The 69,987-nt window shown below is 42.0% G+C and overlaps 6 protein-coding genes and 1 long non-coding RNA gene across 10 annotated transcripts in view; 1 reads left to right on the plus strand and 6 right to left on the minus strand.

The window, feature by feature from the left end:
- cnot3a (CCR4-NOT transcription complex, subunit 3a) overlaps positions 1-9,850 on the plus strand; it is a 10,897-nt gene extending 1,047 nt beyond the window's left edge. For 2 of the 4 annotated variants that reach the window (XM_053615703.1, XM_053615624.1), the window contains exons 3-18: positions 63-130; positions 729-803; positions 4,603-4,692; positions 4,784-4,912; positions 5,069-5,164; positions 5,255-5,359; positions 5,464-5,802; positions 5,919-5,975; positions 6,096-6,897; positions 7,099-7,213; positions 7,298-7,439; positions 7,528-7,627; positions 7,801-7,999; positions 8,113-8,245; positions 8,335-8,460; positions 8,908-9,850. In XM_053615703.1, the coding sequence (XP_053471678.1) occupies positions 63-130; positions 729-803; positions 4,603-4,692; positions 4,784-4,912; positions 5,069-5,164; positions 5,255-5,359; positions 5,464-5,802; positions 5,919-5,975; positions 6,096-6,897; positions 7,099-7,213; positions 7,298-7,439; positions 7,528-7,627; positions 7,801-7,999; positions 8,113-8,245; positions 8,335-8,460; positions 8,908-9,006 (2,675 nt within the window). In that variant the 3' untranslated portion in view covers positions 9,007-9,850. The remainder of the gene's footprint in view (positions 1-62; positions 131-728; positions 804-4,602; positions 4,693-4,783; positions 4,913-5,068; positions 5,165-5,254; positions 5,360-5,463; positions 5,803-5,918; positions 5,976-6,095; positions 6,898-7,098; positions 7,214-7,297; positions 7,440-7,527; positions 7,628-7,800; positions 8,000-8,112; positions 8,246-8,334; positions 8,461-8,907) is intronic. The other 2 variants (XM_053615877.1, XM_053615787.1) reach the window with 2 other exon arrangements.
- A 602-nt stretch (positions 9,851-10,452) lies between these two features.
- Positions 10,453-15,487, minus strand: prpf31 (PRP31 pre-mRNA processing factor 31 homolog (yeast)). The gene is made up of 14 exons (XM_053615992.1): positions 15,334-15,487; positions 14,802-15,017; positions 13,787-13,847; positions 13,578-13,661; positions 13,269-13,366; positions 13,053-13,159; positions 12,779-12,948; positions 12,436-12,593; positions 12,175-12,264; positions 11,972-12,099; positions 11,824-11,896; positions 11,304-11,432; positions 10,981-11,079; positions 10,453-10,788 (listed from the first exon to the last, which is right to left on the minus strand). Exons 2-14 carry the CDS (start codon positions 15,015-15,017, stop codon positions 10,669-10,671), a joined length of 1,533 nt encoding a protein of 510 aa, XP_053471967.1. The 5' UTR covers positions 15,334-15,487; the 3' UTR covers positions 10,453-10,668.
- Positions 15,488-16,596: 1,109 nt separating this feature from the next.
- On the minus strand, positions 16,597-35,324 carry lmtk3 (lemur tyrosine kinase 3). The gene is made up of 15 exons (XM_053638290.1): positions 34,800-35,324; positions 30,888-32,273; positions 30,695-30,768; positions 30,263-30,381; positions 29,021-29,108; positions 28,637-28,785; positions 28,382-28,466; positions 27,177-27,298; positions 26,828-26,977; positions 20,472-26,640; positions 20,198-20,361; positions 19,807-19,940; positions 18,899-19,161; positions 18,721-18,805; positions 16,597-18,380 (listed from the first exon to the last, which is right to left on the minus strand). The coding sequence occupies exons 1-15, from the start codon at positions 34,885-34,887 to the stop codon at positions 18,250-18,252; spliced, it is 9,207 nt and encodes a 3,068-aa protein (XP_053494265.1). The 5' UTR covers positions 34,888-35,324; the 3' UTR covers positions 16,597-18,249.
- Positions 35,325-36,695: 1,371 nt separating this feature from the next.
- On the minus strand, positions 36,696-43,141 carry leng1 (leukocyte receptor cluster (LRC) member 1). The gene is made up of 5 exons (XM_053616231.1): positions 42,737-43,141; positions 42,224-42,406; positions 41,417-41,635; positions 41,169-41,284; positions 36,696-37,390 (listed from the first exon to the last, which is right to left on the minus strand). The coding sequence occupies exons 1-5, from the start codon at positions 42,866-42,868 to the stop codon at positions 37,159-37,161; spliced, it is 882 nt and encodes a 293-aa protein (XP_053472206.1). The 5' UTR covers positions 42,869-43,141; the 3' UTR covers positions 36,696-37,158.
- On the minus strand, positions 38,807-41,162 carry LOC128602477 (uncharacterized). The gene is made up of 2 exons (XR_008384846.1): positions 40,356-41,162; positions 38,807-40,244 (listed from the first exon to the last, which is right to left on the minus strand). It is a non-coding gene; the product is annotated as an uncharacterized LOC128602477 (long non-coding RNA).
- Positions 43,142-43,299: 158 nt separating the features above from the next.
- Positions 43,300-56,077, minus strand: tmc4 (transmembrane channel-like 4). The gene is made up of 16 exons (XM_053616117.1): positions 55,409-56,077; positions 53,999-54,185; positions 53,716-53,864; positions 53,462-53,629; positions 52,773-52,858; positions 52,206-52,351; positions 51,967-52,114; positions 51,087-51,245; positions 50,425-50,579; positions 49,911-50,031; positions 45,758-45,855; positions 45,400-45,583; positions 44,944-45,074; positions 44,633-44,788; positions 44,318-44,396; positions 43,300-44,047 (listed from the first exon to the last, which is right to left on the minus strand). The coding sequence occupies exons 1-16, from the start codon at positions 55,434-55,436 to the stop codon at positions 43,886-43,888; spliced, it is 2,157 nt and encodes a 718-aa protein (XP_053472092.1). The 5' UTR covers positions 55,437-56,077; the 3' UTR covers positions 43,300-43,885.
- A 4,941-nt stretch (positions 56,078-61,018) lies between these two features.
- Positions 61,019-67,124, minus strand: mboat7 (membrane bound O-acyltransferase domain containing 7). Its single transcript, XM_053616435.1, has 9 exons — positions 67,071-67,124; positions 65,692-65,771; positions 65,439-65,568; positions 64,347-64,473; positions 64,088-64,244; positions 63,710-63,905; positions 63,452-63,604; positions 63,090-63,266; positions 61,019-62,404 (listed from the first exon to the last, which is right to left on the minus strand). The coding sequence occupies exons 2-9, from the start codon at positions 65,765-65,767 to the stop codon at positions 62,050-62,052; spliced, it is 1,371 nt and encodes a 456-aa protein (XP_053472410.1). The 5' UTR covers positions 65,768-65,771; positions 67,071-67,124; the 3' UTR covers positions 61,019-62,049.
- Positions 67,125-69,987: the final 2,863 nt, after the last annotated feature.

Consider the following 69,987-nt stretch of genomic DNA (forward strand, 5'->3'; position numbering starts at 1 on the left):
TCTCTCTCTCTCTCTCTCTCTCTCTCTCTCTCTCACACACACACACACACACACACACACAGGTGAAATAGACCGGTGTTTGAAAAAAGTGGCAGAGGGGGTGGAACAGTTTGAGGACATTTGGCAAAAGGTGAGCGCTGATATATTATTATACACGTGTTATTACATTATTATTACTGTTATATATTATATATATATATATATATATATATATATATATATAAAGTATGTATGTATGTGTGTGTGAATGTGTGTGTGGTATATTTGTATTATACTGTAATATATGCTGTATTAGAAGCACACTGCAGGTCTCCAGAGATAAGTTCTGTCCTGTTCTGAAGGCTGCATATGGAAAAGTGTCTCTTATTTTGGAGAAATGTGGCTGAGCGTGTGCGTAGTGTGAGTGTAGCGTGTGTGGGAGTGTAGCGCACGTGTGTGTGTAGAGTGTGTATAGCGTGTGTGTGTAGTGTGAGTGTAGCGTGTGTGTAGAGTGTGTGTAGTGTGTGTGTGTGTGTGTGTGTGTGTGTGTGGAGTGTAGCGCGTGTGTGTGCTCCTCTGAGAGAAGGAGGTGATGAGGAGCAGGACTCGGGCTGATGTACAGTGTGTTAGAAATCCAGTACAACAGTGTGAGGTGGTGAGGCGGGCGACCTGCTGCTGTGGTGGTGGTGGTGGTGGTGGTGATTGTGTGGGTGGTGTAGAGAATAAAGAGTGTGTTGTGTGTTAAACAGCTCCACAACGCAGCCAACGCCAACCAGAAGGAGAAATACGAAGCTGACCTCAAGAAGGAGATTAAAAAGCTCCAGGTGACAATCTGATCATCTATCTATCTATTATCTATCTATTATCTATCGATCGATTATGTATCCATCTATTATCTATCTACATTTACATTTACATTTATTCATTTAGCAGACGCTTTTATCCAAAGTGACTTACAAATGACAAAATACAAGCAAAGCGATACATCAAGCAGAGAACAATACAAGTAGTGCTACCATACAAGATCCATTAATTGAGTTCCTGAAGAAGCAAAGTGCGCAGAGTAGAGGTGTAAGTGCCAGAGTAAATTTATTTATTTATTTATTTTTAAGGGTTGGTTAGGTGTTCACGGAAGAGGTGGGTCTTTAGCTGTTTTTTGAAGATAGTGAGAGATTCTGTGGTCCGGATTGAGGTTGGAAGTTCATTCCACCACTGAGGAACAGTTAGTTTGAATGTTCTTGAAAGGGATCTTGAGATACGCTGAGTAGGCACTACCAAGCGTCAGTCGCTGATTGATTGCAGATTGCGTGAGGGAACGTAAGCCTTCAGGAGAGAGTTGAGGTAGGGGGGTGCTGTTCCAGACAGGGTCTTGTAGCTGAGCATCAAGGCCTTGAATTTGATGCGGGCGGCTACAGGAAGCCAGGGAGAAGAAGAGGGGTGTGACATGGGTTCTCTTGGGCTGGTTGAAGACGAGGCGCGCTGCAGCATTCTGAATCATCTGAAGGGGTTTGATAGAGCTGGCCGAAAGGCCCGAGAGTAGTGAGTTGCAGTAGTCCAGTTTTGAGATAACAAGAGCCTGGACTAGTATCTCTGTAGCCTGTTTGGTGAGGTAGGATCTGACTTTCTTAATGTTGTACAGGATGAACTTACAGGACCGTGCTGTTGTTGCGACGTGGTCTGTAAAGGTCAAGCTGTCATTGAGAATCACCCGAAGGTTCCTGGCCGTCCTGGCTGGCTTGAGTGTGGTTGAGCCGAGCTGTACAGTGAGGTTGCGGTTGATTGAGGGGCAGGTTGGGATGACGAGAAGCTCAGATTTTGCCAGGTTGAGCTTAAGGTGGTGTTCCCTCATCCAGACCGAGATGTCCGACAGGCAAGCAGAGATACGTGCAGAGACAGATGGATCGTCAGGCTGGAAGGACAAATAGAGCTGGGTGTCATCAGCATAGCAATGATATGAGAAACCATGAGACTCAATCACCTGCCCTAGAGATGTAGTGTAGATAGAAAAGAGCAGTGGACCCAGAACTGACCCCTGTGGAACGCCAGTTGTGAGTTGCTGAGTTTCAGAAATACCTCCCGTCCACGATACCTTGAAGGATCTGTCTGAGAGATAGGATTCCACCCAGCGCAGAACCGTTGCAGTGATGCCCAGGCTGGAGAGAGTTGACAGGAGGATCTGATGGTTCACAGTGTCGAAAGCAGCAGAGAGGTCGAGTAGGATGAGGACAGATGATCTAGAGGTTGCTCTTGCTAGTCGTAAGGCTTCAGTGATGGAAAGCAGAGCAGTCTCTGTGGAGTGATTGCTCTTGAAGCAAGACTGCTTGGTGTCCAGGAGGTTGTTCTGTGTGAGAAAATTGGAGAGTTATTTAAAAACGGCTCTTTCAAGAGTTTTATAAAGAAAAGGGAGGAGGGAAACAGGTCTGTAGTTGTCAACTACAGCAGGGTTAAGTGATGGATTTTTAAGCAGTGGGGTAACCTGGGCCTGCTTAAATGAGGTAGGGTATGTGCCAGTAGAGAGCGATGTGTTTAAGATGTGTGTGAGTGCAGGTAATAGTGTGGGAGAGATGGACTGAAGAAGGTGAGAAGGGATAGGTTCAAGAGGACAGGTTGTGGGACGGCTATAGAGGAGGAGTTTAGAGACATCAGTCTCTGAGAGAGAGGAGAGAAGGAAGTCAGTTGGGAGTTACATTTAGGAGGAGCTGGTCTATGCATGTCTGGGGTTGAGAACTGGTTCCTGATTGATGTAACCTTGTTGGAAAAGAAAGTGGCAAAGTCATCTGCAGTGAGAGAGGTAGGGGAAGGGGGAGGAGGGGGATAGAGAAGAAAAGGTTTTGAAGAGAGTGCGGGTGTTGGGAGAACTACCAGTCTTCTCTTGGTAGTATGTGGCTTTAGCAATGGAGATGCTATTGGAAAAAGAGGAGAGAAGTGTTTGGTAACTGGTTTGGTCAGTTGGGTTGTTAGATTTGCGCCATTTCTTTTCAGATGCTCTTAGTTTGGCCCAGTTGTTACACAGAGCTTCTGAGAGCCAATGGCTAGAGGGTGATGTGCGAGCAGGTCTGGAGGTTAGGGGGCAGATGCTGTCAAGAGAAGTTGTTAGGGTGGAACATAGCATGTCAGTTGCGATGTTTAAGTCAAGGAGGAGAGGTGGCTATCAGAGGGAAGTGAGGTTGTGACAACGGAGGAGAAGTGTGAAGGGGAAAGGGAGCGAAGATTGTGACAAAAAGAGATAGAGGGTGGAGACAGTGAAGGGGTGAGGGGAGAGAAATCGAGAACTGGATAAAGAAATAGACAGAGGTGTGGAGAGGAGTAATGAGAAGATTGTGTGTGGTGCAACTATGTGTGAGTATGAGGTCGAGCTGTTTGCCGGCTTTGTGGGTTGCTGGTGTGGCGAACTGCCTGAGGTCAAATGTGGGAAGGAGAGCAAGAAAGTCAGCTGCATGTGGCTTGTCGAGATGAATGTTGAAGTCACCAAGGACCACAAGAGGAGTTCTGTCATCCGGGATGGTAGACAGTAGCAGGTCAAATTCCTCGATGAACTTCCCCAGTTGACCTGGAGGACGGTAAACAACAAGAAAGTGCATTTTGGCAGGGTCAGTGACTGTAACAGCATGAAATTCAAAGGAAGTGTAGGAGCATGAGGGAGAAAGACAGGTAAATTTCCATGTTTTGGAGAGAAGTAAACCTGTACCACCTCCTCGTCTGTTGGGACGTGAGGTAGGGGAGAAGAAGTTGGAGGCTAGGGCAGCGGGTGTGGCAGTGTTCTCAGCATAGATCCAGGTCTCAGTCAGAGCCAGCACACTGAGGTTGGAGTAGGTTGCAAAGGCAGGAATGAAATCTGTCTTGTTGACAGCAGATTGGCAGTTCCAAAGTCCTATAGAGAACCAGAGGGAATCTGCAGAGGCCACATTCAGAGAGCACAGGTTGTCCAAGTTGCGTACTTTTCTGGGAGTATGAAACCGAATATGAATACCGGAATTAGCTTTAATCTAGAAACGTGTACACAGCTCGTAGCAACAAGGAAGCACAGTTACAGCTTCTATCTGACAATTGGTGCTAAAACTAGTTTCAACTAAAAAAATCCAGAAAGAAACACTTACCTGTTACTGTTCGCCTGGGTCAGTAATCGCTTTTTTCTATCTATCCATCCATCCGTCTGTCTGTCTGTCTGTGCATCCATCGATCTATCCGTTGATCTTTATCTATCAACCTTTACTTATTTATCTAATAATTTTTATTAATCTATCCTTTTCTTTCACAATTTCACATTCATCCATTCCTTCATTCTTTTCTTCCTTTCATCCTTCCCTATTCCTTCATTCAATGAGCTTTCCTTCCCTCTGATCTCTCAGTCCCTTGTTGCTGTGTGTGTGTGTGTGTGTGTGTGTGTGTGTGTGTGTGTGTGTATAAAGCGTTTGGTGTTCCACACACACACACACACACACACACACACACATACTTCCTCCCTCAGTGGTGTTTAGTGCATGGTTAGCATGTGGTTATTAGCGCTGCACTGTAGTTACTTTCTCCCAGTGTGAGCACATGACCTACACTAAAAGTGGTTAGTGCACTACATCAGTGTGTGTGTGTGTAGCTCATTATGTCCCTGAACATCTCCCCTCACAGAGACTCCGAGACCAGATTAAGTCATGGGTGGCGTCCAACGAGATCAAAGACAAACGGCAGCTAGTGGAGAACCGGAAGCTCATCGAGACGGTCAGAAACAATTATTTACCGTCACAGTGGCTTTTGCCGTGAGGCGCTGGGCGTGAAGTCATTAACCCGAGCCGTCGTTGTGTTTCCGTAGCAAATGGAGCGCTTTAAAGTGGTAGAGCGGGAGACCAAGACCAAGGCGTACTCTAAAGAAGGACTGGGTTTGGCTCAGAAGGTGGATCCGGCGCAGAAGGAGAAGGAGGAAACGGAGCAGTGGCTCACGGTAAAGTTCCTCCATGACCCTCGCAGCAACGCGGCTCCTACCGAGCGAAAAGGAAACACTTTCAAACACGTTCAAAGACTAGCGTATGAATATTAAAGTACACTGTTTGGGACACAGCCCGTCGTTTACGTCGCTTGTTTTCTTGTCTCTTTGTAGAACACCATCGACACACTGAACATGCAGGTGGACCAGTTCGAGAGCGAGGTGGAGTCTCTGTCCGTTCAGACCAGGAAGAAAAAAGGAGACAAGGATGTCAGTCTCTCTCTCTCTCTCTCTCTCTCTCTCTCTGTGTCTCTCACGTCTGTCGTCCTCTCACAAAGCTGTTCGTGTGTGTGTGTTTAGAAGCAGGATCGTATCGAGGAGCTGAAGAAGCTGATTGAGAGACACCGGTACCACATCCGCATGCTGGAGACCATCTTAAGGATGTTAGACAACGACTCGGTGCAGGCGAGACTTTTTTTCCTAACGACAATTTTTTTTAACATTTAAAGAAGCCATTTCCTTTCCTAACGCGAGCGTTCGATTTATTCCGTTTCTTTCCGGCCGAACAGGTGGAGGCGATCCACAAGATAAAGGACGACGTGGACTACTACATCGACTCCTCGCAGGATCCCGACTTTAAGGAGAATGAGTTTCTGTACGACGACCTCGACCTCGAAGACATCCGTAAGCGTTGCCGGCGTCGATGTTTTGTAGAACCGTTTCGGGATTATTTATTTAAAATTTTTTTTTTTTTTAAATGTATCCACCATTCCATTTCTCTCTCTTTCCGTCTCCATTTAGCGATGTTGGCGACATCTCCGCAGGGACACAACGATGATGAGATGAGTACTCCGACCTCCACGACGTCGTCCTCTCCTGTACCGCCGTCTCCGGCCACGGCTACCGCGGTAAATTTCCTTTTTCCTGTTTTTATGTTTTAAAAACAATTCTTTTTGTACAAGCTCGCAGAAAAATGGCCGTGTTTATCCTTTAGTTAATGAATCGGGTGTGTGCGTTTATTCAGGAGATCCCAGAAGAGGAGAAGAAGAGAGGCCGATCTACTGACGGCGAAGTGAGCCAGGTCAGGCGTCTGGACACTTTTTACAGTTTTTAATAGTCACCTTTTTTTTAATGATTAATTACATTTTTCCATTGTGTGCTTCCTTCTTTTCTCTCTCACTCTCTCTCTCTCTCTCCTCAGTCACCTGTGAAGAGCAGCAACCCCCTGTCGTCTTTCTCCTCCTCTTGCTCCTCCTCCTCAGGCTTTTCGTCTTCTTCCACCTCCTCCCTCGTTTCCATGGCAGCTGTTGTTGGGGGAACGGCGTCGGTTTCCGGGGGCAACACTCTCCTGGGCAGTTTCAGCAGCGCCGTCCAGCAGCATCCGCACAGCAAGCTGTCCTCATCTTCGTCGTCGTCGTCATCTTCCTCCTCCTCTTCCTCCTCCTCCTCCTCAGTGACGTCCAGCAGCACGTCCAGCCCACCCAGCCACCCTAACTTGCCCTCGTCCACCACCCCGTCAGCTCTTCCCTCTTCTAACTCTCAGCCGCTGATGTCAGGAGGGCTTAACGTGGGCAAAGTGGGCACGGCTGTGACCAGCAGCAGTATGCCGGGCAACATGGCTGCCGCCGCCACCGTGATTTCGAGCTCGATGCCCACTCCTTATGCCCAGGCGGCAGCCGGAAGCGGCCCGGGCGGACCCACGGGAAATAACAGCGGCACCGTTTCAGCGGTGGGCGGAGCAAGCGTTAACACTAATTCCACGCCGAACGCTAACGGGACGCTTCCGATGAGCTCCAACGGGGGCGTTTTAGGCCTCGTACCAGCGCAGCCGACGCACCAGGGAGCAGTACAGTTACCCATCAGCCCATCGGTGGGCACGGTGCCAGGGGGCGGAGCCAGCATGGGCGCTGGAAACGGGGGCAGTACAGCGTCATCAGGGGGCATCATGGGTAACGTGGCACCTGCCCGACCGCCCAGTGTGGTGAAACAAAATGGAGGAACAAGTGAGTAAAACCCAGTGAGGTCTAATCTGAGTTTTTTTTTTTTAAAGAATATTAAATTTTTTGCACTGGGCTACCTGGCAAAACCTAGTCTAAATTTAGCCCCGCCCACCCACCTGAGCCCTGAGCAGAATTATGCTGTAAAGGTTGTCAATTGCAACAGCTAATAATGAAAGTCTAATCTGGGTGATGTCTGACATTAAGATCCTCTAGCGTACAGTGCGGTGGTGGCCGACAGCAGCTCGGACTCCTCCCTCAGCAGTGCCAGCCTATCACAGAGCAGCCAGCCCTCTTCCACCGGCTCCTTGGCCAATCAAACGTAAGCGGACTCTCCAATACACACAGCTCTCCGGTTTCTTCTTCCTCTCACCACGTCTCTCTCTCTCCCCCCCCCCCCACTTAGTCTGGATAACGGGCCGACCCTGCTGAGCTCCATCACTCTGCCTCCCTCCTCTCAATCTCCGTCGTTTTCAGACAGCGCCCCCGGTGGTGGGAGTTTGCTGAACGGCCCGCACTCCTACACACCTGGCCCAGACCCCATAAAGGTTTGTGTTAAGAGTTATACACCGTCAATCTGACTAATGAAAAGAATCTGATGAAGAAGCTTTTTTGTGTGTGTGTGCGCGCGCGCAGGCTCCTGAGCCTCTGAGCTCTCTGAAGGCGATGGCTGAGCGAGCAGCTCTAGGTTCTGGACTGGATGGAGAAATCCCACCACTTCATCTGACAGAACGAGGTACGTTACAAACACACACACACACACACAGTAGAAAAAGTGTCATTTTAAGTACTGATTTTAAATCTGGTCTATCAGCTATATTCGTTAATGTCATTTAAGCAACAACGTTATGGAGCTGTCTTAAGAATAAAGTCTTCAACACACACACACACGCTGCGATTCTCTTACAGATTTGTTTTCGGCATCCTCCTCCGCCCCTGGCCCACCGGTTCCCCCCCAGCCTGCTGTGACGGAGGTGAATCTTCCTCCTACTCTGGGGGCGTGTCCTCTAGGCCCCTCCCCTCTCAGTAAAGAGCAGCTGTATCAGCAGATCATGCAGGAGGCAGCCTGGGGGCACATGCCCCTCCCGTCAGACTCGGAAAGGATCAGGTATTCACAGCACACACGCTCAAAAAGAGCAGTAGAAGATGAAGTGCTAGAACATTAGAAGGTTATACAATGTGTGTGTGTGTGTGTGTGTGTGTGTGTGTGTGTGTGTTTAGGCAATACGTGATGAGGACTCCGTGCCCTCTTTTACCTTTCCACCATCACACTCCTCCTCATCACTGCGACTCCATTGACTTCTACCAGAGACTCTCCACCGAGACCCTGTTTTTCATCTTCTACTACCTGGAGGTGTGTGTGTGAGCGAGTGAGTGAGTGAAGGTGAAAGAATACGAAGAGAGTATGTGTCTGAGCGTTCTCTGTGTGTGTGTTTGTGTCAGGGCACGAAGGCTCAGTATCTCTCAGCGAAAGCCCTGAAGAAGCAGTCTTGGAGATTCCACACTAAATACATGATGTGGTTCCAGAGACACGAGGAACCCAAGACCATCACCGACGAGTTCGAACAGGTTCAGAATTTTATCTAGTTTGTGATTGACGTACACTACCAGTCAAAAGTTTGGGGACACTTGACTGAAATGTTTCTCATGATTTTAAAAACCTTTTGTGCTGAAGGTGTACGAGTAAATGTGTGAAATCGGTGTTAATCAGCCAATAAGTGTTCAGCGCAGGTGGGAACTCCTTTAACACTGTTTAAAAAGCATCTCGGGGGGATTCCTCAAGAAATCAATCGAGAAAATGATTGGGGGGGGGGGGGGGGGGGGGGGCGGACAAAAAAACGAGTGCGTCTAAACTTTTGACATAGATTACCGGATACAACTCTTCTCTTCCTTGTCCACGCACTGTAGAGTTTCTCCTTTAGCAACGCCAATATGGTGGCCATTTTGTTTAGACATGACTGACTGATGAAACTGTTCTCTCCTCCCACCTCCCCCTCCTTCCCTCCCACCTTGTAGGGAACTTACATTTACTTTGACTATGAAAAATGGGGCCAGAGAAAGAAGGAGGGCTTCACGTTCGAGTACAGATACCTGGAGGACCGAGACCTGCAGTGACAGAGGGAACGAATGAGTGAGAGAGAGAGAGAGAGAGAGTGAGAAAGAGAGATGGCTACGACGGCAGCTGTTGACATTCCAGGAGAGGAGTGCAGTCCACGCTGTGAGGAGTGTAAAGTAGGGCTTCATCAGTGAGTGAGAGAGAGAGAGAGACAGGGTCGAGTGACTGTTTACACACAACGAAAACTCTTTCAATTAAATGCCCCCCTTCTTTTATCATCTAAATAAGCAGAAAAAAGTATATTATATATAAAAAAATTTTTTAAAAAAAAGGTCTTTTGCAATGGCATTAAAGAGCAAAAAGCGTCGCTGTTTGTTTGTGCTTTACGAAACGGGCTTTTTAAAGGCCGGCTCTCAGAACCCAACACGAGCACAAACACACAGGACACGCTTTCTAATATTTAAAACATATGTTTTTTTTCCCCCTGTGAGTCAGAATTCAGCAAAACAGTTTTAAATAAAAAGAAGTTAAATCAATCCGGACAGCGCTAAACAGAGCTCGGACACATCCAGGAGGGCGAAGACGGAAAACGGAAAACGAGTGGACACATTAAATTGCTATGCAATTGAACTCTTCTCGGCCTGCGTCACCTAAACGCCGTTATTATGATGATGATGATTATTATTATTACTGGCCGCCCTCGTTTTTTTTCCCTGTTTGTTTGTTTGTTTTTGTAGCATCTTTTATCTCCAGAGAGAGTGTGTGTGTGTGTGTGTGTGTGTGTGTACGCGGGAAAGGTTTTACACGCACGTGATTCCGGTGTTGGTTGAACAACGACACGAGGAAGTCAAATGAATTCTAAAAATACATTTTAAAAAAAAAAAAAAAAAAAGCATTTGAAAAGATACGTGCTTTTACAGTATATACATTGTGGAAAATTTTATTTCCGTCTTGTTCCACCCCCCCCCCATAGCTCCAGACATGTTTTACGTTGTTCTCAGATTGGGTCACTAAACTACTCTAAAATCCCTGTTTCTATAGTTACAGCTTTACCTTTAATATGTAAAAAGATACCCCCTTTAACACGTCACTTTTTATTTCTTATTTTAGAAGGGGGAAAAACAAACAAACAAGCGAAATTCCATCATCATCATCATCGACTTTGAAAAGAATTTTTTTTTCTTCTCAGCACATGGACTGAAAGTGCAGCTGATTTGTGAACTTTTCTCCTGAAATAAGTGATGTATAAATTAATTTCATGGCCTTTAGTGGGGCTGAGAGTGGAGAGAAAAAATTTTAAAGAAAAAAAAAACAAAAAAAAAAAAACCCACAAAAAACCCAAGTGTACAATTTCAATAAAATACTTTTATGAACCAGACTCTCATTGTGCTTCTGTCTGTAACATGAACCACAGATTTTTCTCTCTCCCCATAACATTAAATTGTGTGTACATTTTAATTTATAGCAATTGAATACGATCTTAATTTCTTAACCTGTAACCTTACGATGGCGGGAAAAAAAACAACTTTCTTTTGGACTCATATTTCTACAACATTTTAATCTTTCACATTTATTTAAAAAAAAAAAAAAAAAAAATCAAAGTGATGCAAGTATGGATCTCACACACATGTATAGGAAAAGTCTTTATCCAGAGTGAGCGAGCGAGCGAGTGAGTGTGTGTGTGTTTGTGTTTCATGCTGAAATGCACATGCGTTTCAGTCTCACGCTTTGGCTTCTCCTTCTTTCTTGACCTTGAGGAACTCGGCCATGTTGGAGAAATATTTCTGGTTGGCTTCGGCCACCTTCTTCTCTGCAGCCTGCGGATTGACGATCTCCAAACCCTGCAGGAAAGCAAACAAAAACAAATAAAGAGCCATCTAGTGCCGTACTTTTTCACCCTTGCGGATGAACATGGCTGCTTCCCAAATCACGTTAAAGAGTACTAGTTATCCAAGTCAACTAGCTAATCGAGAGAGAGAGAGAGAGAGAGAGAGAGAGAGAGAGAGAGAGAGAGAGAGAGGGGGACTGTGTACCTGTAATGGAGTGAATGCCACACTGGAGCTCGTTCCTGAAGATCGGTCTCTGACGGTGGACTTCCCTCCATACGTCATGCTCTGCTTCTGCAACGTCCGCTACACACACACAGTTGTCCATCAACACAATAACGATTCAAATACAACTTAGAGAATGTGTTCAAGTGGTTAAAGCAGTGTGAACACTGTTGCTAGGCAACTGGGAAAATATAGCTTAGCTTTAAAATGATGATCAAAGCTGTATAGCCTCAAATATGTCTTTATAAACAGGTGTATGTTCAGTATCAGTGTGTTGGTAGTGTGTGTGTGTTGCGTTATCATACCTGCAGGGATTTGGAGATGCGAGCTTTGGTGGCGTCGTTGACCTGCGCCTGTCTCACCCTGCCGCTGCCCGATTTACCCAGCTGCCCCAAGCTGAAGCCCAGATCCTCCTGATACGCGTCGTCTTCGATCTGAGACACGCAACGTCACACGGCAAAGTTACAAAGCGGAGCCAGACTGCGAGAGTCACGTCAACTCAATTTCTTATAATGTTTTATATAATAATAATAATAATAATAATAATAATAATAATAATAACAACAACACAGATAACACATCAAGCAGGATATAAACAAAGTCATTTGTACGACTGTTTACGCGACTCGTGAAAACTTGTTCGTTAGTTCATTAGAGTGTCTATGGTGTTAATATATCTAAAGTGTTAGTGTGGCGTTAGTATATTTACACACAACTTAATTACTGAGAAAAATAAAAGGCTGTGTGCGAGAGCGCGTGGGAGATCGTGTGTGTGTGTGTGTGTGTGAGAGAGAGAGAGAGAGAGAGAGGGAGAATGTGTTGTACCTCAGCGAAGGTCATTCTGTTCGCGTGTTTTCTGATCTCTGTGAGTCCCAAACGCTCCTTCATCTTACGATACCTGAAAATAAACGCAGTGTTTGATGGACACCGCATACAGATACACACACAGTCTAACACACAGTCTAACACACACCTCCTGCCTCCTCTCTTCGTCCTTGACGCATCGAGCGGGGCGGGGAGGGGCTTCACTTGTTTGACGGGCGGCGGCTCCTGCCATTTATCAAATTTACGCTCAATCTCCTCCTTCAGTTCATAACCGACCTACACACACACAAATTTTAACAGAATGTTCAAGCGAGCTACTGCAAGTGCGGTGTGTGTGTGCGCGCTCCCCACCTTGCCATCTGTACTCTCGTGAAAACTGTCCACACGGGCCGCAAGTGCGCACTTGGCTGAGACTTGACGTGCCGCCTTCCTCCTCAGATCCTACACACACACACACACACACACACACACACACACACACACACACACACACACACACACACACGATTATTTGATTATAAAATAATACAGCATATAAAAAGGTTACACGGTTACTGATTTGGGACAGACCCAGTCAAGCTCGGATATAGGCCTGTGTGTGTACACACTAACCGGAGGGAGGGACTGCACCACGTCGCAGTGGTAGATGTAGCCTGTGTGAGGGAGCAGTGATGTGCTGCTGAATCCAGACAGCGTTCTCCTCTGCGCTCCCAGCAACATTAAGTTACACGCCGGCATCTTTGACAGGTTCGTCAGGCCGCCAGCGATTCCTGTTCAATAAAACACAAAAATAATAATTAAAAAGAATTAAATTTTTTTTTAAATATAAAATATTTATTGCATTTTATTATAATTATTCATATATATTATATTATATTATATTATATTATATAATATATATATATATATATATATATATGTATATGTATGAAGACGTCTAAAACCCCCAACCTACCCATGATCTTGGCAGCTGTCGAGGCGCCCACGATGACTGACAGATTCGGAGCGATGAAGGACATCCTCGACTCGACGTATTCGTAGATCCTGTGTTTCGATTGGTTGAGCTCGAGCGCCATGTCGCACGCCTCCTCCAGTCGCTGCAGCTCGTCCTCTGCCAGGAGCGTACTGGAAAACAACGACGACAACAAAAGGAAAACAATCAAGTTCATCAAAATCAATTGATTTCAATCAATCAATAGTTTGTTAAATGTGTGTGCGCGCGCACTCACCCCTGTGTGGTGGAGGCGGTAACACTGACCACCATGATGGTGGCGTTGGTCAGAATCTGCTGCAGCGTTTCATTGTTCTTACACTTGTCCAGGTTGTTCCCCAGCTCCTACACACATACAAACACACACACACTTTTACATTCTACCGATATCATGATCTAAACAATTTCAGACAGAGCCATTATTGATTATTTATTGATTGATTTTAAAGTTGACCTTGACAGTCCTTATGTAATCCAGCGTGTTCGGCACCAGCGACTCCAGCTCCGGGAATCTCTTCGAGTATTTATCACGCACAAACTTATGAATAATATCTATTAAATAAATAAATAAACAAACAAACAAACAAACAAACAAACAAACCACCCCAAAAACAAATATAGATTAGTGGTCGTCTTTATTTATAAATATCTGTCCTATCCCATTTCTCTGGGCTAAGTGCAGTAGACTGGTTTACGGAGGAGAGGTAAGGAAGGTAGAGGCTGAATCGAGACTGGAGAGACGACCTGAAGTTAGGAAACTCACTCAGTTCGTTATCAATCTCCACCGTTAGGTTGTTAGCGGCGACGATGAGACGATACTCAGGATCGGCCTCCACCGGCCCAGAAACTGGGGGGGGGGGGGAGTAAGAACACAGATGGGAACGAGAGATCACTCACACAGTACACGGGTGGGGTTCCGATACCAGACCGACCTCATTGCTCACTCACTGGCACCAAGAATCGTCTACTTACCGTCTGTGTTTTTGCGTGGATTCCCGACGTACTGCGCAATCTTATCCATGATCTCAGCAAACTACACACACACACACACACACACACGTTAACAAAACTGTTCTGTTCTGGTGCAACTGGATTATTAAAGTAAATGTAAACCTGTCACTCTGTGTGTGTGTGTCTCTCTCTCGAGCAGTCAGGTCACTGTAGCCGTCTGTCTGTCTGTCCATTCAGCCTCACCACGTGTCCATTTATCAACTTTGCTGCCTGCCCATCCATCCATCCCTTGCATGTCTGTCTAACCCTCCTCTCCACCTGTCTCTCTATCCATCTGTCCACTTCCCCACCTGTCTGTCTGTCTGTCTATCTATCTATCCATCCATCCATCCATCCACCTCTCTCCCTGCCCTCCTCTTTGTCTGTCCATCCATCCCTTGCATGTGTCTGTCCATTTCTGTCTAGCCTTACTCTCCACCTGTCTATCCATCTGACAACTTTCCCATGTGTCTGTCTGTATATCCATCTATCCACCTACCCCTCCTCCCCACCTGTCTATCCACCTAACTCTCCTCCCCACCCTCCTCTTTGTCTGTCCATCCATCCCTTGCATGTCTGTCTGTCCATTTATCTGTCTAGCCCTCCTCTTCACCTGTCTGTGCATCCATCTGACCACTTTCCCACCTGTCTGTCTATCCATCCACCCACCTCCCCACCTGTCTGAGCACCTCCCCGTCTAGCTTTCTGTCGGTCTGTGCATCTGTCCACCTTGCCCTTTGTCTGTGCATCCATCTTACCACTGCTCCACCTGTCTGTATCATTCTTGTCTATCTACCATTCCCATCTGCCCACCTACCAGTCTAGTCATCCCTCCACCTCCCCATCTCTCTGTTTTTCCAACTACCTGCCTTCCTGTCTATCTGTGCCTCCACCTGCTTGTCCGTCCCTCAGTCCACCAACCTGTCTGTCTGTCTGTCCTTCACCCTAACCTGAGCTATTACAGAGGAGAAACGAATTGTGTCGATGTGACACTCACTGATTTACTGTTGCGCAGTTTTGCTATAGAAGTCACACACTCCGTACTGCTGAAGTCCGTCTCCATCTCCTCTGGAATGTCCTCCAGTCCTCCATGTCCCACTCTGTTTACAGTTTCTCCATCAATCTGGTCTTCTTCTCCACCCGGGTACAGTCCGTCCTCTCCTTCCTCTCCAGCTTCCTCCAAATCAGCCAAGAGCTCATCTGCTAAAGACATCTGCAGGAGAAAAAGGTGAAATGTTTGTTGCGCTCTAAATCCAAGTTCAAGTCTACAAACTTAACAGGACAAAAATAAACAAATAAATATTTAAACGCGACGTCACTTACATAAAATATATTTTACTTATAGCTAGCTACATCTAAACAAATGACTTAACATTAGAGGATACGTTAAACAAAATGCATGGCAACATTAGCTCACTGAATATAAAACGGGAATTAATCAGCTAAATCAGCCGGTAGCTAACTAGTTAGCCTCGTAGGAAGAAAGTTGAGCTTTATTTTAAATTAATAATTAATTCTGCTAAACTTACCTCTTAAAGCTGTCTCTATTCTCTCGGATGTATGCAAGGGGTAACAATAAATAACAAAAACGAAACGCTTAAATGAGAAAATCCAACAACGTTCATTCGCAAACAAACGTTACAACAGCGCTACGACCGTCGCACAGGAAATGCGTCACTTATAGCGCATCCAACCGCACAGTCTTCTGGGAAATGGTGTTGTTTTAAAAAATACAAACCAAAGTATACACACTACAGTACGTATAATATTTTAATTATGACTTAAGGATTACTGAGCCCCTGTGCAAAATAAATAAATAAAATAAAAATTTTAAAAAATCACACTTTCGAGAAATGTTTCTCGCGCGCACGCGTTACAGTTTCCGGTGCGCCGGAGAGTTCATTTCCCGTGTTTCAGTTTCAGCTTCAACGCGCATGCGCGAAATCACGACGTTTTGTCCTGTTGCTGCGTTATTTATTTATATTGTTATTACCTACTTTCCGGTGGCTGGGCCAAGATGGCGTCCGATACAGACAGAGTTTAATTAAAAAGCATATAATAAATTCATTTATTAATTCATTTCTATGATTTAATTAATTTATTAATTTATTTCTATTGTTGTCGTAGAGCCAAAGATCGTAGATGTTTGTAATTAATGTTTATATTCTTTTAAATTTAGTTGGATTTGCTACATATATTTGCATAATTGTGGTATATGCGTAATTTAGTTTAATTCTTGATTTTAAAAAATCAATAAAAATATGACCTATAATACCTGTAATTAGTCTGTGTGGCAGCGGTCGAGCATCAGCTGAGGACCGAGAGGAGGTCCAGGTTCCCCCCTGTGTTCTCAGTGTAGGGGACTGATCTATAAATGAAACTTGTTATACATAACGATGACACTTAAATACATCACCGTCATCACTTTAGTGCTTTATAAATCATCAGAAGGTAATATACAGGGGGGTTGAACCACTTTTCTCAGACTTGCTGAATGAAACTACTTTTCTAGGGGCACTTCTCAGGAGTAAGTCCTAGTGCGTAACTGAGATGAGTAGCCTAAAATAACAACACAGACCACTTATTCTGCAGTGCAATAGTTTATTTGTGTTTGCAACAAAACTTAAGGTCGTGTGACAAAATAACAACAATAATAATACTAAGCTTAAATAGAAACGACCGTCCGAACAAGAGGACGCGTCCCTGAAGAAATAGGCATTTACAGTTCTAATTGGGAATTATTCGTTATGTCAAGTAAACTTGACATGTTAGCTGTCACACAGAGAATTGGTATCGCAGGTATTGCTCTGACTAACGCTCCGTGTTACATTTATAAAACTTTTATTTATTTATTTATAAATGAAAAAAGAAAAAAAAAAGAGTAAAAAATCCAAACACACCAGGGTTTTATAAGCCAATACAATTTATTTTTCATCAAACAGTTCGTTAAATGTTTCACAGTTTCCTTTTTTTTTCCTCCCCAGAATAATCCTTAAGAAACCTCGCAATGAAACAGTTGCTGAAATCCATTTTTACAAATGAGCTGGTTGGTTTTTTTTTTTTGTTTTTTTTGTTTTTTTTGTTTTTTTTTTTCTACCTCCGACACCGATTTGTCAAATTAAATATGAATCGGTGTGTCGCTAACTAACGCATGTGGGTTGGGGTTTTTTTTGTTTGTTTTTTGGACGATTTCTCGTTTTTTTAAAATTGCTTTTAAACATAAATAACGTAAAGAACGTGTCCAACACAGTTCAAAATAACATTTACAAATAGACACGCTATAATGTGACAAAGTCGATACAGACTAACATCTAGTAAAGAAGTAGGTAAATAATAGAAAATATTGCGAAGCTTATATGGAGGTGGAATAATCTGGCTTTTGACGCATGTAGCACCTGATGAAAATAATGCATAACATCCAAGACAAAGGAAATGTGCAATTATTATTATTATTATTATTATCATTTTTTGTGTTGGTGGGGTGGGTGGGATAAAAGTCAAACAAACAAACAAACAAACAAATAAATAAATGACATTTCGCAATTAAAACACTGTATAAAACATAACTCAGTTGTGAACAGGTGGTAGCAGTATTTTCTTTTTTTTCCTTCTTCTTGCGTGCAATCTAAGAATAAAGTTGAAATAAATCCTAAAATGAGATCGTACACCGCCGTAATGTCACTATTCGTTTGTACAAAGACTAAAAGAGCACTGCACTGTTAAGATACAGAGGCTTCGGGTTCACCTCGACTGCAACGAGAACAAATTTACATTTACTGTTAGGCGCGTGCCGATCATCGGGTCTACGATATATCGTGATGTTTGATGTTAGCGGACGCTTACGAAACGTTTGAATAAATTATCAGGAGAAACGGGATGTTTACAGTCTTCCCCGTTTTATCTCATGTCCCGATATAGTTAACATGGTAAAATACATTACAAAAAAAAAAACTAAGAAATATGAATCTATCTACGTGGGATTTCACAGTGGGAAAAACCCGAAGCGCAACGATACGGCGATAATGTCGTAACCTGTGACGTCGGTACACGCCTAACACTTGTATTTAAGCTCACAGATAGACAGGTACTGGTCGAACAAAAGTGCTTCCCTTTCTGAATACAGAATACAAATGTACTTTAAGAAGCCGTGAAAATAGAGCAGTGAAGCTGGTACAACCGTAACAAGGCTCCTATTGCATAGCCGTGAACTCAGTTTCAGATCAGACACAAGTTCCTGAATTCTTTTTTTTCTTCTTCTTCTTCTTTTTCTTCTCCAGCCTCGAAAAAACAAACAAACAAACAAACAAACAGGAGTCCGAGTTTAAAAAAATAACCTCCGGGTGATGAGCGTCACTCCAGAGCGCTACATATTTCCTTAGGGTGTGTGTGTGTGTGTGTGTGTGTGCGTGCGTATGTGTGTGTGTGTGTGTGCGCATCAAAGCGTGTCAGACTAAATGAGGGTCGTCAGCGGGACTGACGGTGAAGCGCGATGATGCTGACATTGCTGATGAGCTCGGTGCTGATTTCGACTTTGCGTGCTCTTTGTTCTTGCTGGCTTTGTGCCCACTTGGTCCTGCTGGGGGAAATTTTTTTTTCAAAAACAGGTTGTTGTTTATTCCTCACAAAACCTGAATTTTTTTATGAGGACACAATGCTTAAGTAAGGGAGGGTGGTCTAAAAATCACACTTAAGTTCCAACCCCCAAGCCCCCCACCACATGTACAATACAATAATATTTGTGACGCACATAAAACATACCACAATGTAAAGCTAAACCTTCACTGCTCTTGAAACGCTGACTTTTTGCCAGACATGAATGTAATTCTGCCTCCAAACCGCATTTCACTTTCGCAGATGCGCTACACTGAAACGCAACCACGATGAAGTGATTAAACACTGCGGCGGAACATACTAACCGTGTCCATCGAAGTGGGCGGGCTTTCCGATAGGAGACGGACTTGCAGGGGTGGAGCCCGAACTCAGCTCATTGGTTGGCGTTTCCTGTAGGGTAAAAACATCGACAGGTGTTTGGCCAACAATTCCAGAGCTACGCACACTGATAGATATTTAGGAGCGCATTTTTTGGCGGTCTACCTGATCAAACAGATAGACGGTGACGTCGTCGAAAAAGGACACGTTCCTCCCGTGCTCACGGTTTTCCTTGTCGACGGGCTCCTTCGGCGACTTCAGCAAACTCCGCAGCCCCACCCGCTTGTGAACGTCGGTCTCCGTGACGACGATGACCTTCGTAGCGGCCTCGTCCTCCTGCTCTTCGTCCTCCTCGTCCTCCTCGGGATCGCTTCCTGTCGAGAAGCCTCTTCTCCGGCCGATTCTGCTTTCCCCTCCTTCCCAGAATCCTTTGGAACCGGGAGAGAGAGGAAGCGAGAGAGGCAATGGGGGGAGAGAGAGGGAGAGGCGGGCCAGTTTAGCTGGAAAAGAGGATGATGATGTGATAACAGAAGAAGAGCAGACGGGTGAGTGGACCGCTCAAGTGGAATTCCATGTTTTGTTTTGTTTTGTTTTTCTCCTCATGAACAATCTGGCAACCTAATTAAGGCCTAGACTAAACTTTCAGGAAATTTTCATAAGTTGAACGAAGAGCCGGGAAAAAGAAAAGACTTTCACAGCAGAAATATTTCATATAACTTCTGTACCCTGTAAACGTAACTATAAATGGATAAAAAACATGACGTGACACCTTTGTTTAATAAATCACGATATGTTAGTGTTGCCAAATTGCTATGGTATATAAGAAATACTCCAGGGTGTGCTATTATTAGGAAAATAATCAACTTTGGGGAGATCGAGTCGAGTAACGATCACACTGTTGATTAAGTGTCTGATAACAGCATGCCCCAAAGTGTTTTATTCCTTACAAGTCCAAGATGGTGGCCGGTTCCAGTGTTTATGGAGTCTAAACTATCAGTGTCTAAACTACGTTCCTCACTGAAGAGCTGGATGTTTTTGGGTGAGACATCCGAGCTGGTACGTAACATAAGTACCTTTCATAGCTTGGTTAGCGGCAGGTGGATCAGGTGTGACTTCAGCCTTCTCCATGGTTTTCAGCGTCCCCACTTCCACTTCACCATCTTTACTTTTGGCCAAAACTGGGCTACATGGGACTGCTTCATCTTTACTGCGGAGACAAATCAAACCACGGAAATACGTTCATTAAAAAAATTTAAATAAAAATTGGGAGAAGGCGGTCTTCTGCAAACGTACTTTATGTTTCCATGAACTATAATCGTAGGATACAAACATCAGAACTTTTCATTCAGTATTAGAACAGGTGGTTAATATTTAGCGGTAGATTTAGGACTTGCAGGATTTGACACCTTAAACTGATTAAAAAGGTATAAAAGGTGATCCGCGAGCTTAGGCGCACACGCATACCCGACAAACCTCTCGGTTCCCGTTGAGGCTCCGTCGTTGGCAGCAGCGCCGGCGCTGGTTTCTGCCCAAGGACGCAGGATCACGCTGTCGGTAATGGTAGATCCCCATAGTACGTTGGTTTGAACATTCTCACTGAGGGAGTACTGCAGTTTTTCTTCACAAACCTTAAACAAAAAGTGTGCAAGAAAAAAAAAAGTCTCGTTTGTAACGTAGTCAAAATTATAGCGTCCGTGCGACTAAATCAATTCAAAACCAGCATGATGGCATGCCTTACCTGCATCATGAGCCCATTTTTAGCCGGCATTTGCGACAGCAATCGCTGACCCTTGGCGCCATCATTTAACTGACATGGTGAAACTGCAGGTGAGATCTTCACGCCCTCCTTCTTTTCTAGTAGAAGCTCGTTTTCTTCCGAGCTCTGCGATTCGTCCGTGATTCCGTGAACCTCCTCACTCGGCTCAACTCTCGTCTTGCTGTCTGAAATCCCGGAGTCATCTCGGTCGTCCTTGGCGCTCGGGAAAGCCTGACGATTCTTCTTCAAGGATTCGAGTAGTTCGAGGTTTCCTAGCAAGAGGTCTCCGAGGATATCTTCATCTCCGGAAATGCAGCACAACTTTTCTAGCTTTTCGAAGTCCTCCAGAGCCTCCTCGTCCAAATCCTTCCACTCCGAGATGAGCAGCTCCGGGATGGAGTTCAAGGAGCTCTGAGAGATCACTGAGGGAGACTTGCTAGTCCTCGTTTCATCCTCATTTATGCAGTCAGATACCAGACGGGTCTGATTTTCAGTGATCAGTGACGGTTTTTGTCCCAGATTTGCGGTAATTCCTTTGCTGCGGGTGCTGGTCGAGCATTCGGCTGAGGATAGGTCAAAGGGATCGGCATGGTCGGAGAAGACCAGTAAACTTTCGTGGTCAGTGACGTCCATCCAGGATTGATCAGCTGGACCAGACTTGATCTCTATATGGTGCACCGTGTTCGGGAAATTATTTGGGCCGTGGCAATCGGTCGCTTCTGCATGCTGGGAAGCATCGCAGTCCGAGATATCCACAGACATTAAGGCAGGAGAGCAGCACTGAACGTTGCTGCTGTGGATTGCGCAAGGTTCTGCTTCAGCGTTAATGGTGAGAACGGGACAAGACGGAGAATCTGATCTGTCTTTTTCATGAAATATATCCTCGCCTGTCTCACTGTTTGATGTTTGGCAGTGATTACTCTCAACGTCCGGGCTGAAGTATGCGTCTTGCAGTGCTGAAGTTAAGTGAGGTTTAATAACAGTATTATTTATGGCCAAGGCCTCATCAGTTTCAGAAGTTGCCGTGACCCAGTTATTGTTGTGATTGGTATGAGACTCAGTCTGTATCTTCATGCCTTCAAATCTTCCCGAATCAGCAAAACGGTGTTCTATTTCTCCAGCCTCGTTCTTAACGTCAAGGATGTTCTGTGGTCTGCTAGAGATCTGTTTTCCTTCACCTCCTGGAAATTCATCTTCTGCCTCATTTTGGATGTACACCTTGCATTCACTGGAGCTTCGCCTTCCGACACCATTACAGTGAGTGAGAAGCTCTTGCTCTGGGTTCTCCAGATTATCCACTTCCACTTTTACGTTCGTGCCGTTTTCTGGTTCTCCATTTTCCACGTCAGGCTCCTCCTTGTTCTCTTCCTGGTGAACGTCCATCCTCTGTTGAGTTTCGAGAGCGTCCGTGGCCCGACCGGAAAATGTTGGTTGACGTTCTTGACATTTTTGCTTTCCGTCGGTCCAAGTTCTTTCATGTGTCTCCATAATGGTGGGATGAGGCTCACTCTTTGCTAATTCATCGTTTTCTGTTTCCCAGAATTCATGGCTCGTGCCAAATATCTCGTCCTCTGTGCACTTGTTCTGTCCTGAACACGGAAAGAATTCTGACGCTAGTTCTTTTTCAGATCTCTTAGTTGATGCCAATTGGTCGTTTTCAGCTGACGACCACTGGTCGTTGTCTGTCGATGCCCACTGGTCGTTGTCAGCTGATGGCCACTGGTCATTTTTACCGGATGCCCAGTGGGCATTTTCATCAGGTGCCCTCCTGTCATTTTCAGTGAATACCCACGTGTTATTTTCAGCCGATGCCCACTGGTCATTTTCAGCCGACGCCCACTGGTCATTTTCTACTTTCCAGATTGGATGATCATCTTCCTGGAGTCGATGAAAAATAACTGCTTCCTTCAGAGATCTGTTTATGGACCCAGACTCTTCAACAGCATTCCATAATTCATCTGCTTTCACATTTGAGGCATCCTCCCCAAAGTCATCAAAACATTCCTTTTGAGAAAGGTCTCTCGAGCCTTCCTGCTCCCATTCGGTGTTCGGAGATTTCTTCGTGGTGAAGCAAAGCTCAGCTTCAGTTAACTGGCTTTCGGCTTCTGACCTCGCCTCTTGCTCTTCCGTTTCTTCTGTAAAAGTAAGGTTCCTCAAGCCCAATTCATTGGCATCACTGTCTTGTATATCTAGTGTATGCTTTTCTGACCTCAGTGCTTCCTTCTGAACTTCTTCACCCTCTGAAGCGTACCTCGATTCATATTCATACACATTTGCTTTCAAATAGGCCTGAGTTTCAAAAAGTTCCTCCACAACGTTTGGCTTGTAGACCTTTTCTACAGGTTGCACTATTGTTTTGGAGGCCAATTTCATGTTCTGAACCTCATTTTCCTCACTTAAATCGGTGACAGAAGACACTTGAAAAGTAGACACGGAAGCATTGGTGCATGGGAACGCTTTTAGTGGTGGATCCTGAATAGCACAAAACAACTTGTCGATAGCATTGTTGTCGGTTTTTGAGACCTCAGAAGTCTCAAACCCTGAAAGCAAGGTACAATCGCGATTGTGTTTAGAACTCGTTTCGGTAATGCTTTTCACTGAATCCAATATGGCGTCAAGTGATATTTTAACCGATTTGCCATCCGGAATGTCATCCTCCGCCTCAGTCTTTTCTTCAATTCCTATCAGTGTACCTCTATCACCTGCTCGACCACTGCTTGGACGAGAAGAACCCAATCCGTCGGAACCTCTTCTGGGCAAACCTTCCCCACCCTCCCAGTCACTGTCTGAAAAATAGGCAGAATCTCGATAGGGGGTTTCGGTACCCAAGATCCTCCACCCAGTGCCTCCGCCATTAACCCACGAGTCTCCAGGGGTGAGGCAGTCCATAGAGCTAGAGGTAAGCGGTGACATAGTTGAGTCTGTGGGTGTAATAGTAGATAGAGATTGTTCAGAGTTTGGTTCCCTGGCAAAGGACAGTGGTAACACATCAGTGCTTTCTTCACCAAGAGATAACATCGAGTCTGTTGTACTGATACCTGCTTTTAGGGGGTCTAGTTCTTTAGCATCATATCTGGTGCTTATATTGAAATCTGTGTCAGTCAAAGTAGCTTGCTCACTGGAGTTAAACAATATCTCCTTTTGGGAGACCTGAGGGGAGTCTTGGCTTTTACAAATTTGTATAACTTGGCCACAGTCTTGTTCAGTTGTGGAGGCAATGGTATCTGATAAACTGGCAGGATCGGGAATATCTACACAAGTAGACTCTTTTACGCCAAGTTCTGAACTTTCAAATGAACTGTCTCTCGAGTCTGTTCTGAACAGCAATGGATCCTGCACATGGATTCCCTCTACAACCTTCCAAACGCTCTCAGTTTTACCAGTCAAGATACTCCTATCTTCGCTAGCTTCTGTTATGTCCTTACTCGTGACATCCTGTGACGAACACTGGACTCCAGACCGTCTCGGGAGTTCTAAGCTAACGTTACGGAGAGGTTCTTCCTTTTCAATGTTGATCAGCTCGGCATCTGTTCTCTCTGTTACCCCAGGAGATGTCTGGTCCATTAAAAGCCCTGTTTTGGGCAGGATGCCTGAAGTAACAAAGTCAGCAGGGCTTTGGGGTTTTGAATCTGATTCTTCCTTGGCTGGATGAGCATAAGTGGATAAATTTGGCTCTTTTTTGAGGCTTTGTAGCTCTGATGCAATTTGCAGAACAGGCATTTCTGGACGCACTGCAACTTTTATTTCACTTCTTTTAGCTCTCTTGGTAACTTGGGCATAAATGGCCTCTTTCGTGTCGCTTAAAGGTGTAGCTAAGGATTCAAATTTTATCGTTGGTGAGGATGTTGGGTCAACGCATACGGACTCGTATTCGGGCGATATCGCTACGGGTGAATGACTTTCTTCCTGTATGCTTTGTCTTGTTATTATCTCAGTGAGAAACGTCTCAGCTGATTGGATCTCTTTTAGAAACTCCTCTCTGGTCACGTCTTCTGTCGTTGACTCCATGTTCCCAGTGTTTATCTCAGACAGTAGAGATTGAGATCTCTTCATTTCTTGGGTGAAAACATCTTCTGCTTCAGCATATGTGGACAAGTCTTCGGGACGTGCATAGGGAAAGGGCGTGGTCCCAAAGCGGGATACTGGGACGCCCCCGTCGCCATCATAGATGTCTTCGCAATCCGACATTGCGGTGTCAATCTCAGTGAGGAACAAGTCTCTCTTTTTAATACCGTCATCTTCTGTGGTTTTATCAGAAGCCCATGCGTTTGTGGCTGAGTCGAGTTTGGTGAGGAGAGACTGGGAGCGCCGCATCCCTTTAAATCCACTGTGCTTGTCATTATCCCTGCCCCATGAGGCTTCCCCCACGTTGGAGTCCAACGGTTCGTTGGAGATTTCCGTCAGGAACAGGTGTATGGGCGACTTCTTAGCAGCTGCAACTCGCTCGCGATGCATCTCTGCGTCCTCCTCCTTCCAGAGAGCTGGAAGAATTGTATCAAGACGCGATTGGGTTCGTTTCATTCCTCTGGAGAACAGTTCCACTGTAGCAGGATCTGGGTCGTCGACCAAGCTGATGTGCTCAATGATAGTACCGCTGCTGAGTCTACTCGGAGAAACAAATGGGGAGTTGTAGTCATCTTCTGAGTACGTCGTGCTGGAGGAGGACTTTCTCTCAAGTCCTGGAATCGACTCTGAGTGAAACATTTTGGAATAGGGTGATTCTCTGCCTCCCGGGGACTCGTCCATCACGTAGGTCGAGTCGTGCAATGACTGTGAACACGTCATGCTTCTGTCAGCAGTCCGCTTCTCAGAATAGTCACAGCTTAACGGGTCTCTTTCTAAGTGCACCGCAGGATTGTTAGGTCTGGGGAATGTTTCGCCTGCATAACCGTGGAAGGTATCCTTTTGGGGTCTGTAGTGAGGAGGGAGGGGTGGAGGGCAACCCTGAGGTGGAGGAAATATGGAGTGTCCGGCTGAGGACGGAGGGATGGATGGCGAATGCGACGGAGACGGAGGCAGCCTCTGGTGTGTCCGATTGAAACCCAGATGATCAAAGTTGGGTTTTGAGGTGGAACAGCTGCTCGTAAACAAGGAATCTGAAGTCTCTGATTTGCTGATGGGATAAGACGGGGCAGGGTAGTGACCTAGGCCATACGAGCGGGCGTATACAGGCGGAGGTACGGGAAGGGGCCGAGAGAGCAGATTGCTGCCTGAAGACATGGACATCGAGCGAGGTTTCGGTGGAAGGATTGGTACTTGGGATGTTACAGATCCGGAGCGTCTCAGGTTCGGGTCTCTTTTAAGGTCTCCGATGTCCACTACTGCATAATCGGTCACTCTGCTACAACTTTCTTTACTGAACTCGACCAGACCCGTGTTTGGCACCAGGACTTGGACTTCACTGGACCTCACAGTCTGGAGTGTCTGAGAGGCACCTTGTCCGACGTTGTTTTGGTAAGTAGGCTTTCCCTTACAGAGCATCCCACTAGGAATCTCCACTAACTCCAAATCGCCAGGACTAGTCGAAGAACGAGTTCGCAACGAGGATGGCTTCCCTTTAAGATCGGTGGATTTGTCCTGTGGAGTGTGTTCCTCCAAGCGAATGTAGTACTCACTGGCTAACGAAGGGCTACGCGCGCTAATCACAGGCACGACTGTAGGCGTGTCCAAAGACTGACGATGACCAGAGACGGGCGTGGGTATCGGCTGAGGAGGAGGAAGTGGTTTATAACCCCTTCTACCGTGTGCTTTCTCCCAGAAATATTCAAAGTTCAATCCTTTGCTAGTCTCGGTGACTGTCAGGATGTCGTCGAGCTCATGTGACGAAGGAGGAATCGAATTCACGGGATCCAGAAGAGGGAAGGAGTTACCGTCCTCTCTGCTGTATCCTCTGTCTTTCTGTCGTTCACCTGCAGCTGACTGGAAAGCACTGGGGCGAAGAGAGTCCCATCGCCTCTCGAACGACTCCTCGCTTTCTCCTCTCCGCCGTCGGCCGTGCGCTTCCTCGTACTCGTCTTCCTCCTCGTCCTCGGCCACACTCCTCCTGCTCGTTCCTTGTTCCACGGCCAGGAGAGAGGAAAGGAGGATGAAGATTTCGTTGACTGTCGGACGCTGGGGAGGTGGAAGCCAGCACGACTGCATGACCTCGTACCTGAAAAACAGACAAACCCATATAAATTAACATGTATTTAAAAACGTCATTGTTTTATGTCCTCCTTTACTGTGCAGTTAGGACCAAAGCCATTTTTAACCCCTTATGTCCTGTTTGTTTTTGTTTGAAAAAGTCACAGCATCGCTAAACCTGGAACGTAATGGAAGGATTCATTGGTGAAACTGACCAGTAGTCGGCATGGGAGAGTTTGAGGCGGGGCTGAGCCAGCGTGATCTGTCTCTCCTTAATGACAAACGTGAGAACTTCTTCATCGCTTAAATGGCGATGAGGCTGTGCGCCGAATTCAAACAGCTCCCAAATCACCACGCCTAAGGACCTGTCGTTCAAAAAAACCATGCAGCGTTCAGGTTAAAGCATCACAATACGGACTCAGTGTCAAGGTTGGTGTGTCTAATAAACGGGGTGAACTTCTTTCAAGCGTTACACCCATGTCGGTGTTACAGTCATGCTAAGCATGGCACACAACCAAATAATATCAGCTCAGATCCTATAGTGGTACAAATAGTGGTCCTTACCACACGTTGCTGGTCTTCGTCTGGTCTGTAACCATTAATTCTCCTCTAAACTCCTCCAGCAGCTCTGGAGCAATCCAGCGCAGAGGAATCCACAGCTTATCTGGCGTTAAATAATAGTCCTCCTGTTTGAATCAGAAAAAAAAAACACAGGGACACATTGGGCATATTTGCTCATTATTATTATTATTATTATTATTATGATGATGATGATGATGATTAGGCCTCTAGTGTGATTGGTTCTAGCGGTTTCTTGTTTCTATCTTACTGATTTGAACTGCTCTTCTTCCTTGTCCTTTCAGTAATCTGTTCTGTGTTCTGGAGACCGTTTACATCCACCTGCTAAGCTGATCCGTCTTAGCCTCATAGACACTCGCTACAAAAATTCCAACAGTGTCATTTGGCTCCTGAATAGAGATCGACCGATATTGATTTTTTTTAAATTACTGATACTGATTATTTGTGTGTTAATGTGCCCGATAACCGATATGCAGAACCCTGATATATATTTATTTATTGTTCTACTTCTGTTTTGGACACAATGATAACACCACCACTGAACTGAACAAACCGTTTTATTTACAACAATTCTGTCAATTTCACTTCCTCCTCGAATACAAGAGGGGTCTGAAAGAGTGCAAAAAAAAAAATAAAGTACACTTTTACTAAAGTGTCTTTAGTGAGTTCTTTAGTAAGTCACTTTAGTAAGTGACTCTGTGAGTTCGTCTCTATTTCTTAACTGGCTGTTATGTTAAATAAAGTATATTAATTAAAACAAAAAACAAAAATACTTTACCCGTGCATGCCGTTGTCGACTCATTTCCCCTCAGATTTAACACTGCAATGGTGGTCCTGCACACAATTCTCGAAACACCCACAAGATGGTGCCGTTTATCGGTGGAGCCGATATTACAAAACCGATATCCGATTATGGAATAATGCTTAAATATCAGTAAAACCGATCATCGGTCGATCTCGAGTCCTGAAGGATAATAGGATAGTAGTCTAGTTCTAAGTTTTTCCCTAATTTTTTAAATATATATATATATATCATTGGCTGCACTATAAAGTATCTATTCTGGTGTTGACGCCAAGAGCTCTTGGCATTGTGACCCATGATATGGGATCGTATCTTAACAATAATAAAAGTCCTTCCTGCTACATTCGGACCCAGCTTCACTGAATAAAAAAAGGTCATACTGCAGTACCTTGTAGTGGTTGTGCGAGAGGCCGTAATCTCCGATCCGGACTGTCAGGTCTGAAGTAAGCAGGCAGTTCCTCAGTGCAAGATCGCTATAGAAAACAAGTAAATAGTAAATCCTAAACCTAACTGCAATGCTCCTTAGCAAAATCACGAGTTCGTTAAAAATCATCAATAAAAATCAACAATATTATCTGAAAGAGACAGAGCCAATCAGGACACAAACAGTCTCAGGGTGCCTTTGGGCTTCGTTCACGCTCACCTGTGTATGTAGTTGTTCTCATGAAGGTGTAAAAGACCCGACGTTATCTCGTACGCCATTCGCTGCAAGGTCAAAAGGTCACGGTTCAAAAGGTCAGGGGTCATGCCGTCCGACTTCCTCTGAGCTCTCAAATACCGTTTGAGATCGCCCTGGAAGCAAGATGGTGTTTTTTTAAAAAAGTTTAATTATTCTCGTACAAAACACGGTTTGTGGACGATATTAAAGACTGGAAGAGACATCTACAGTACAAATGGCTCTTCATCAAGCAAGACCCTTTGTAGTTGTGTTTTAGAACGCAAGAGCTCGGCAACACTTGTACAGCATGTTATAATTGTCTGAGAACGGACCGGATAGAGAGATAGGCGATAGAAACTTCATTCTCACCAGCTGGCAGAACTCCATAACCAGCAGATAAGGAATACTCTCACTGCACTGACCCAAACACTGCAGGATGTTGGGGTGGTGGAGACTCCTGTGGGGCCGCAGGACAGAGAGACAGAGAGAGAGAGAGAGATGTAATTGAAGTTGGGAAGGACAAATTCTAAGCATGGAACTCAAAGTCTCATACAATCTTTGTTGTTTTTTTTTTTAAGACCCCAGTTTTTCTTTCATTCTAGGAATATACATATGTACATATTCAAAATCACATATTCGTATACAAGTGATTATATAAGTGATGGTTACACTCTCAGCGATGTACGCCAGGAAAGCAGTCTAAATTAAAAAAATGAAGAGAGAGAGAGAGAGAGCGCGCAAGAGAGAGAGCGAGAATGTGTATAGTATATAGGTCAGTTATGCTGAGTGTTCAGTAACCCAGTTAAAACAATAATGCACTTGATACACTACATCTCCCACAATCATACAGCACTGCATACGGTTTCACATCATCATCGAGTAATCGTATAATAATTGACATCTGATAAGGCGTTGTGTTAAAATAAGCCATTATGAGGATACTGCACACCTCACCTGGTCTCCCAAGAGTTATCGAATATGCGGGAGTACTTACGTTTCAGAACAAAACAAACAGAAAGACACGGGAATGATGTTCGGAAAAGAAAGCGGGGCGGGGGAAGGGGGGGTATTATTTAAATAGTTAATATTGCAGAAAAATATTTTAGCCAGTTCAGTCAGCTTATATACAGTATTTTGTACCATTTTGTTCCCTGTAACATCAGCTGAAAGCGCTATGCACCCTGTTCCGCGTACATGAGCTCACAGACGCACGGGATTGGCTAGTGGTGCTTTGATTGACAGTATAGAGAGAGAGAGAGTATAACATTGCTCTCTGTCAACTTTTCTATCCCCCCCCCCAACATCTTAGAAGGCGTACTCACAACTTTGGGTAAAAAAATAAAAAAAGGAATGTTGGCTGCTGATGCGTTTTAGGATTTGGAATCGTTCCTTATACGATCACAGCTTCTTATCCATGGAAATTTATTCTGTTGGTTTATTGCTCTTCCTCCTCACTGCTTTCTGTTATTTATATATCCTCTCGCCATGGGTTTCCTAGTCCTGTCTCTGTTCAGCTTTCTCAGGTTTTTCGACCCTGACTCCTAACACCCCCCCCCCCCCCCCCGCCGCCGTTCCCCACCCTTTGACAGAGGGGCGTACAGGTGTTCTCACCTGTACGGCTCGGCCTCGGCCAGGAATTTGCGCTGCTCTAGAGGACTGGCGCTGACCTTCAGCTCTTTAACCACTACCTGAGAGGGGCTGCAGTCACACAGCACCTCAGCCAAGATCACCTGAAGGGGAGGGGAGAGAGAGAGAGAGAGAGAGGGAGAGAGAGAGAGAGGGAGCGAGAAAGAGAGAGAGAGGGAGAGAGAGGGCGCGAGAGAGAGCGAGAGGGCGAGAGAGAGAGAGAGGGAGAGGGAGAGAGGGAGGGAGAGAGCGAGAGAGGGAGGGAGAAAGCGAGAGAAAGAGAGACAGAGGGAGAGAGAGAATGCATTGCAACGATGGGAATTTTCTCTATGAAAGTCAGGAGTGATCACTGTAAAATAATTCTATGATTAATTTGATTTATATGTCATTAGCGTAACGTTTATAAACGTAATATACCTTTCCAAACCAGCCGTTTCCGATCTCCTGCAGGTAGTTGAGAGTGTGTCTGCGAAAACACTGGGTACTCGACCCTGTGCAAATAAATCTGTGTCTTAGGTCGTACATCTGATATTATTTATGCACTGTACGATGATAATGATGTGTGTTATGGGCTGTACGTGTGTGTGTGTGTGTGTGTGTGTTTTTCTACCTGTGCCATTAGGCAGCGCTGAGCATGCTCTGTCTCGCAGAGGAAGTGTGTAAACCTCGGGCAGAGACACACACGAGGACACGCTGTCCTCAGGAACGGGACTGGAACATTCTTCACCATCTGTATTATCAAGCTCCTGAGAGAGTATAAAAGAGAGAGTGAGCGCGTGAGAGAGAGAGTGAGAGAGAGAGAGTGAGAGAGATGGAATGACAATAACACATCGAGAGACAGAGAATGAGACAGCAAGAAGCGGAGAGCGATACATATAGGGACAGAAACCGGCAGAGAAAGACAAAGAGAGACAGAGAGTGAGACAGAGAGTGAGACAGGCATAGACAGAAATAGACAGCGAGTGAGACAGAGACAGAAACAGACAAAGAGTGAGACAGAGAAAGACAGAGAATAAGACAGAGAGAGAGACAGACAGAAACAGAGAAAGACAGACAGCAATAACATAAGAGAGAGACAGAGAATAAGACAGAGAGACACAGACAGAAACAGAGAAAGACAGACAGCAATAACATAAGAGAGAGACAGAGAATAAGACAGAGAGAGACAGAGAGAGACAGACAGTGATAAAGTGAGACAGAGAGAGACAGAGGATAAGACAGAGAGAGAGACAGACAGAGAAAGACAGACAGCAATAACGTGAGACAGAGAGAGACAGAAACAGAATGAGGCAGAATGAGAGAGTGAGAAAGAGAAAGAGAGAGACAGCGAATGACAGACAGCGATGATGAGAGACAGAATGAGAGAGAGTAAGAGACAGCGGAGAGAGAGATGGAGACGGGCAGCGAGTGAGAGAGAGAGACAGACAGAGAAATATAGAAAGCAATAAAGTGAGGCAGATAGAGAGAGAGATACAGAATGAGACAGAGAGAGAGATACAGAATGAGAGATAGAGAGAGAGAGAGATACAGAATGAGAGACAGAGAGAGAGATACAGAATGACAGACAGAGAGAGAGAGATACAGAATGAGACAGAGAGAGAGAGATACAGAATGAGAGACAGAGAGAGAGAGAGATACAGAATGAGAGACAGAGAGAGAGATACAGAATGACAGACAGAGAGAGAGAGAGATACAGAATGAGACAGAGAGAGAGAGAGAGATACAGAATGAGACAGAGAGAGCGAGAGAGACGGAATGAGACAGACAGAGAGAGATATAGAGCGAGAAAGAGAGAAGCTAAAGTGATGATAAAGCTGCATGTTGAAGACGTGTGAAAATGAAGAGGTGTACGTGAGACTCACGTTGAAGCCGACGCTTCCTCTCTTGCAGCACAGACAGGTGAGGAGCAGCAGGATGAAGGAGACGAGGCCCGAGCAGGAGACCAGGATGACCACGTAGGCTGGAGGAGAGAGAGACACGTCCCGCGAGAAAGACACTGTAACAAGGACAACAGAGAGACAGACAGAGACAAAGGGAGAGAGAAAGAGTGAAGCAAAAAAAAAAAGCAACGCAAACGGGAGAGATGAAAAATAATGAGAAGGGGAGAAAGACAGGAGAAAAGAATGCAATAACAATAGAAGAGAGAGGGTGTGTAAAAAAATGAAAGGGAAAAATGAAAAATGGGGGCAGAAGAAGGGACAAGGGAAAGAGGGCAGGAGAAGGGAGGTAAAGGAAGAAGGGAAGAAGAGGAAAGAAGAGATAGCGAAGTCAGATATGGCATTGAACTACACATATCCATCGTAATACTGCTGAGAGACAAATCAGATCGTGAAACAAAAGAAGAGAAAAAGATCACGGAGAGAGAGAGAGAGAGAGAGAGAGAGAGAGAGAGAAAGAGGTTGCATATATTCCTTTTTGGGAAAAGTGTCACTGAGAAGGGAGAGGAGAGTTAAGGTTAGCACTTAGCAGTAACATTCAGAACAGAAGACAGGAAGTACCCAATGAAGTGCGCTCATTGGAAAGCTGGTGAGAGAAGGGGGGAGAAGAGGAGGAGATCAGAACGGAGCCGGAGGTTAGGAGGAAAAATCACAGGTTAGAGTTTAGGGAAGTAAAGGAGACAGTCCGTGTGGTGGTCACTGAGAGGGGCGGGACACTATCGGGTCGGTACCGGGCCTGTCTCTGGGATTGAGAGCGGACGGCTGTGTCCCAAACGCTGGCGTCTCACACAAGGGCACTTGGCTGACGAAGCTACTATCATGTGCTATTTTATTGCACACGTTACATTTTGGAACACAAATCACGGCGATCACGGTGCATTGTGGGAAATACAATGCCAATAACATAACCCCTACGTGCGCTCGAGTTTCTGTAAATCCTTACGTTCCAGTTTGCATACTAATTAGTCCTAAACACTAGAGTTTGGGACAGAGCCAAAGATTCACTCGGATTAGGGAAGATACCAAGTGAGAAAGGTGGGGGGGGGAGTGTTGTTTTTTTGTTTGTTTGTTTGTTTGTTTTTTTAAACGAGTACCTCAACTGGCTCGTGTGTGTGGACTGAACCATCTGTGGAAGAGAGAAGGGAAGGGTGCATAGGGGTTAAAATAAAAACTTCAGTATGGAAATTTCACTCACACACACACACACACACACATTGAAAAGCATACGAGTGACCTCAGTGATGAGGTGTTCATTAAACTTATTTTTAAAAAAATTTAACTATAGAAGAACAAAATAGTTTGTAACAGTATAATATAATAGATAGATAGACAGACAGACAGACAGATAGATAGATAGATAGACAGAGATAGATAGACAGGTAGATAGAGAGATAGATAGATAGACAGATAGATAGAGAGATAAATAGCTAGACTACAGGTGAATAGGGTTATTTAAAAAAACAATAGATATCATAAATAAATAAATAATCACCAGCTGATTGCTGATCTAACAAGCATTATTATTTTGCATTGGAACTTTCTCGTTTGTTTATGCAAATGAGGCTTCATCAAATATGCATAAATCTGCATACTTATTATACCCAAGGAATGTAGATGCTCTCTGGTAACTTTCTCTTGTAGTCAAGAAAGACTTTTACATAAAGGTTTGTTGGAAAATCACTTCTTGTAAAGCATTACAGGTTGTTTATTGAAATAAAAACAATAAACTGTCTTTTTATGCAAATATAAACTGTACATCATAACGACAACATTTTCAGCGAGTAACGAAATGGCGTCATCGCGAATGGGGCGGAGCTTAAATCGTCAATGTTTCAGATCACGTGGTGGGACAATAACAGTGATTTTTATTTATTTATTTATTTATTTATTTAGTTTGGTCCACCGTTTAAAAGAAAACATATTACACAAAAAAACAACTAGCTCTAAATATCTACATCTAGATTCATACCTTAAACGTACGACGTAAATGTGAACACAATGCAATAAAATGTTTAAAAAATAAAAAATAAATAAAAACAAGCGGGGGGGGAGCGGGGTCTGCCAAAACAGAACATAGTGCGCATGCGCAACCTTGGCGTACTCTTTCAGCGTTACAAAATACATAAATGCATAAATAAATAAATAAACAAACACCATAGAGTGTGTTTATTTTGTGCAATGTGTGAAATGCCATTATATATCATTAATAATTGTAAAAAATTTAGTAAAAATTTTATATATATATATATATATATATATATATATATATATATATATTAAGGTTTAGATTAAGGTTATTTAATCATTAGCTTAGTATTAGTAATACTAATATCTGCTTTAAAAAAACAAAAACATAAAAAGTTTAATTATAAAGACTGAGCTATACAGAACATGTCTGCCCTTTCATATTTCTAGGCAAGGTAAGGGAGCTAAATGGAGCATCTTTTAGCACAACAACAACAACCTTATATCACTGTGCTGAAATGTAGTCTACATGCAATGAAAATGTATTTCTGTGTGTACCGTCTGAACCGTGTTTAACACGCAGTAATCATCATCCTCCCAGCCTGACCGACCCGTCTCACCTTCTGGCTGCGGGGCTCCGTGAGCTCTGTCCGGGAAGAAGCTTGACATGAGCCCCGCGAGCAGCATCACCCAGCTCCGCGTTAGCATAGCGGCGATGGCGGCAGCATCCGAGCAGCAGCTGTGCTACCTTTCTTTCTTTCTTCCTTCCTTCCTTTCTTTCTTCTTTACGGTTTGTTGTTTGTCTTTTCCTTCTTCCCTTTCTTCTCCGTCAGTGAGAGGATTTTTTTTCTTTTGTGCTCCTCTCACCCTAACGACAACACCATCTTCAGCATCACCATGTCCGCCTTCATCTTTAATTATCTCATTATAAATATATACATCAAATAATAATAATAATAATCCAGATAAGAAAGCTCGGGTCGACCTCTGCTCTCAGGATCCTTCTGTCTACCACAGACTCGCATTTATTTTACTGTTTTGGTTTGGGTTTTTATTATTATTATTATTATTATTTTAAATAGTGTCTGTTATTTTCCGTTGCCCTCCGCCTGTCTAGAGAGGTGCGCGCGCGAGACGTTCTTCGGGGTCGCGTCTTGTCGCGTGCGTGCGTGCGTGCGTGTCTGCGTGAGCGCGTAAACCCAGATTGTTTTTCTACAGAACTGTTCAGTTTGCGCGAGCTCCAATAGAACCTGTTCAAAATATGGTTTGTTTTATATATATATATATATATATATATATATATATATATATATATATATATATATATATAAATATATAAACAGAATGAGCACGCGGACAAGCTGAACAATCGGCTAACTGTCGCCTTTGTCTGTAACATTAATGATAGGCATTACATTTGTGTATGTGTGTGTTTTTTTTAAATAATTAAAAAAAAACAGAGCGCGCGACCTTGTTCTTTTTATTAAAACAAACAAAAAAAAAAACAGCGCGTGCTCACTCATTGTAGTGAATGCTGCTATGAAGCAACGGTTCTGTAAAAGAATGTGATAAATACCACAGGAGTGTAAACACCAAGCTTCCAACACGATACGAGAGCATATTCATCGAATCTTATGGCAACGATTCGATTTTGACGATAACACTGAATCTGCTACGATGTAATACGATATATAATTTCGATTCAAAACGCGACAATATTTGCCGATAAATTTGAGCCTGCTATATTATTTCGATTCCGAACGCGACAGTTGACGATAACATCGGATCTGAAGATACAACGCGATACGATTTCAATTCAAAACGCAACATTCGATGATAACATCGAATCTGCTACGATGTAATGCGATACAATTTCAATTCACAAGGTGGCAATATTTGATAATAGTAAATCTGATACGATGTAATTTCGATTCCAGATGCAACAATATTTGCAGCTAACTTTAAACCTGCTATATTATTTTCATTAAAAAACTCAACATTTGACGATAACATCGAATCTGCTACGATTTCGATTCATAAGGCGGCAATATTTGATAATATTGAGTCTGCTACGATATAATACGACACAAGGTGAAAATATTTGACTTTATCACTGACTCTGCTTCCATACAGTTTCGATTCAGAAGACAAGGATTCGATATTTGATGATCCACTTATAATCGTTCCTTTTTTAAACCGATTGAGTCAAATCGCCCGAGCCAAATCCTACTCCCCCAATAAATGCCAATGCATGTTGTCACGTGCATCCATAAAACCGTTGGTATTTATCACATATTTTACAGAACCATTATTGCAACCTCATCAAAACATAACTTAGGAGATCGGTAATAAAATAACCAAACATGCACATGTACAGAACAATACAAAGCAAAGATGAAACTTTAGAAAAGGCTTGATTTAGTAGAAATGTTGCAACGATTACCTACATGGACATGAAAGAAGACAGGGATATTGGATTAAAAAAAAATGAGCGTGCATGAGAAGTGAGAGCTAGCTTGGTTAAAGGATTTTTAATAGCAAGGTCTTTGGGAAAATTTTAACATGAAATTTGATAACGAAGGCAGGACGAAAAGAAAACATTTTGAGACTTCAAATGCTTAACTACTGTGTAGGAACCAGACATCGTGTTTGGTAACCAGACATCGATACTTTGTAAACACGTAAGGAAAGAACATCAGGAATGATCTATACTTTACACAGATTTTATATTCCAGCTCACATAAACACACTTATGAGATACAGGGGTATGGGGACTGTGTGTGTGTGTGTGTGTGTGTGTGTGTGAGAGAGATAAATGAAACCATAGGTTATGTGTGTTCCTGTGTCTCTGTGACTGCTTGTGCTTGATGGCACTTTTTTGATGACATCACGTCGAGGACGTCATACTTTGCTTTAAAGCATAAAGCACGTGAGACGTCCAGGTGGAGGCGGAGCTTCAGTCGAAATAAACAGGAGAGTCTAGGACTTTGAATTCAGGAAGTCATATATCTCTCTGTCTCTGTCTCTTCTCGATCTCTTGCGTACTAGTTCTGGAAAGTATGCGCTGTTGTAGGGTCTGTCTCTCTCCTCCGACTCCTTCTGTCCATCCTTGGCTCCGCCCACTCCGTTCCTCTGGTCCAGCAGGGCCTGAGCACGTCTCCTCTCCTCCGCTTCCCTCTGCAGTCGCTCCGCACGCAGTTGCTCCTTCGAGCTGAACAGTAGGGCAGATCGATTTATTGTTTACTCAAGGCTTGTTTAGCAACAGTTCACTTTCACTTTCTTTTATATGTCTCTCTATCCATGTGTGTATCCAGTTATCTATTTTCCCTTTCTCTGTCTATTTATACCTTCCCATTTATTTATCTAATCTGTATCTGTCTATTTATAAAAAAACAAAACAACAACATCTGTCTATCTGTTCATCGGTGTATCTGTTTATCCAAACATTCATCCAATCTGTCTGTCTGTAATTATGTTTCTGGCATCCAAGCAACCATCCACCTGTCTGTCTAACTATCTACGTGTATCATCCATCCAGCCACCTCTCTATTATCCATCCATTCATTCACCCATCTACCTGTCTATCTGTCTATTATCCATCCATTCATCTATCCACCTATCTATCTATGTCTATTATCCATCCATCCACCTATCTATCTCTCCATGTCCATTATCCATCCATCCATCCATCTATCTATGTCTATTATCCATCCATCCATCCACCCACCTATCTATGTCTATTATCCATCCATTCATCTATCCACCTATCTATCTATGTCTATTATCCATCCATCCACCCACCTATCTATCTATTTATCTATGTCTATTATCCATCCATTCATCTATTCACCTATCTATCTACCTGTCTATTATCCATCCATTCATCTATCCACCTATCTATCTATGTCTATTATCCATCCATCCACCTATCTATCTCTCCATGTCCATTATCCATCCATCCATCCATCTATCTATGTCTATTATCCATCCATCCATCCACCCACCTATCTATGTCTATTATCCATCCATTCATCTATCCACCTATCTATCTATGTCTATTATCCATCCATCCACCCACCTATCTATCTATTTATCTATGTCTATTATCCATCCATTCATCTATTCACCTATCTATCTATCTACCTATCTATTATCCATTCATCCATCCATCAATCCATCTATCTATGTCTATTATCCATCCATCCACCTATCTATCTCTCTATGTCTATTATCCATCCATCTATATATGTCTATTATCCATCCATCCATCCACCTATATATCTATCTCTCTATGTCTATTATACATTCATCCATCCATCCACCTATCTATCTATTATCCATTCATTCATCCACCTATCTATCTCTCTGTCTGTCTATCTGTATTATCCATTCATCCATCCATCTATCTTTTCTATTATCCATCCAGCCACCTATATATCTATCCACCTTCCTCTTTATGATCTATCTATCTTTCTATCTATGTCTATTATCCATTCATTCATCCACCTATCTATCTCTCTGTCTGTCTATCTGTATTATCCATCCATCCATCCATCCATCTATCTATCCACCTTTCTCTTTATTATCTATCTATCTACCTCTCTATGTCTATCTATCTATCTATGTATGTCTATTATCCATTCATTCATCCACCTATCTATCTCTCTATCTGTATTATCCATCCATCCATCCATCCATCCATCTATCTATTATCCATCCATTCATCCAGCCACCTATCTATCTATCCACCTTTCTATGTTTATCTTTCCACCTATCTATGTCTATTATCCATTCGTTCATCCACCCATCTATATATCTGTCTATTATCCATTCATTCATCCAGCTACCTAGCTCTCTGTCTGTCTATCTGTATTATCCATTCATCCATCCATCTATCTATCTATTATCCATCCATTTATCCAGACACCTATCTATCTATCCACCTTTCTATATTTATTATCTTTCCACCTATCATCTATGTCTATTATCCATCCATCCACCTATCTATCTATCTATCTATCTATCCACCTATCTATCTATCTATCTATATATCTATCTCTCTGTCTGTCTATCCATTTGTCTGTATTATCCATCCATTCATCCAGCCACCTATCTATCTATCTGTATTATCCATTCATCCATCCAGCCACCTATATATCTATCCACCTTTCTCTTTATGATCTATCTATCTTTCTATCTATGTCTATTATCCATTCATTCATCCACCTATCTATCTCTCTGTCTGTCTATCTGTATTATCCATCCATCCATCCATCCATCTATCTATCCACCTTTCTCTTTATTATCTATCTATCTACCTCTCTATGTCTATCTATCTATCTATGTATGTCTATTATCCATTCATTCATCCACCTATCTATCTCTCTATCTGTATTATCCATCCATCCATCCATCCATCCATCTATCTATTATCCATCCATTCATCCAGCCACCTATCTATCTATCCACCTTTCTATGTTTACCTTTCCACCTATCTATGTCTATTATCCATTCGTTCATCCACCCATCTATATATCTGTCTATTATCCATTCATTCATCCAGCTACCTAGCTCTCTGTCTGTCTATCTGTATTATCCATTCATCCATCCATCTATCTACCTATTATCCATCCATTTATCCAGACACCTATCTATCTATCCACCTTTCTATATTTATTATCTTTCCACCTATCATCTATGTCTATTATCCATCCATCCACCTATCTATCTATCTATCCACCTATCTATCTATCTATCTATCTATCTATCTATATATCTATCTCTCTGTCTGTCTATCCATTTGTCTGTATTATCCATCCATTCATCCAGCCACCTATCTATCTATCTGTATTATCCATTCATCCATCCATCCATCCATCTATCTATCCACCTTTCTCTTTATTATCTATCTATCTATATTATCCATTCATCCATCCATCCACCTATCTATCTATTATCCATCCATTCATCCAGCCACCTATCTATCTATCTATCCATCTTTCTCTTTATTATCTATCTATCTATCTATCTTTCTATCTATGTCTATTATCCATTCATTCATCCACCTATCTATCTCTGTCTGTCTATCTGTATTATCCATCCATCCATCCATCTATCCACCTTTCTCTTTATTATCTATCTATCTATGTATGTCTATTATCCATTCATTCATCCACCTATCTATCTCTCTGTCTATCTGTATTATCCATTCATTCATCCAGCTATTATCCATCCATTCATCCAGCCACCTATCTATCTATCCACCTTTCTATGTTTATTATCTTTCCACCTATCTATCTATCTATGTCTATTATCCATCCATCCATCCACCTATCTATCTATCTCTCTATGTCTATTATCCATTCATTCATCCACCTATCTATCTATCTCTCTATGTCTATTATCCATTCATTCATCCACCTATCTATATATCTGTCTATTATCCATTCATTCATCCAGCTACCTATCTCTGTCTATCTGTATTATCCATTCATCCATCCATCCATCTATCTATCTATTATCCATCCATTTATCCAGACACCTATCTACCTTTCTATGTTTATTATCTTTCCACCTATCTATCATCTATGTCTATTATCCACCCATCCACCTATCTATCTATCTCTCTATGTCTATTATCCATTCATTCATCCACCTATCTATATATCTATCTCTGTCTGTCTGTCTATCTATCTGTCTGTCTGTATTATCCATTCATCCATCCATCCACCTATCTATCTATTATCCATCCATTCATCCAGCCACCTATCTATCTATCTATCTATCTATCTATCTATATGTATTATCCATTCATCCATCTAGCCACCTATCTATCTAGCCAGCTATCTATCCACCTATCCACCTATCTATCTATCTATCTATCTGCATGCTCACCTATGTCTATAATCCATCCACCTGTCTGTCCATCCATCTAATCTGTTTAAGAAATGCTCTGATATTTAAATGAATTGAAACGAGACTCTCCTCACCTCCCGGCACTCGTCCTCTCCCCTTTATCTCTCTTCTCCTTCTTCTTGTGCTTTTTCTCCTTCCTGTCTTTCACTGCCAGAGCTTTTTTGATGTCCTTCAGAGGGTCCAGACTGTCCTACACAGGTACACAGGAACAAGCAGACACATTTCCCACTTAAATACATCATTAGTATAGGACACGTTATTGATGCATCACACACACAGTGTGTATTATTATTATTACTATTACTGTTAAGATTCACAGTACCTTTAACTTCCGGTCCTTCTTCTCTCTCTCCTCCTCACTTATAACCTTCCTTTTGCCCTTGTCTTGTCTCTCTCTCTCCTTCTCTCCGTCCTTGTCTCTCTCTCTCTCCTTCTCTCCGTCCTTGTCTCTCTCTCTCTCCTTCAGATACCAGGGAGTGGCCTCAGTACCAGGGGCGGGGCCAAGAGACACCAACAGACCAATAGCACGCTCCTGTTTCTCCTGATTGACAAGCAAAAGAAAACGAGTCAATCAGCGTCACAATGGTGTGCGTGTGTGTGTTTCCGAAAAGCTCAGTGTGTGTGACTTGGATGTAAAACTATATTCCTCCCAAAAGGACAACGTGTGACGTTTACTTTTTTATCATTCATTTAAATATGTTACTGTTTAATAGGCAGAAGATCCTAATTATTACGCTGCCTAGAAGAATAGTTAGTGAGCACGACTCAATTACTCATCTAATGCACTCATCTATTAATGGGACCCAACCGACAGGAAGTGGGCTGGATGCTGGGGCAGAAATACCATGCTTTACTTGATCACTCATTCTTTCCAGATTGTAGAAGTTAGTTTTATAAGTTCCGACGACACGTAATGCATTACATCTCTCTACAGTGGCAGAATAGTGCACCGGGTGCCATTATTGATGCGTGTGAAAGACCCGGTGCCGGTTCTCTGCTCTGCTCGGACAGTGTCGGATGGTAAGCAGGTGTACACCGCATTACCGGTCGTAACAGAACTGCCCTCACACTCACTCTTTATGAAACGTTATGGCTTTATCGAGTCATGCGTTATGTTCTTCACACGCACCTTCTCCTCTTTCTTCTCGCGCAGGTACTCGGCGTTGCCTTTCTTCTCCGACGAGTCCTCCAGAGGAAACAGGTTGAGATGCTCAGTCCTGCCGGTCTCTCCACACGTCTCTCCCTCGTCCACTTGTCCTGCTGTGTGATCGAGCGCCGCGCGGGATTTCCTCCGTAGATACGCTGTCCGAGCCTTCAGGGAAGGAGAGGGGAAAAAATAAAAAACATGCAGCATCAGAATCACTAACAATAATAATAAGACTTTTAATTGTGATTCATGACATTTTTTTATGCTTAGATAAACTTACTGACTTCCACACTTTCATGACAGATTAACTAAAATTGAAATTACATGAGTATTCACGCATGCATACAAGAATACAATAAAAAAGTTAAAAAATGTAAACAAAAATCTTCTAAAACAACAATAGAAATAATATATAGTGTAAAATATATTATATATAAATTTAAACATTGGTTTAAATCATATCTTATACCCGTATGACGGGGTTGCCATGGTTACCTCTTGCTCCGCGAGCTCTGCGCGCCGCCGTAATTCTTTCTCCTCCTCGGCCGCGCGCTCTTCGTCTCGACGCACGCGCGCGACGTTGTCTTTATTGCGCACGTGCCAACTCTTTTTCGGCAAAATATTCATTTTTTCTTTTGCGAGAAAGGTAAATCCTCGATGCAGAAAATAAACAAAATACACGAATAAGAAGCCGAATCTATGGCCTTTAATTCGTGGGGGGAAAAGTAAGCCGAAAGAGGCTAATCGAAAAACACGATAACGGGCTAAATAGCTAGCTGACGTTAGCTAGCGTCCAAAATTTAATTCGAATTTAGTCACCCAGATTAATTTAAAGTCTATTTTGAAGTCTACTGTGAATTAACATTTCGCCCATGTAAACATTCAAGGTTGCTTGTCGACGGTTCCGAAACCGTCGACAAGTAAACAACGGAAGTAGCCGTACGTAACATGGCAACGTCATCACGTAAATGAGTCCGTACGACCTAGTGGAAAGACCAGTGACGACCACAAGATGGCGCCCAGGATAGAGAACAATCGACCGACAGCGCTCTCGGCCAATTAAAACAGCCTTCCGACACGCCCCCCTTAGGTTTGGTACGCCCATATCTTACGACAAGCCCGTTGCTCTGACCTGCAGGGACCCTTGCCACCCCAAAGCCGGAGGTTTCCTCTTCATAAACTATTTAAATAGTTAACGAATTTTACAGTAATATCCCATATAATTACTGCAACTAATCATTAAGTCAAAAATAGTTCCATAGTACGATCTTTAAGCAGAAATTGACACAAAATAGACACTTTGTATATACATTTTTTTTACATTATATAACAGCATACAGTATAGCAAGCCCTCTCATAGAGTAGATATGTAGGTAATTATAGTGAAAAAAAAAACAGTGGTCACAGTTATAAAACTATTTCCATGTGCATCTGTAGAGCATCCTACTTCACATACAAACAGTAGTATAGTAGAGGTGTAAAGCAAAGTAAATTGTTTATGTACATTTTGCCACTATGAAGTATAAAGGAAAACAATAACGATGTTGGTATTAGTCTATTGCCTTTTCATATGACACGACAGGAACGTCAAACGTCTCTTTCATAAAAGCCACCATTCGTAAAGTCTCTAGCTGGCATCGCTGGTTATTCATCTGTCTCGAATGTAGAATTGTAGTGTTCTCCCCATCGTGGCACAGCATTTCTTGCTCCTCTGCTGTCTCTTAGTTCTGGTTCTTGTTCGTTTCTGGAAACCTCTGCGCTCAACTCCTTGATCTGTTTGACCAGGAACTGTTTATCTCGTCCTTCCTGTATCGCCAGGGAGAAAGCATGCGAGATAGCAAACAGAGAGCATTTTAGTATTCATATGTTATGAGAGAACATTTACAGTTATGTAAAATATATATATATTTTAGAGAAAAAAACCCCCCGACATAAACAATATTAATCTATGGGATTCAGTGTAATGGGCGCATTAAAAAAAAACAGAAGCAGGCCCTCATGGTAGCATATAAAAATAATGACAGAAACATGATGTAGTCAGTCAGTTACTGGCTGTAGTGTATCTGATGCACTCACCTGTTTTTGTTGTTTCTTCAGCAGATTAACAGTTTTCCCATAAACTGAAACCAACACAGCCACGTAGCACATCACCACACTGCAGAAGAGTACAGTTGGTAGTTTACATTGTGGTATATATATATATACATACATACACACATATATATTTTACCACAAGCTGCAAATTTTGTCCTTATTATGTCCCACAACATTAAATGCAACTATAAACAGGTAAAAGTATGATGGGCTATTTTTTTGTGCCATAAGAGGAATAAACCTCTTTAGGACTCTTTAAGACAGACAGACAGACAGACAGACAGACAGATCACTGACCATGATAAGATGAAGAGCGGGATGGAGAAAGCCTGTGAGCCAATAAACACCAGAAACTTCTGCGTTGTGTTGGACAGCGAGTCGAAGGAAGCAGGAATGACAGTCCACATGGAGGAGGAGAAACGGAATGGACCGCAGCCATACGACGGATGAATACTGCAGATAATAATAATAATAATACAATGCTGCTGGAGAGATTTCTTAGGTATTATATTTGTACAGCCCATAGCTAACCAGCTGAATAATCATCCAGCATGTTAAATGGCTAGATTTCTAACTATTAATCTGTGTGTGTGTGTGTGTTGACACACCTAGCTACACTGTAAATAAGCACCACACTAGAGAGCACCCAACCGAACAGAAGAACCAGGAAGAAGAAGAAGTTGGAGCTCGTAGAGCGAAACGTCCTCACCGCCGGACGACAGTTCTGGAATAGAGTCACCTGAAGAAGAAAAAAAACGAGAGAGAGAGAGAGAGAGAGAGAGAGAGATGCACATACAGTGGTGGTTGAAAGTTGTGAACCCTTTAGAATTTTCTGTATTGCTGCATAAATGGCCTAAAACATCATCAGAAGTCCAAAAAGTAAATAGAGAACCCAATTAAACAAATGAGACAAAATATTATACTATATAAATATTGCCACTTGTTCTTATTAGAAAAAAACTTCAGTAATCAATATTTATCAATGCATCAATATTTAAATGAACCTATAACTAATTTATTATTACCACTATTACTACTACTACTACTACTAATAATAATAATACCTTTTTGCAGTAGAATATGATGATGAACTTGATGGTGTTGATGAGCGGCAGTATGGGACAGAACAGAGCGCCGCACCACACTACAGTCTGACTGTAAACAAGCGCTAACACGTTTGATGCAACAACAAACTCCTGACGACCCACCCACTGAGCCAGCTTACACGAGCAGTGATCCACTACCAGCCTGTAACACACACTTCAGTTAGGTCCAAATCTTTGAGTCCACAATAATAATAATAAAAAAAATTCATATGAAACTGAAATCTATCTGAATACTCTGTTCCCTTTATATATTTCAAATTATGATGATTGATAAACAAAGAGACAGACAGAGAAATTACAGAACAGATGGACTAACCTGCGAGGAAACTCCACCAGTACCATCACCAAAATCGTAATAAGAAAGTCGAACAGTGTCAGTTTGTACATTTCCTGCCCAACACGTGTCTCCCAGCACTGTGCGTGTGATGGAAGATAATGAAACAAAAAAACTTAATAAACAACACTGTTGATTCAATATAAATTCAATATTTCCCACAGGATTAAAACATATTGCTAAATATGTTCCCACAGGAGGCTATTGCTAGCTAAATTTACCACATGATGTTATTAATAGCTAGCTAAAGTTACCACAGGAAGTTTTTACTAGCCAAATTTACCACATAAGGTTATTACTACCTAAAATTACCACAGGATGTTATTAATAGCTAAATTTACCACAGGATGTTATTACTAGCTAAATTTACCACATGATGTTATTAATAGCTAGCTAAAGTTACCACAGGAAGTTTTTACTAGCCAAATTTACCACATAAGGTTATTACTACCTAAAATTACCACAGGATGTTATTAATAGCTAAATTTACCACAGGATGTTATTACTAGCTAAATTTACCACAGGATTTTATTACTAGCTAAATTTACCACAGGAACAGGACGTTATTACTAGCTAAATTTACCACAGGAAGTTATTACTAGCTTAAATTTACCACAGGAAGTTATTACTAGCTAAATTTACCACAGGATGTTATTACTAGCTAAATTTACCACAGGAAGTTATTACTAGCTAAATTTACCACAGGATTTTATTACTAGCTAAATTTACCACAGGATGTTATTACTAGCTAAATTTACCACAGGACGTTATTACTAGCTAAATTTACCACAGAATGTTATTTTTAGCCAAATTTACCACAGGAACAGGAAGTTATTACTAGCTAAATTTACCACAGGATGTTATTACTAGCTAAATTTACCACAGGAGTTTATTACTAGCTAAATTTACCACAGGAACAGGAAGTGATTACTAGCTAAATTTACCACAGAATGTTATTACTAGCTAAATTTTTCCACAGGATTTTATTACTAGCTAAATTTTACCACAGGATGTTATCACTAGCTAAATTTACCACAGGAACAGGAAGTTATTACTGGCTAAATTTACCACAGGACGTTATTACTAGCTAAATTTACCACAGGATGTTATTACTAGCTAAATTTACCACAGGAACAGGAAGTGATTACTAGCTAAATTTACCACAGGATGTTATTACTAGCTAAATTTACCACAGGAAGTTATTACTAGCTAAATTTACCACAGGATTTTATTACTAGCTAAATTTACCACAGGAAGTTATTACTAGCTAAATTTACCACAGGATGTTATTACTAGTTACATTTACCACAGGATGTTATTACTAGCTAAATTTACCACAGGACGTTATTACTAGCTTAAATTTACCACAGAAAGTTATTACTAGCTAAATTTACCACAGGATGTTATTACTAGCTAAATTTACCACAGGAACAGGAAGTTATTACTAGCTAAATTTACCACAGGAAGTTATTACTAGCTAAATTTACCACAGGATGTTATTACTAGTTACATTTACCACAGGATTTAATACTAGCTAAATTTACCACAGGAACAGTAAGTTATTACTAGCTAAATTTACCACAGGAGTTTATTACTAGCTAAATTTACCACAGGAACAGAAAGTTATTACTAGCTAAATTTACCACATAAGGTTATTACTACCTAAAATTACCACAGGATGTTATTAATAGCTAAATTTACCACAGGATGTTATTACTAGCTAAATTTACCACATGATGTTATTAATAGCTAGCTAAAGTTACCACAGGAAGTTTTTACTAGCCAAATTTACCACATAAGGTTATTACTACCTAAAATTACCACAGGATGTTATTAATAGCTAAATTTACCACAGGATGTTATTACTAGCTAAATTTACCACAGGATTTTATTACTAGCTAAATTTACCACAGGAACAGGACGTTATTACTAGCTAAATTTACCACAGGAAGTTATTACTAGCTTAAATTTACCACAGGAAGTTATTACTAGCTAAATTTACCACAGGATGTTATTACTAGCTAAATTTACCACAGGAAGTTATTACTAGCTAAATTTACCACAGGATTTTATTACTAGCTAAATTTACCACAGGATGTTATTACTAGCTAAATTTACCACAGGACGTTATTACTAGCTAAATTTACCACAGAATGTTATTTTTAGCCAAATTTACCACAGGAACAGGAAGTTATTACTAGCTAAATTTACCACAGGATGTTATTACTAGCTAAATTTACCACAGGAGTTTATTACTAGCTAAATTTACCACAGGAACAGGAAGTGATTACTAGCTAAATTTACCACAGAATGTTATTACTAGCTAAATTTTTCCACAGGATTTTATTACTAGCTAAATTTTACCACAGGATGTTATCACTAGCTAAATTTACCACAGGAACAGGAAGTTATTACTGGCTAAATTTACCACAGGACGTTATTACTAGCTAAATTTACCACAGGATGTTATTACTAGCTAAATTTACCACAGGAACAGGAAGTGATTACTAGCTAAATTTACCACAGGATGTTATTACTAGCTAAATTTACCACAGGAAGTTATTACTAGCTAAATTTACCACAGGATTTTATTACTAGCTAAATTTACCACAGGAAGTTATTACTAGCTAAATTTACCACAGGATGTTATTACTAGTTACATTTACCACAGGATGTTATTACTAGCTAAATTTACCACAGGACGTTATTACTAGCTTAAATTTACCACAGAAAGTTATTACTAGCTAAATTTACCACAGGATGTTATTACTAGCTAAATTTACCACAGGAACAGGAAGTTATTACTAGCTAAATTTACCACAGGAAGTTATTACTAGCTAAATTTACCACAGGATGTTATTACTAGTTACATTTACCACAGGATTTAATACTAGCTAAATTTACCACAGGAACAGTAAGTTATTACTAGCTAAATTTACCACAGGAGTTTATTACTAGCTAAATTTACCACAGGAACAGAAAGTTATTACTAGCTAAATTTACCACAGGATGTTATTACTAGCTAAATTTACCACAGGATGTTATTACTAGTTAAATTTACCACAGGAACAGGAAGTGATTACTAGCTAAATTTACCACAGGATGTTATTACTAGCTAAATTTACCACAGGAAGTTATTACTAGCTAAGTTTAGCACAGGATGTTATTACTAGCTAAATTTACCACAGGAAGTTATTACTAGCTAAATTTAGCACAGGATGTTATTACTAGCTAAATTTAGCACAGGAAGTTATTACTAGCTAAATTTACCACAGGACGTTATTACTAGCTAAATTTACCACAGGAACAGGAAGTTATTACTAGCTAAATTTACCACAGGAGTTTATTACTAGCTAAATTTACCACAGGAACAGAAAGTTATTACTAGCTAAATTTACCACAGGATTTTATTACTAGCTAAATTTACCACAGGATGTTATTAGTACCTAGATTTACCACAGGAGGTTATTACTAGGTAAATTTACCACAGGATGTTATTACTAGCTAAATTTACCACAGGATGTTATTACTAGTTAAATTTACCACAGGAACAGGAAGTGATTACTAGCTAAATTTACCACAGGATGTTATTACTAGCTAAATTTACCACAGGATGTTATTACTAGCTAAATTTACCACAGGAAGTTATTACTAGCTAAGTTTAGCACAGGATGTTATTACTAGCTAAATTTACCACAGGAAGTTATTACTAGCTAAATTTAGCACAGGATGTTATTACTAGCTAAATTTACCACAGAAAGTTATTACTAGCTAAATTTACCACAGGACGTTATTACTAGCTAAATTTACCACAGGAACAGGAAGTTATTACTAGCTAAATTTACAACAGAAGGTTATTACTACCTCGCTAAAGTTACCACAGGAAGTTATTACTAGCTATCTAGTTAGCTACCACAGAAGGTTAAGTATATATATATATATATATATATATATATATATATATATATATATATATATATATATATGTATGTATATATATATATATATATATGTATGTATATATATATATATGTATGTATGTATATGTATACACACATGCATACATACATATACTGATATTTATTTTCTACATATTATTGATTATCTGATACTGTGTGTTGTTGTTCTTGTTTACCTGATACTGTGTGTAGTTGTAGCTGCAGGGTGAACAGTTTTGTGTGTTTCCCTGACATGTGATCTGTTCCCACAGTGTGTACAAGAGTACACCTAAACTCACTAAACGTAGGATCACGGCCCTGAACAGAGGGAGGAAGGAAAAAAAAAGAAGTGATGTTATTTTGTATAATTAGAAAGATTATTTAGACCCCATATACACTGATAATTGATTACACAGTATATTGTGATATTAAACAAGTCACCTGGCCCTTTTCTACTATACAAAAGCTGCTGTTAGCAAGTTAGCTAGGTAGCTATAATATTATTTGGAGATGGCCAGGAGTTGTTTCCATGGTTACTTTTATTTATCCGAGCTACTTAAGCAAGTAAAGTATGCTAACAACTTCCTAGCATAGCATCATTAGTAAGTTAGCAATGTTCTTCAGCTTGCTCTTCATTACAAAAGAAAATAATACAATATTAGAGCATGATTCTGTGTTGTCCCTGTGTGTGTGTGTATGTGTGTGTCTAACCGTAGCAAAGCAAAGATCACAGTGACACTAGGTGAGTATTTCTCCAGCCTAGCGATCTGGTCACACAGAAAAGGAACGACAAAATTACTAGCCGTTATAACCATTGAGGGCAGATACTCCAGCAGCAATCCCACGATGCCTTCCTGTTGTTGAGACTGAAAAAAAAAGAGCCCAAGATACACTCATTAGTTGTTTCTCACCAGGCTTTCATTTTTATACAGCCATTGTTCGACAGTATGGTCTTCGCCTGTAATTCTGGAGCTGACGTCAAATGACTTAATGCTAAACGAATGATTTTAGCCACTCGTTTTAGCACTTCTCTCTTAGGAAAAACTGAATCAGAGAATATTCTATAACTGGACGGTCAGAAAATCATGTAGACATAGTTAATAGTTTCTTCTGTCAGCTAGTATGATTCATTAGCTAGTTTAAAATCTGTACCTGGAAATCACCAGCTAGAAGTGTGCTAGCTAATCTAGCTATTTAGCCGGATAGCTGCTGAGCATTTACGAGGCACTCTTCATTCCCTTTATTTGAAGGACTTCTTAAAATGTTTATTACTATAATGACTGATACTAATATACTCCCATTTAAAATAACTAAAAGTTGTATTTTTTGTGAAATGAGACTTTTGATAGCAACTAAAGCTAACACGGTTTTACCTGACTGTACTGGGTTGCATTGCCGATGGCAAAGAAAGCGCCAACTATCATTGCCAGAGCGACGAGGCCTAGGAAGAATCGGAGGGAATACAGAAAGAACGCTTGAGAGAGAGTGAGAGACTCAGCCTTCCTGTTAATCCTCTCCTCCTCCAAATCCACCTGAGAGAAGAGAGAGAGAGAGAGAGAGAGAGAGAGAGAGAGAGTTGCAGATAAAGAGACATAAAGAGAGTCAGGTCGGGTGTTTGGAAGGCTCTAATATTGGTGTTTATTGACAGACATTAAAATCAGCCATTTTGTTTGCAAAATTAAGGCAAAATTTAAGGAAGGTTACATTCCTGTGAAAGATGGTAGTACATCCTGTTAGACTCCTAATCAGGAAGTAATGCTCCAGGAAATAATTAAAGTAAGGTATTGTTTTTTAGGTCACATTGGAACACACTTTCGACATGGGAACACAAACATTCAATACATTTAGGTGGCTAAACTCATGACAATACTGTTGCTAGGCAACGGGAGCATAATCTAGCTATTGACCGAGACTAATGATTTCGCTAGCTAGCACCTAGCGCCTAAGTCATGTATACAAACATGACGTAATCAATAACGCTTAGCATTAACCACTAACCAAACTGCAACAGGCTGGGCCATATTGAGAAACGTCAGAAAATTTTGACTGCCAAAGACATGATGAAAATGATCGCATTGGAGGCGTATCCAAAATGTGGGCGTGTCACTGAATCCATATATGGAATTAAGATCATCTCCTTGTGCGTATAGCTTGATTTTTAGATCAAATTCATATACATAAATGTTCATAATCTTGAGAGTTCAGCGCAATCGTTTTACGGTTTTGTCTAACCGAACAGGAAGTGGCGCTCACCTGTAGCCGATAGCGCAGGTTGTTGTGTTTTACTCTGGCAGCTCGTTCATCCTGGAGGCCGTGATCCCACCCTGTAAAAACAAGCACACTGTACCCTCCTAAGCGTCCTCCATCCATCGCCATGACAAGCCGCGCCACTCCACCCATCCTGTTGACCAATCACAGGCTGTCATTCATTGTATGCATACATTTAGCGCTTGGATAGATGTATGTAGATGCTACGTAAGCAAAGGTATTACCGAACCACGATGCATAACAGGCAAAACAGGAAGTAGAAGGCAGCGCTGAGCAGGTACGCCAGTGGAATGTTGTATGAAAACCCGTTGCTTGTGACCTTGGTGTTATTATAAAATCCATAGAACAGGAACGAGTACTCCATGAAGCCCTGGAAGAGGACGAGGAACAGGAATGCTACGCTGTTAGAAAGCTCTGACACTGGAGACTCCTTCATGAAATGCTAAATAAACATTGTCTTACAGGAAATTTCACGGTATCAACAATTACACACTTTTTTAATCCGTTTATGTGAAGCGTCCATTTGCAGAGCCAGAACTACTTTCCAATCTCTGGTGTGTTTATCATGAAGTAACTAACAATATTTCAAGTCATCCTTATCACCACTGATTCCTGTTACGTAAAGTGATAATAGCGGCCATGTGATGTCCGTGGGATACTCTGGTTTATTACTATTAGAGTTCATAGTTCAATGAGTCAAATATCATGAGCACCAAAACACATACTCGAGAACTAAATCTGGAATGGGATGTGTGTGTGTGTGTGTGTGTGTGTGTGTGTGTTTGTTGTACCGTTCCTGAGAGCAAATCCAGGAAGTAGGTGTAGTAAACGGTGAGAGCTTGCGGCTGAACATCGTAACGCAGACAAACCTCCACACCTGCATCAAAAACAGAGATCTCTCACACCATCCACATTGGTAAACAGTTCATAGTCAGACAGTGGTGCCTGATCTGAAGGTTGTGAGGTCAATTCTAAGTCGCTGTGTAAGTCGTGCCTACTAAATGAAATGTAAGTTCCAGATTATAAAAAGAACAGTCAGGTAAAGAGGAGGCGTTAGTCAGAGAAGCAAGGGTAACGCTTGACATGACTCTACCACCCCCATGCTTTACCATTGGTGTAACTGTTTGGCTGTGTAAAAGCGGTGTGATATTTAATCCTTATTAAATTTCACGCTGCTTTTCCTGGCTAACCAGGAACCATTGTCTGTATCCGTAGCAGGGTTCGGGGGCAAGGCCACAGGAAACTAAGGTTTGGACATAACGAGGCAGATGCACAATAAAGACTTCATGAGGAGTTAAAAAAAAATGAAACAGTAATCCAATCAGAAATGGACCAATGATGGTACAGCGGCAGAGACAGGACCAAAAGTTACTGCTTATGGTATAAATAAAGTTTCTTAAATTGAATAGAAAGAAACAAAACTGAGTGGACTCAGTGGATTAATAAATAAACAAACAAATAAATAAATAGCAGCTTTTACTTGAAAGGTTGATGTCGGAAACGAGTGCAAGACCGCTGGAGTTGACCGAGTAGAAAACGATGCTGGGGATGATCATGAAACCGGCCATCAACAGGAAGGACAGGAAGTTTAGAACAACAAGGAACCTCAAGAACAAGAAATACGACTGGACGCCTCCTCCGAAATGTCCTGTTGAGGGAAAAAAACCCAAAATTTCCAGTTCCTTTCACTTGGTTCTTCTGAGCCCAGAATAAATCTATATGATTTTTTGTTACCTCCGATCTGGTGCATGGGCCTCCTCCAGAGCTGGACAAAAGATAAAACGCTCGACAGGTCCTCACGAAAATGCCGAAAGGACTTGGAGTGACGGAAACGCCAGGAACCCCAACTAGACACAACGGGGATTCGCATCTGCTGCACCTGCCTGAGAGACAGAGACAGAAAAAGAGAGTGAGAGAGAGAGAGAGAGAGACTGATGCCTGACTGGCAGCTATATTGGTATGTACTTTTCATGATATAATTTTATAACTAATAAAAAAAATCAAACACATATTATACCGTATAGCTTTCTTCAGTCCCATGTGAAGCGGCAGCTCTCTGAGATTTTGCATTTTGTTGGAATTTTCATCCTCTCCGTCGTCGACCTCAGGACGTGAGGCCCAGTCAATCTGCACTGCACCCTCGGTCACGTCGCTGAAAGGAGCTTTGCGTGCCCTAAGGGAGCCGTAGAGGCCGCTGCTATAGTCTGGAGCAGGGAACACGGCAGGGAAAGGAAATGATGGGTACGGTGAGAGAAAAACAACCGTGTGGACTGTGCAGGATGCTAAATCCTATACACATCGGAGGCTCTAGTTTGAGACCTCGCAGGTTCTCATCTAGCAGCTTCTTGGCCAGCGAAATCACGCAACGGAAAAAAGTTCCCATCGGGCCAGTCCAACTTGTACGAGGTGCTTCAGGAAGCATGGGGTCAAATTTCTGCAGATTACCTCAACAAACTAACAGCTAGAATGCCAAAGTTCCACAAGGCTGTAATTACTGCAAATGGAGGATTCTTTGACGAAAGCAACTACTTCGTCATTTTAAGCATAAATCATCGTTTCTAACAATAGTCCATGTCTCGACTCTATTCGCTATTCGTTTAGCAGCTTATTTGACGAACATATGTATGAGTTTTCGTGGAAAATGCGAAATCTGTGAGTAACTTTTGAACAGAAGCATATACACTTAGGTCCATAAGTATTTGGACAGTGGTACGATTTTCATGATTTTGCCTCTGTACATCATCACAACCGCTTTGAAATGAAGCAGTCGTTTAACCATAGGAGTTACAGCCATTTTCTTGGCTTGGCTAGATGTTGTGAAGGGGTTTTTCTCTTCATCAAGGAAAGAATTCTGCAGTCATCCAGTTTATCCATGGTGTTCCAGGTCTTTCTCGTGTCGCTGAGCTCGCCAGTGCGTTCCTTCTTTTTAAGAATGTACCAAATTGTTGATTTTGGCCACTCCTAAAGTTTCAGCTATCTCTCTGATAGGTCTGTTTTGTTTTTTTTTTTCCAGCCGTATCCAACCATATATTTGGATTTCCAATTATCAGCTATCAAATACAAATTCAACACTTGGAATCAACTCCAGATCTTTTATTTCCTTAATTTGTCATGAAATAATGAGGAAACAGGCAGGACCTGGCTATGAAACCGCTTATCAATCAATTGTCTGATTACTTCTGAGCCTGTGAAAATGTATAAGACACAGAACCTTAATAAGGTTCTGAGTGTTGGTTAAAAAAAGCCATAGATGCTATTTATGGTTTAGTTCTCTAAGATGTCCTCCCAACAGAAAGACACTACATAGGGTACATCTGATTCACTTAATCACAGCTTTCTGACTAAAAGAGACTAGTACTTTAAGAAATAAAAATAAATAAAATCAAACAAAGCTTATATTAATGTATGACACACGATACAATCCTACCTGCTGTGTTTAATTGTCTCAGCTCCATTAGAAGTGCACTAGATCCACCTTCGAGTAATGAAATACCAACACCAAGCACTCAAACACTCATCAGTCTAAATGACGTAAAGTCTGTAGTTACTGCCAAAAAAACCCATATGTGTGTGTAAGTGTGTGTATATCCAGGATTTTCTCGTGCCTGGACTTTGAGCTTGAAATAAAAGTGTCTTAGAGACACTTCCTTGTATGAGAGTGCATTAATCTCCCATTGTGAGGTCAGTATGTGTGTGTGTGTGTGTGTGTGTGTGTGTGTTTGTTTAGCGGTAGAGTTGCAAATTAATCCGAGGGGGATGAACCACTGAACAGGTTTGGCCTCAACCTAAATATTTGTTTCTGTTCTTAGCAGAACAATGGCTATTTCCAGGCTCCGTTTCAAACCATACTCATTATTCACTATACACTGTAGGTCACATAAATGCGGACACTCGACTCTGGATTTGTCACAAACCACTAATATTCACAATACTGTAGGACACATAAACGTTGTTAGTCCACTATGGACGAGTCCCAAACCCCACACACACTATTCACTATTTATTGTAGAACAAATAAACACTGTCAGTCCACTGTGGACGTGTCCCAAACCACACTCATTATTTACTATACACTCTAGGCCACTTACAGTGAGGGAAAAAAGTATTTGATCCCCTGCTGATTTTGTACGTTTGCCCACTGACAAAGAAATGATCAGTCTATAATTTTAATGGTAGATTTATTTGAACAGTGAGAGACAGAATAACAACAAGAAAATCCAGAAAAACGCATGTCAAAAATGTTATAAATTGATTTGCATTTTAATGAGGGAAATATGTATTTGACCCCTCTGCAAAACATGACTTAGTACTTGGTGGCAAAACCCTTGTTGGCAATCACAGAGGTCAGACATTTCTTGTAGTTGGCCACCAGGTTTGCACACATCTCAGGAGGGATTTTGTCCCACTCCTCTTTGCAGATCTTCTCCAAGTCATTAAGGTTTCGAGGCTGACGTTTGGCAACTCGAACCTTCAGCTCCCTCCACAGATTTTCTATGGGATTAAGGTCTGGAGACTGGCTAGGCCACTCTAGGACCTTAATGTGCTTCTTCTTGAGCCACTCCTTTGTTGCCTTGGCCGTGTGTTTTGGGTCATTGTCATGCTGGAATACCCATCCACGACCCATTTTCAATGCCCTGGCTGAGGGAAGGAGGTTCTCACCCAAGATTTGACGGTACATGGCCCCGTCCATCGTCCCTTTGATGCGGTGAAGTTGTCCTGTCCCCTTAGCAGAAAAACACCCCCAAAGCATGTTTCCACCTCCAGGTTTGACGGTGGGGATGGTGTTCTTGGGGTCATAGGCAGCATTCCTCCTCCTCCAAACACGGCGAGTTGAGTTGATGCCAAAGAGCTCCATTTTGGTCTCATCTGACCACAACACTTTCACCCAGTTGTCCTCTGAATTATTTAGATGTTCATTGGCAAACTTCAGACGGGCATGTATATGTGATTTCTTGAGCAGGGGGACCTTGCGGGCGCTGCAGGATTTCATTCCTTCACGGCGTGGTGTGTTACCAATTGTTTTCTTGGTGACTATGGTCCCAGCTGCCTTGAGATCATTGACAAGATCCTCCTGTGTAGTTCTGGGCTGATTCCTCACTGTTCTCATGATCATTGCAACTCCACGAGGTGAGATCTTGCATGGAGCCCCAGGCCGAGGGAGATTGACAGTTCTTTTGTGTTTCTTCCATTTGCGAATAATCGCACCAACTGTTGTCACCTTCTCACCAAGCTGCTTGGCAATGGTCTTGTAGCCCATTCCAGACTTGTGTAGGTCTATAATCTTGTCCCTGACATCCTTGGAGAGCTCTTTGGTCTTGGCCATGGTGGAGAGTTTGGAATATGATTGATTGATTGCTTCTGTGGACAGGTGTCTTTTATACAGGTAACGAGCTGAGATTAGGAGCACTCCCTTTAAGAGTGTGCTCCTAATCTCAGCTTGTTATCTGTATAAAAGACACCTGGGAGCCAGAAATCTTTCTGATTGAGAGGGGGTCAAATACTTATTTCCCTCATTAAAATGCAAATCAATTTATAACATTTTTGACATGCGTTTTTCTGGATTTTCTTGTTGTTATTCTGTCTCTCACTGTTCAAATAAACCTACCATTAAAATTATAGACTGATCATTTCTTTATCAGTGGGCAAATGTACAAAATCAGCAGGGGATCAAATACTTCTTTCCCTCACTGTAAACACCGTCAGTCCACTGTGGATGTGTCCCAAAGCACACTCATTATTCACTATACACTCTAGGCCACTTAAACACCGTCAGTCCACTGTGGACGTGTCCCAAACCACACTCATTATTCACTATACACTCTAGGCCACTTAAACACCGTCAGTTCACTGTGGACGTGTCCCAAATCACACTCATTATTCAATGTACACTCTAGGCCACTTAAACACCGTCAATCCACTGTAGACGTGTCCCAAACCACACTCATTATTCACTGTACACTCTAGGCCACTTAAACACCGTCAGTCCACTGTGGACATGTCCCAAACCACACTCATTATTCATTATACACTCTAGGCCACTTAAACACCGTCAGTCCACTGTAGACGTGTTCCAAACCACACTCATTATTCATTGTACACTCTAGGCCACTTAAACACCGTCAGTCCACTGTGGACGTGTCCCAAACCACACTCATTATACACTGTACACTCTAGGCCACTTAAACACCGTCATTCCACTGTGGACGTGTCCCAAACCACACTCATTATTCACTGTACACTCTAGGCCACTTTAACACTGTCAGTCCACTGTAGACGTGTCCCAAACCACACTCATTATTCACTTTACACTCTAGGCCACAAACACCGTCAGTCCACTGTGGACGTGTCCCAAACCACACTCATTATTCACTATACACTCTAGGCCACTTAAACACCGTCAGTCCACTGTAGACGTGTCCCAAACCATAAAACAGCCAATGTAACGGCACTAACTAGTGAATTGGTAAGTGTATTACCCAGAATGCAATTTGAGCAAACGTGCTGTTAATAGAAGTAGGCTAACATTTATTAACTATCACATACCGTAGGCATAGCACTGAATGTAACAAGCTAACTAGCATTACACAAGCTACTCTGGTATTTAGCTATATTAGCTAAATAATAATAATAATAAAAAATAGCTAGCTAGTTCAAGACTATTCCTCAGTATTATGCTAGTTAGCTTTGTTAAATACAGCGTTTATTCAGTAGTCTTATGACCCTTATAGCTAGATAGCATAAGACTGAGGGATGGCCACTGAACTAGCTTGCTAGTTTGGTAGTTAGCGATTATTACGGCATTAAATAATACAAAAATATTATATAATAAAGTAAAGGAGCTCATTTACTCTCGAGTGCTGTGCTAATATCATTACAACATCATCACGCTAAAGACATAAGCAGCAGCTACTGTGTGTTAATGGCTGCCGGTTACCATGGAGATCAGGGCAGATCGAGGTGTGCATGTAGTTAGAATTTATCTGGACTGATACAAGAGTGTGTGTGTGTGTGTGTGTGTGTGTGTGTGTGTGTGTGTGTGTTAAACATTTACTGTCTCTTCCAGGAAATTCAAGCTTCCTGCTGAGAGCGGTCATAAAGTGTGACCACACACACACAGCATAATGACATGTTTTCCTATAAATAATATAACTAGCTATAAATAATTATCATTATCCATGTTCTAAACCACATAATGCTCACTACCATAGTGCACTACTCTCATACGCAGTCAGAACAGAATGACTGAAATCCCACAATGCCCTGCTATGGGCTAGTGCCCAAACAATGCACTCTTGTTTACTGTGGTTTGGGACACGTCCACAGTGGAATGATGGTGTTTATGTGGCCTGCAGTATATAGTGAACGGTGTGTGTGGTTTGGGACACGTCCACAGTGTTTATGTGGCCTAGAATATATAGTGTATAGTGCGTGTGGTTTGGGACACATCCACAGTCTTTATGTGGCCTAGAATATATAATGTATAGTGCGTGTGGTTTGGGACATGTCCACAGTGTGGTCTACAGTATATAGTGCATGTGGTTTGGGACACATCCACAGTGTTTATTCGGTCTACAGTACATAATGTATAGTGCGTGTGGTTTGGGACACGTCCACAGTGGACTGTAGCCTGCTACTAAACAAGCTAGCTAGGGTTCTTGGCTAACCCATAACAGCTAGCTAGTTAACAACTTCATAAAATAAGGCGTTAGATATAGCTAGCTGACTAGCGGCACATTGCTGGCTTGTTGGAGTCGCTAATCATCCATCGCTAAAAAGCTTAGCTAGCTTGGTTATTAGCGAACAGCAGTAGCAACTTAAGACGCAGGTTCATTTCAACTTGGAATTTTAATATCAACACATGACTATTTAGTCTCATGGCAGAACAGGGAAACACTTTTCTCATGTAAAATACTTAAAAATATACACAAAATATACATTCACGTTCAGTGTGATGGAGTGAGTGAGAAGTACGAGGCTTTTTCCTGTGAGAAGTAACTGCACGTCCACGATGCGGCGTTCGTGTGTGCGGAATGACTGGAAATCCGTAAGGATCTACGGTGCAGCTACAATCTTGTTCGTAACGAATGTGTTTCTAGCGAAGATCCTACTGAAGCCACATGAAAAGCAAAACACAGATTTACAAACTAAATTTTCGTAAATTTCCGTTCGTAAAATTCGCAATTTTGTCGCTGTGTTCACGCAGTATTACTCGCGACAGGAAATGGACGCCGTAGAGAATGTTCCAGTGAAGGAAAGTGACAAACAGAAATAAACAGAATGTTGGTATCCAAAAACAACAACAAAAAAAATCCACCATATAAAAACTACATAACTAAGATGGACTTTAACTCCCATGAACCTCTGTAACATTTCTGGAATTAACGCACACCTTGTCTCACTTTAACGCTCAGGTTCTTGTACCATCGCGCTACATGTCGTCTATCACGTGACCCCTGAGAACCTCCGATCACGTTCACATGGCAGTGGAGCGTCAGCTGGTTGAGGCAGAAGCAGTGCATGATGGGAAATGTAGTCTTTACACACCAACTATGACTTTCTACCACCCTTCAGATCACCTCTGTTGGTGAATGTTGTGAATAATACTGGGTGTATGGCAGTTAGTACAGAAGCAGTGCATGCTGGGAGATGTAGTTCTAATGTAACGTTGCTTATGTCTCGGTTTGGCACGTCATACTCGCTAACATAACGCTCCATCCTTTCCTAATGTAAACCTTAACATGAGAATTGGCATCGAAGCAGTGCATTCTGGGAAACGGTGTTCTCACATTGGCGATTGAGAAATTTTTTAAACCTCTTTTCTTTGACTTCACAGAAGCAGTGCATTGTGGCATATGGAGTTCTTAAACACCTTCCTTTTTTGTAACGCTAATCTCTCTGTCCTACAGACAGTATTTATGTGCAGTGCATGCTGGGAGATGAAGTCATTATACACTGGTTACTGGCACATGAAACTTTTATATTCATTTTTAAGTCCTTTTTTGTTCCCTCCCTCCATCTGTCCATCAACCGTTTCGTCTTTTAGCACATTCACGGCACAGAAACATCACAATCTGTTCATCCACCCGTTTCAGTTCTGTCTTTAACACACCCCCAAAACTTCATCAGCCCAAGTGAAGTGGGGTTCTTTCCTTTTTTAAACGTGTATCTTCCCCCTTTCATCCCTCTATCCAGCTTGCTTTTATTCTTCTATATTTGCGTCTTTGTTTTTCCATTTTCCTTAAATCCCTAAACCATCTTTTTTTGTTAGTCTCTTTTTCTTTCTTCCATCATTTATTTGTTTTTCATCCCTCCATCATTCCCTCTTTTTGATTTTGATATTCCTCCGTCATCCGTTTCTTTTCCTTCTCTCCATCCTTCCTTCTCATCATTTCATTCTTTCCTTCCCTCCATAATGCCATTCTTTCCTTCCTTCTCTCCATCATTTCCTTCTTTCTTTCTCTCCATCATCTTCTTCCTTCCCTCAATCAATTCCTTCTTTCCCTCAATCACTTCATTCTTTCTTTCCTTCTCTCCATAACTTCATTCTTTCCTTTTTTCCCCTCCATCATTTCATTCTTTCTTTCCCTCCCCCATTTCCTTAATTTCTTTCCCTCCCTCCATCATTTCATTTTCCTTCTCTCCAGAATTTCCTTCTTTCCTTTCCTATATTTCTTTCTTGATCATCTTCCCGTCTTTCTCTCTTTCCCTAAGCCGTTCTTTTCTTTCATTACTTTACCGTGTCATTAGTGAGTTGATGTGACTGAATGCAGTTTGGAGGAAATCAGTGATGGTGTGCTCGTTGCTAAGGGTAACCAGTTCCCTCAGACTGAAAATCCTTACACACTTCCTCCTCCTGCGTTCGGGCTGCGAGTGTGCGCTCCTGATGCGCATTTTAAAGGAAGCTGTAGAGGGCGTGGTAAAAAGAGAGCTAAAACAGGGGGCTAAAACAGGGGCACAGAAACAGTGCATACTGGGATTTGTAGTTCTTACATGGCAGGTGCACTAATAATAACCCAAAATACCCAGCGCACGCCTGAAATCCGATAATGCACTGCAGACCACAGAACGTCACTTCTCACGCTCCTCCCTCGTCCTCTCCTTTTTCCCTCCTCCCATCAGTCGTCCGGCGGCGATACAGATGAAGGCCACGACGTGGATCAGGAAGTAAATAGAGCTCCAGTAGTGCAGCGTGTCGCTGGCATTCAGCAGGACGAAGCCCATGCACATGTAGTCGTACGCGCGCATCTTCAGGAACCAGTGCACCCAGTCGAACACCTTCTGTCCCTCAGCGCCGAGACGCGCGCGCACAGACGACTCCATCGACAACTCTGCAGCGATACACACCGGGATGGTGAGGAAGGACAGGTAATAACCTGCGTGCAGACCGTGCCAGTACGCGCTCACCAACATCGTCCATCCCGCTCTGGAGAGAGAGAGAGAGAGAATTTATCATTTTTTATTAAAATTGTATGTGTGCACGTGTGTGTGTGTGTGTGTGTGAGAATTCTTCATTTGCTTCTTTGTTTTTCCGTTTTCCTTTCCCTAAACTATCTTTTTGTTTGTGTCTTTTTCTTTCTTCCCTCGTTTATTTTTTCCTTTGTCATTTGTTCTTCATCCCACCATCATTCCCTCTTTTTGATTTTGATATTCCTGTTTCTATTGTTCACTTACTTTTCCTTCTCTCCATCATTTCCTTCCTTCATCCCTCATTCCCTTCCCTCCATCATCATCATCATACATTCCTTCCTTCCTTCCCACCACCATCATCGTTTTTCCTTCCCCCATTTCCTTCTTTCCTTCCATCATCATCATCATCCTTTCTTTCCTTCCCACCACCACCGTCATCATCCTCATCATCATTCCTTCCTTCCCTCATTTCCTTCCATCCCTCTATCATTTCACGCTTTCCTTCCCTCCATCATCATCATCATCATCATCTTTCCTTCCTTCCATCCATCATCATCATCTTTCCTTCCTTACCTTCATCATCATCTCCAACATCGTCATCGTCTATCCTTCCTTCCCTACATCATTTCCTTCTTTCCTTTCTTCCTTCCCTCAATCATTTCATTTCATTCTTTTTTTCATGGTGTGTGTGTGTGTGTTACCTCAGGGCGTAGGCTCTGAACGGTGCGCTGCTGTAGATGTACTGATGAAGCCACCACTGCACTGTCATGTTCCAGTAGCGCATACCGTGTCGCACTTTCACACAGAAGTCTGTGTTGTAGCAGTCGATGTTCTGGATGGTTCTGAAGTCATACTCGACCAGAGCACCGGGCTCGGGGCTAAACACACACACACACACACACACACACACACACACACACACACACACACATCAATGTTTATGTTACTCTATTTGTTTCACTTCTCATATAGACACTAATAAATGAACAGTATTGGGAATATGGCCATTGGAACAGAAGCGGTGCATGCTGGGAAATGTAGCTGGCTACTTTAGGACACAGACCTGTACTGCACTGTAGGTCCGCCTCCTGGTTTAGACTCCGCCCCCTTTGGGTAGCACCCGAGTCCTGCGGTGATGCAGCCGGCCTCGGCTCCGCACCACGCCGAGTAGAACCTCATGCGGAACACGAAGAACACCGCCACCATGTAGAAAAACCTGCGACGTTTATTATACAAGTCGCGTTATACATGGCTACGCGCTAGCTCCAAACATCGTCAGCCTTCAGTCATTCATCCTTGTTCATTTAGAAGAAGAATGCACCTGAAGAAGAAGTTGTGCTCCAGGAAGTCGTTGGTGCGAACGTAGGACAACGGGAACAGGAAGTTAACACCCATGAAGAGAGCGGCATAAACAGGAACCAGCTTTAACTTGCTCAGGCACGGCACTTTACACGGCAGCGCGAGAGGATCGGTCTGTTCGAGCCAGTCCACATACGTCTGATAACGGAAGAACGGCCCTGAGAGAGAGAGAGAGAGAGAGAGAGCGAGAGAGAGAGAGAGAAAGAGATGGATGCCAATGGAATGCCTTTTCAGTCACCATGGAAACCTATTTACGCCACAATGCAAGGTTATGAGAAGGTTATGTTACTGCGTTACAACACGCAGCGATAACATGTAGGAAGCTCACAAACAAAATTACCCGTCATGATCCCAACGTAGCAGTAGCTGTATGAGAGGATGTCATAGAGGGAGGGCTCGTGAGAGAGCCGGCCAATCACGGGCGACTTGGAGAACGAGCTCACTTCCTTTTTCTTCTCAAAGTGATAGCTCTGAACCTCGTACGCCAAACTGACCAACTGTTACACACGACACATTACACATGCATGATTCGTTTCTTCACTTTCGCACATGCTCAGTACAACGGTGTGAGAATCTCGTGAGCTGGGGTTCCCGCTGACCTTCAGGGTGAGGAGAAGCTGGATGGCGTTCGCGAACGGCGGCGGAGCCGGAAGTCCGAACCACATGACCATACGGAAGAAGAAAAGATAAAGGAACGTCCATCCGAGAGAAAGGGGTGGAGCTTTCCTACAAAGAAATCAACAATATTTAAAATAGACAATGAATATTAAACATTAGAATGCAATACGTAAGGAATAAAACACTTCCAATTACAATTTTAAATGAACTCCACTGACAGAACGGGTGAAACATAAAAGAGCACTTCTCCATTCTGATATGTATCTTATGGCAGGAAAAATTATACGACTACAGTTTAGCGTTTGACATAGTAATTAAATGCCGTTTTGAGTTACGCTTCAGTTGATATCTCGCAGCACATGCTCTCCCGACGTACTAATATGGGCGGGTGAGAGGCGGAGCCACTGTCTGACTGGCTGTCTCTACTGCGCCTACAAATTTTCGCAAAACTGCGACTTCCCTTTCAACCAAAAAAAATAAAAAAGGCTTTGAAATCGCACAATGGGAGCGAATGGTGCCATGTTGTCCACACATATACATATACTGAGTAATCCTGGACACACTGATTATACATTATTTTCGTATTTAAATTGATTATTTAAAAAAAAAAGTTTCCGTAAATAAAGAATAAACAAACAAATAAATGTATGTGTAATTAATACTGATAATTAATTAAGAAATCATTTTCCATATATATTTATAAAAGATAATTATACGCTTCATAATTATTAGGCATGTTTTCGTTACGGTGTTCTTCTTCGAGAGCAGCAGGCTGTGGTTTGTCATATTAAAATGTGTCATTTGCATAGAGCCACAAAAATATAGGGAACAGGAAGCAGTTTAACATGGAAGTCTAATGATGAAATCGCTGAAAGCTAACCACGCCATGACGAAAGGCATGAAACATCATCTTTACAACTGCAGAAATACAAGGACCTATCCTGTATATACAGCATCAAGTCTGAATAACTGGGGACTCTGATGTCAATGCTAACACTAAAGTCTACATTTTAGTGGGCGGGGCTAAAGTTGTGTTAAAAAATCTGGACACACACACACACACACACTCTCACCTCCAGTTGACTCGGATGATCAGCCACGTTCCCAGAACGGTGCACAGCGAGTGTAAAGTGTGTATCCCGCACGTGCCGATGGTGATGAGGAGACCCAAACTCAACGCTGCCCCCTTCTTCGCTTGAGGACCTGTTACACAACGCAACACACACAATAATAATGATCTCATCCTGCGAGGAGTCGAAAAAAAGAATAAAGTTTTGAAATAGGACACCGCTTTTAAGACAGTGTATTAATGTTCGTTAGACTTACTGAGGTAGCGGAACAGGACCCCCACAGGTATGGATGCGGCGAGGATTCCCAGGTACACCAGCTCATCTGGAGACATTTCTCTGTTCACAGTAAAAGGAAGAAATAATCCTGTGAGTAATGCCTTAGAAACAGCAGAGGCCCTACTGAGAACACAAACATGAATTCTAAAATATGAGAGACAAAATGGCCGACGTTCTACTGAGAACACGAACTAGACATGAATTTGTGAATGAGAATAAAACAGACGTTTTAGATGGAACCTTAAACACTCAGAGGCTCTAGTTATTTTTCGACATCGCTGTGGTTACGCTGCATTTACACGCGGTGGATGTAAAACACAGGATGTTTGTGATATAATGTTCGCATGCAACCACAGATATGAGAGAGAAGAAGCTCAGATCAGACCAGATCAGATGTGGAGTTAAAGAAAAACGGATCTCTGATAGGCAAATGACGGAAGAGTCTCGTTTCAGAGACGACTCACTCTGGCTTTAATTTACGATTTATGATCTTCACACCTGTTTGTTCAAATTCAAAACAAGCTGGTCAGTTTATATACAATATATCGTATATAATATAATATAATAATCGATATGTTTTAGAGAGTATCACGGACATCATTAGGACTGTGATAACACTGACATTAACTCCACTGTTAATCTAATCGTGTGTTATTTCTGCCCCAAATCTTTCAATCTTTTTCCAGGTTACATAACTTACATTTTATAAACAACGAACACGTAGAAATAAAAACATTTCAAAACAGTTTAAACTGTGACGAATATCATCAATCGGATAACTGATATATTCACCATTAATGTCAGAAGATTACAGATTTCAATAATTAATGATGTTTTTTACAGGCTCTGTGGCATCGTATAGCCTCCTGTGATATCTATTACAATTTAAATATTTATACAATAATTATTATGACTGAAACGTATACAAGTCTAGTGTCTGTATCTGTTTTTTTTTTGTTCAGGATACAGACAATTTATTTTATCAACATTTAAACCTGTTTTAATTATCATTATATTCATTCTGTGTATTATATTTATTTATATTTGATTTGTTTTAGGTGTTTACATGTAAATGTCCATGTCACATTATTCACACAATACACATCAACAAATTAATAGTTTACAGCTGAGCAATTTTAGATTCTTTTATAATCACAACTATTTATTATTCTAAAGATATTTAAGTTCAAAGTCCAACATTTTTGCAACATGTTTAAGAGACCTGTCCACTACTGACATGCTAGCAGGACTTAGCACAGAATAACAACCTGAACACAACAGGACGCTTAAAATAGCACTTAAAAGCTGGTACTCTTATTTTACTAAAATCTAAACTGAAATAGTTTTATTAATACTTACAACGACAGGTATAAACGTCTACCGGTCTACACTAGAGGCACAGAGTGAGTGAATCACTTCCTGTTACCAGGTTAACCGCACGCGCCCATTGGTCGACGTGACGGTTCGATAAACTCGAGCTCTGATTGGCTGGTTCGTTTCCCCGCCTAGCGCGTGAGGGCTAGCTAAAGCACGAAGTGACTGTCGAATAGGTAATAATAATAAAATAATAATAATACATAATAATAATCACTGATTTTAAAAGATATTTATATCCTCGTTTCCTAGTGAACGGCTTTCACCTCCTCATCCGAGCCATCACTTCCTACAACTGCACAGCCCCCTCCAAAAGTATTGGAACAGCAAGGCCAATTCTTTTGTTTTTGCTATTATGCCGAAGACATTTGGGTTTGCGATAGAAAGTTGAATATGAGACCATAGATCATAATTTCAGCTCTCATTTTCTGATATTTACATCTAGATGTGTTAAACACCTTAGAACACGGCACCAACAACTGGGTATCACACCACCCAATTTTTAAGTGAGCAGAAGTGTAGGAAGAGATAGTAACTGAAAGTAGATAACACGTAATATTTGGTATATCGGATATAAGGAATATGGGAGAAATATGGATTTAATTTTCTTCACACTCCACAACAGTAGGTGGCGTTATATGCACCTCTTAAATTGATTCACAACCCGCTATAAAACCAAAAAGAAGACGAAGAAGAACACGAAACGTGTTAATGACGGAAAGGGCACACGGTATAGTAGTTCACATAACACAGAAAGTGCTATTGATCTGACGATAATGTCAACTGAAATGGCAGGAATCAGCACATGGGAGGTTTTAGACCAGTCGACAGTAGGTAGTGATCACTATCCTATAATAACCAGGATAGGAGTAGAGATACACCAGGATAGCGAAGTGAGAATACCAAGGTGGAGGTTAGATAAAGCTGATTGGCAGATGTACCAATTGCTAAGTGAAATAAAATGTGTGGAATTAGTGAATAGGGATATTACAGATGTAGAAGAAATGAACAGGAAAGTGACTACAGCAATTATACAAACAGCTGAAGAAACAATTCCTAAAAAGACAAGATGTGAACGAAGAAAGAACGTGCCATGGTGGAATGAGAGCTGTAGTATAGTAATTAAAAAGAGAAATAAAGCTTTTGGGCAACTCAAGGCTCACCATACACTGGTAACTTTGATTAACTATAAAAGTGCACAAGCAGTAGTTAGGAAAATAATTAGATCAGCCAAACGTGGGTATTGGAGACAATTCTGCAATAAAATTGGAAGAGAAACCCAGCTATCAGACATATGGAGAACAATTAGGAAAATGAGCGGAATAAGAAACAGTGTGGAAATACCAGTGTTAAGTAGCAATAATATAAATGCGATCAGCAATGCAGAAAAAGCAGAACTTTTGGTAAAAACTTTTGTGAAGATCCACAGTACTGAAAAACTATCCTCAACAGCTAAGCAGTGAAGAGATCAGACACTTGCCCAAAACCCAGGGATAGTGGAAAGAAGGACTACATCAGGGGGAGAGTTGGACTTCCCATTTACTCTATTTGAATTAAAAAGGGCCACATCAAATGCACGGCAAACGGCACCAGGGAAAGATGGTATATGCTATAGCATGTTAGATCACATGAGAGACACCACACTTGATATGGTATTAAGACTGTTAAATATGGTATGGAATACAGGAGAAAACCCACTAACATGGAAACAGGCAGTTATAGTTCCAATACTCAAACCTGGAAAAGACCTGTCAGATCCAGCAAGCTATAGACCCATAGCATTAATGTCACAGCTAGGCAAAACTATGGAGAGGATGGTAACAGATAGACTAGATAACTAGAAAGTAAAGGGCTTCTTTCACCGTATCAGTCAGGATTTCATAAAGGGCGGGGGACAATGGATTCTATATTATGCCTAGAGTCAGAAATTAGGAAAGCTCAAACTAACAAAGAAAGTGTAATTGCTGTATTTTTTGATGTTGAAAAAGCGTATGATATGCTTTGGAAGGATGGACTTCTAATTAAACTTGACAAATTAGGAATAAATGGTAAGATGTATAATTGGGTATTAGACTTCCTGAACAGAAGAGCAATAGAAGTTAGAGTAGGTGCAGAGTACTCAAATAGGTATGCAGTGGAACATGGTACCCCACAAGGCAGTGTATGTAGCCCAATACTGTTTAATATTATGATCAATGACATATTTGATCAGATCGGAGGAAATATAGGAAAGTCACTTTATGCGGATGATGGGGCACTCTGGGTTAGGGGTCGGAATATAGAATATTTAAGAAAGAAAATGCAACATGCAATAGGGAAAGTAGAACAGTGGGCAAATGAATGGGGATTTAAACTATCAATTTCAAAATCACAAGGTATATGTTTCTCTAAACGTCATAAAACAGTACCACTTAAATTATATGGGCTAGATCTTGAATAGGTCAAGGCTATGAGATTTTTAGGAATGTTTTTTGATTTGATGAGAAGCTGACCTGGGGTCTGCATATTGATAAAATTAAAAACAAATGTAAAAAGATTAGTAATGTTCTGAGGTGTCTGTCAGGGCAAGACTGGGGAGCAAGTAAGGCATCGCTCATAAATATATATCAGTCTCTTATGAGGGCCACCTTTGATTATGGCTGCCTAGCATATATGTCGGCATCACAATCAAATCTTAAAAAGCTTGATGTGGAACAGGCACAAGCACTTCGCATATGTACTATTTAAATCATCACCAGTGACTGCATTACAGGTGGAGACAGGAGAGATGCCGCTGTGTATCAGGAGGGTTAAGAGCATGCTGGCATATTGGGTAAATCTACAAGGGCATAGCAGGGTGCACCCCATGAAAGCCATCTTAGAAGAATGAAGAGTTTTGTAGGACTAACTTTAATAGCTTTGG

This window comes from Ictalurus furcatus, chromosome 1 (genome assembly GCF_023375685.1).
Source record: "Ictalurus furcatus strain D&B chromosome 1, Billie_1.0, whole genome shotgun sequence".
Taxonomy (NCBI): Eukaryota; Metazoa; Chordata; class Actinopteri; order Siluriformes; family Ictaluridae; genus Ictalurus; species Ictalurus furcatus.

Bases quoted from the DNA above. Each gene is read 5' to 3' on its own strand.
- prpf31 (XM_053615992.1), bottom strand. From the start codon at position 15,017: ATGTCTTTAGCAGATGAGCTCTTGGCTGATTTGGAGGAAGCTGGAGAG. The intron at 12,594-12,778 runs GTAGGTTGGGGG...TTTATTGAACAG, and splicing joins GACAGCTGCCAAGATCATGG to GAATCGCTGGCGGCCTGACG. The intron at 10,789-10,980 runs GTACACAGTCCC...GCTTTCCTGCAG, and splicing joins TGGCATTCACTCCATTACAG to GGTTTGGAGATCGTCAATCC.
- mboat7 (XM_053616435.1), bottom strand. From the start codon at position 65,767: ATGTCTCCAGATGAGCTGGTGTACCTGGGAATCCTCGCCGCATCCATA. The intron at 65,569-65,691 runs GTAAGTCTAACG...GTTGTGTAACAG, and splicing joins GGTCCTGTTCCGCTACCTCA to GTCCTCAAGCGAAGAAGGGG. The intron at 63,906-64,087 runs GTAATTTTGTTT...TCTCTCTCTCAG, and splicing joins CTACGTTGGGATCATGACGG to GGCCGTTCTTCCGTTATCAG.
- leng1 (XM_053616231.1), bottom strand. From the start codon at position 42,868: ATGAATATTTTGCCGAAAAAGAGTTGGCACGTGCGCAATAAAGACAAC. The intron at 42,407-42,736 runs GTAACCATGGCA...CCTTCCCTGAAG, and splicing joins CAGAGCTCGCGGAGCAAGAG to GCTCGGACAGCGTATCTACG. The intron at 41,285-41,416 runs GTACTGTGAATC...GTACCTGTGTAG, and splicing joins AGAAGGACCGGAAGTTAAAG to GACAGTCTGGACCCTCTGAA.
- tmc4 (XM_053616117.1), bottom strand. From the start codon at position 55,436: ATGGAGCTGAGACAATTAAACACAGCAG. The intron at 51,246-51,966 runs GTGAGCGCCACT...CTCTTCTCTCAG, and splicing joins ACCTGCGCTATCGGCTACAG to GTGGATTTGGAGGAGGAGAG. The intron at 44,789-44,943 runs GTGTGTCAACAC...TATTATCTGCAG, and splicing joins CTTATTTACAGTGTAGCTAG to TATTCATCCGTCGTATGGCT.
- lmtk3 (XM_053638290.1), bottom strand. From the start codon at position 34,887: ATGCTAACGCGGAGCTGGGTGATGCTGCTCGCGGGGCTCATGTCAAGC. The intron at 30,382-30,694 runs GTATATTACGTT...CCTCCCCTTCAG, and splicing joins GAAACGGCTGGTTTGGAAAG to GTGATCTTGGCTGAGGTGCT. The intron at 29,109-30,262 runs GTGAGAACACCT...GCGGCCCCACAG, and splicing joins GCCGAGGCCGAGCCGTACAG to GAGTCTCCACCACCCCAACA.